Source organism: Equus przewalskii, chromosome 1 (assembly GCF_037783145.1).
Source record: "Equus przewalskii isolate Varuska chromosome 1, EquPr2, whole genome shotgun sequence".
NCBI classification, from domain to species: Eukaryota; Metazoa; Chordata; class Mammalia; order Perissodactyla; family Equidae; genus Equus; species Equus przewalskii.
Window position 1 is genome coordinate 39,821,229 of NC_091831.1, and position 62,391 is coordinate 39,883,619.

Sequence of the window (62,391 nt, forward strand, 5' to 3'; positions counted from 1 at the left end):
CAATGAGATAGACAAATACAGATGATGATAATAATATGTGAAAAGTGCAATGTTAGAACTGTTCACAGAACATTAAACTGGAAGTTCTAACAAAGGAACCTAACCCAGCTAGGGGAAGTCAAAGAAAGCTTGCTCTCAAACATAATAACTGAGCTGAGTCCTGGAGGATCAGGAAGAATTAGCCAGAGTGTGTGTTACAGAGGGGAGAATGGGAGGCAATTAGAGGTTCATTTCCTCAACAGATAAAAGTCACTTTTTTCTAGTACCATTAACATTTTTCTTATTGTACAAAAATTGTGAAGTACAAAAAAAAAATAAAATTAAGCAAGACAACACATAACTTAACCACTTAAATTAACATCATGCTGAATTTCCTTAGACTATAATTTTATCAATAGCTTTTTGAGATATAGCTGGCATACAATTAACTGCACATTTTTAAAGTGTACCATTTGATAAATTTTGTCAACTGAGAAACCACCATTACAATAGGATAAAATTTTCAAAAATATTCAACTCAATCAAGCAAATGTATTCAATTATAGTCATATGGAAGCCTGTTTCTCTTTTCATGATTTTCTTAGAACAACGATGAATTTCAAAGCTTTTAAGGAATTTTCTTCTTTAGGCCAGACCTGTTGTGTTTTTTTTTGTTTGTTTGTTTGTTTTTTGTTTTTTTTGGAGGAAGATTAGCCCTGAGCTAACTACTGCCAGTCCTCCTCTTTTTGCTGAGGAAGCCTGGCTCTGAGCTAACATCCGCGCCCATCTTCCTCTAGTTTATGCGTGGGACGCCTACCACAGCATGGCTGCCGAGCAGCGCCATGTCCGCACCCGGGATCCGAACCAGTGAACTCCGGGCCGCCGAGAAGCGGAACGTGCGAAATTAACCGCTGCGCCACCGGGCCGGCCCCCTGGACCTGTTGTGTTTTTGCAACATGCTTTTCTCACAGTGGCCACAAACTGGATTTCCAACCCTCCCAATAACAGCCTGGACTTCCTTCTGGCAGATGCTTGTTACGACGTGTGGCTGGGGAACAGCAGAGGAAATATTTGGGCCAGGAGAAATATGTACTATTCACCAGATTCAATTGAATTCTGGGCTTTCAGGTAAAGGAAAGGGAAAATTAAAAAGCACAGGTATTCATACATGGGTATTCCAATCCGGTCCCTTTTTAACATATTACACTCCAAGAAGGAAGAGAAGGAAGTCATTTTTATTCTAATTCCTTCTTGGGTTCTTCCACACACCTCATTCCAAAGGTAGCTTTTCCTCAAAAAAAATTATTTTTTTATGATCTCCGTACCCATTAATAGAACATTCCCTGAATATACTTTTCCAAATAGAATGAGAAAAAAAGGTTAAAGCAAGGAAATTCACTGCTCCTAGCAAATTCTGGAAGCCACATCTATATGGATTCAAGAGGATTTTAAACCCAATTGGTGGCTCAAGAACAACAATTTGAGTCATCATCAATAGCAAGGTGGGGATGAGACAGGATGAAATATGGGCACCATGGAGAAATTATCAAAGGTTTTCTGTCCCTGACTCTCTGATGCCTTATTCATGGAAATTACTAATGAAAGTGAAGAACAGAAGAAAATTTGGCTGATGATGCTGAGGCATAAAAGTGCTACAAGAGTTCTAGGAACTGAAAGGAAGCCCATGTCAACCAATGTGATACACCACATTAACAAAATGAAGAATAAAAATCACATGATCATTTCATTAGATGCAGAGAAAGCATTACACAATATCTAATATCCATTCACAATAAAAACTCTCAATGCAATGGGTATAGAATGAAAGCAGCTCAAAATATAAAGGCCATAAATGACAAACCCCCAGCCAACATCATACTCAACAGTGAGAAACTGAAAGCTCTTCCTCTGAGAAGAGAGACAAGACAAGGATGCCCACTTTCACCACTCTTACTCAATATAGTACTAGAACTCCTAGCCAGAGCAATGAGGCAAGTATAATAAATAAAAGAATCTAAGTTGGAAAGGAAGAAGTAAAACAGTCACTATTGGCAGATTACATGATTCTATGTGTAGAAAACCCTAAAGAATGCACCAGAAAACTATTAGAAATAATCAACAATGTTGCAAGATAGAAAATCAACAGGGAAAAGTTAGTTGTATTTCTATACACTGAAAGAAATTGAAGAAGATATTAAGAATCAAAAATATTCTATACACATAGATTGGTAGAAAAAAACATAGCTAAATTGTCCATATTACCCAAAGCAATCTAAAGATTCAGTGCAATCCCAATCTGACCCAATAACAGTTTCTATGTAAATAGAACAAAGAATCAGAAAGTTTACATGGAATAACAAAAGACCCCAAAAGCCAAAGCAATCCTGAGAAAAAAGAACAAAGTTGGAGGTATCACACTTCCCGATTTCAAAATATACTGCAAACCTATGGTAATACAAATAGAATGGTACTGACAGAAAAACGGGCACACAGATCAATGGAGCAGAATTGAGAGCCCAGAAATAAAACCACACATCTATGGACAGCTAATCTTCAACAAAAGAGCCAAGAACAAACAACGGAGATGGGAAAGTTTTTTCAATAAATAGTGTAGGAAAACTGGACAGTCACGTGTAAAAGAATTAAAGTAGGCCATTATCTCTACCATACACAAAAATTGACTCAAAGTGGATTGAAGACTTGAATGTAATACCTGAAACCATAAAACTCCTAGAAGGAAATATGAGGACTACACTCTGACATTGCTCTTAGCAGCATCTTTTTGAATACCATGCCTATGCAGGCAAGGGAAACAAAAGAAAGAATAAACAAATGGGAGTAGATTAGGCTAAAAATTTCTGCAAGGCAAAGGAAACAATCAACAAAGTGAAAAGACAGCTCACCAACTAGGAAGAATTATTTGCAAATCGTATATCCAACAAGAGGTTAATTTCAGAATATATAAAGAACACATACAACTCAATAACAAAAAAATGAACAACTTGATAAAAAAAAATGGACAGAAGATATGAACAGACATTTTCCCAAAGAAGATATACAGATGGCCAACAGGCTCATGAAAAGATGTTCAACTTCATTAATTATTAGGGAAATTCAAATCAAAACTATGAATGAGATATTACTTTGCATCCATCAGAAAGAAAATAATTAACAGATGAGAAATAACAAGTTTTGGGGAGGATGTGGAGAAAAAGGAACCCTCATCCACTGCTGTTGGAAATGCAACTGGTGCAGCCACTATGGAAAACAGTATGGAGATTTCTCAAAAAATTAAGAATAGGAATAACATATGACCCAGCTATTCCATTACTGGGTATTTATCCAAAGGACGTGAAATCAGTAATTCAAAAAGATACATGCATCCCTGTGTTTATCACAACGTTGTTCACAATAGCCAAGACATGGAAGCAATTAAGAAATCATTCTCCTATATGTATAGAGTTGAGGAGCACTGGTGAGTGGTAGGTATTTGGTGGGAGGGGAACAGTGGTGTGCTGGAAAATGTTTAACTGTTTCTCCAGGGGAAGAGATGACCAGGTTTGTAGGGTTTGCCAATTTTTGTGGTGTCAGTATTCATAGTAGGACTGATTTCAAGCCACCATCAAGGACTCACTGAATGCAGAATTGGAAAGAGGTGCGCACAATCTGTTCTCAAGAGCCAGTACAAACTGGTTCCAGCACACCACTGGCTGGGAACACATAGAGGCTGGAAGCAAAGGTAGGATCATGGACTGTCCTTTCTGCTAAGACTTTATCCTATAAACAATAAAGAGGCAAAAATGAGTTTTAGAACGTATGGATTGGGTGAAATATTACAATTTAGGAATTTGACTTTTCTATCAAGATGAAGGAAAAGTTGTATCTGAGACCAGCCTGAGGAAATACGTGCCAGTAATGATGCAACAATTCAGACAAGAAACAGCAAAAGGTCTGGAGTAAAGTAGAAAGAGCACAGAGAGGAAGTGCAAATAAAAAATGATAATCCTTTAATAGCTGTACCAGTTGAAAAGGCTGTGGCCTATGTGGTGAGCATGAAGTGACCCAATAAGAACTCTGATTAATTAATTCCAATCTCTGATTAATTAATTCATCCAACAATTATTTATTGAGAACTTACTACGTGCTGGGTGCTTTGCTAGTCTCAGGGATAGAGCATTAAGAAAACAAAGTCTGTTCGAAGGGACGTTATATTCTAGTCAGTTGAGGCACACAATAAATAAAAGAAATGAGGAAATTCTATAGGCAATTTGAAAGTGATGTGCTATGAAGAAAAATATAGTGAGGACAGATGGCATAGGACTTGTGTTATAACTTTTAATAGGATGTTCAGGTTAAAGTTTCATTGAGATGGTGGCATTGGATTGAAGACTTGAAGGCAGCGTCTGAATCATGCACTTTTACCTTAAGGGTAAATTAAATCTGTTAGCAGAGAACACATTGAGCATTCAGAATGATTAAATGCATGAACTCAGTTCACATTCTCACCTACTAGATAGGGGCCTACAGCTGATAAGGGAAGACAAAAAGGACATTTACTTGGGTGTGGAAGGAAAAGGGAGATGGTATTTACCTTGCCTGAGACTTGGCAAAACGCTATGGTGAAGGGCAGGACAAGTGAGGGTCAGCATGGGTACCCCGAGATAAGGGGCTTATCGGGGTGAGAAGGACGCATGGAGAAATCTGAAGGACAAGTATTACCTTTTAAACTCTTTGGCTAAGATTGTAACTGTGAGAGAGGTTTTCAGGAAATAGTCATTTGGAGCTAAACTCTAGAATCATGCATGGCCAGTTAACAGATTTGTCATGAGCCTTTTATAGCTCTCCTCTCTCTGTCAATGGTCATTTACCCGTTTTTTGTGCAAAGGAAAAGGAAAATGTCAAGTTATGGAGACTAATTATAGTTTGTGCTCCTCTCTACTGGTATTTAGGGATTCTTGGATAAGACAATTCAGATCTTTACAGGCTTCGTAACTTAAGATCAGAGGATCCTGCTTCCCTCTCTCCATTGTCCATTGTCTCAGAAATATCAGTTCTCTCCTCCACAGTGGTTTTTCCCCTTAAAATGGGTGAGTATAGAGGATTTCTTATCCATTGAAGAGTGACATCTCAACACAGTTATAAGGGACTTCTCTGGACATTTAATATAGCTTTTATATAAATAATGTTCTTTTTCAAAAACATCAAAAAAGTGAAATAGTTAAATTATTTAAAATTTTATGCTACAAGTTACTGGCTGTGCTCTTTATCATTGTGATTTAGGGCTAAAAAAAATTCTAAAACTCTTGTAGGTTTTGTGTGTGAGTGAAATCAATACATAAGCAGAAAACGAAGAATGTATAATTTTCAAGCAATCTAAAGTCAGGCAGAAAGAGACAGCTGAACAGACAGTAAAAGGAGCAATGGCCCTTTACTGAGTCAGGAAAACTGTTTTTCACCCTTGACAAGTAATAGGTCTTTTTCTGTTCTGTGATGACTTACCTTTCGTCAGGTCTGTAGAAACTATGACCTTAATTTATTTCTATATTTTGTTATCCAAGTTCTATGTTATTCTTTGTTATTCTAATGAGAGACTAGAATATATGCCAAAGCAAATGTTTCATGAGTCACTTTAGATTTAGATAGGGGCTCACAGATATATTCATTGAAGTAGTGCTATTGAACCTGAAATGAGTTCACTCACCCGTTGCACAGCAAGCCAATCTCTGACACTGGGGGTAGTCGAAGAAAGTAGAAATTTTATTATTGCTGCACTGAGCAAGGAGAAAGGACAGCTAATGCTGAAATCCCAAACTCCCTGAAAAGCTGAAAGGAAGGGCTTCTATTTGGGGTTTTAGGTAGAGGAATGGGAGCATATGGCCTTGCTGGTTCGAGCTTTCCCACCAGCCTGTCTTTGGCCTTGAGACTACTTGCAGAGACGAGGGAGTCCATGACCTTGCTGGACAGCAAATTTCCCACCAGCCTGTATCTCCTTGTGGGGAGGAGAAAGCAAATCCAGGTGCTTGTCCTTGGCTGTGTCTGTCTCCATGGAGGATAGCAGATTCTGGAGCCAGGAAGCCAGCGAGTAAGCATGGAATGAGTGTTTTGTTTTTAACTCCACATTTGCTGGGTATAATGTGGGGGAACCGATATCAGGGTCAGTACCAATTCTCCCCCCCCATCTTATGTCCATCCCTCAATCTTGAGGGACTTGGGGTAGTGACTGATACAGCTACTCCCTGCTGAAACAGGGCATAGGTTGTTCCATCTCACTGAACCAGTCTTTTAATAAGGTGGTGATGCAGGTAGGCTCCCAAAGTTAGGCATGTATCATGTAAGTAATCAGGTATTTAATAGGAAGTTTTTCTAGAGAAACAAAAAGAGAAAAACAAGGTTAATGGTTGGAGCAAATTGTAAACTAGTTCTTGAGCCCAGAGGGTAGCCAATCAAGATTCTTAGAAGTTAGGGTTGAAGCATCTTTTGAAGTTTGAAATACCTCTGATGGTGTCATCGGGCACTCAGGTAACTTTTTGAGTTGCTTACACAGCGGTAGACATGAATCTCTCTTAAGTTTATATTAAGTCCTCCAATTTCAGTTTGCATGGCGACAGGAAAAAAGGCAGATTTAGTTTTCAATGACACTAAATGAAAAGGATGGGAAAAACCCCTGAAAATATTAGTTTGGAGGTTTTTAGCCAGATATTTCAGGAGACTAAAAGAATTCAGGATCCAGTCCAGTTAAGAGATGCAATAAAAATCTTAAAGACTATTGACAAAACCAAATCCAACATCTAAAAATGTATATTATAGTTTCTGTTGAAACATAATCTTTCTCTCTAAAACCACCCTGAGTTTTATAGAGATAGCCAAATAGGACTAACTGGCTTTCAAAATAAGTCTAGTTTTAATAAATTTGGCATAATTATTTACATAAGTACAGAAAGAACAGCAATTGCTTATTGGTCCTTTAAATCTGCTTTGCTTGAACCTTATAAGGAATCTCAGGTTGAACTTTAAAGGCCTCTTGAGGCCAGGAAAGCCAAGTAAAGGATCTGTCATCAGATTCCACCTGCAGTACCTACAGATTTGGGTGAATCTCTCTCTTTGTGAGGTTCCCCAAAATATTGAGGTTCTTTGTGCTTACCAGAGGGAGCAACATTCTTTGCTCAACCTTACCAGGTCACTGGAAATCCATTAGATCAGTACCCAGCCAATATTTCCAAGTGGCTTTATTCCAGAATGTCAACCTTTATTCTTCAAAAGCTGTCTTGTCATATCTAAGTCTGTGTGTTTTTCTCAAATATGACATTCCAGTCAAAGCCTTGGTATTATAACAAGTGTTTCTAATTGTGTCCTGTTATAAAAAGAACAGATTCTTATTGGACTTATGTAAACAACCATATTGCCATGAAAATAGGAATACTTACTTACCAAGAATTTCAAAATTTCTGGAGGGATCAGGTAAGGAGAGAAAGATAAATGCTTCAATTTTGTTTAAAAATTGCTATAAATCATAGTTCCTTAAGAGGATAGAGAAAAAAGTTTTCTTAAATCTGAAAAAACAAAACATCAAAAATCAGCAATATCTTACGTAAAAAGCCATGAAAATTATAATCATCCTTATCAGGTGATTCTCCTGTGAAACTGGTCCTTAATCTTAATCTTCTGTCAGCAGTTTGTGCAGTCATCAGTTTCTCTGTTAGAGTTCTGTAATTTCCTTCCTAGTTTAGTTTTATAATAATCAAAGTTTGTCAGAAACCTGTATTCTAGAGTGTTAGAGTCTTTTCCATGAATTTCTCTGAAGATGAAACACATTTGCAAAAACATCAAAGTAAAACAACTGTCTGTAGATAACAGCATATTTAAAAATAGTGATTGACAAAGACACTTGACCATTCTCGTGACATATACTTTGAGATAATAACCAGAATTACGGCTGACAATTAGAACAGATCAGAATTTTAGGTAGTTTTAAAAATACTTATCTCAATAATACTCATTCACACAATACCATTTAAGAAAGTTTAATATTACTTATTTGAGAATGCTTCCCATGTAGTCTAATATGCCACACAAGCCTAATTAGTTTATCGTTTTTTCCTAGAGGAAGAGAGCAATTTCCTCCAAGAAGTCTCAGGGGCCCTCCGCAAGTCCCCAGAGAAAATTACCCTCCCTCTCTAGGTCAAAAGAAAGCTTTTATTCAGGACTTGAATATTTTTGTGTGTGTGGTGGAAGCTTGTCAAAAATATTAAAAGCTTTAAAACATTTGTTCATATAGGAAACAAAGTTCACTGTGAAACCATGTTCAGGTACCCATTCAAAGTGACAACAGAAACAGTCAAGGGGAAACAGAGTTAAAATCGTCAAAAAACCTTTTTACAAGCTTTTTATCTAGAACAGATTAAAAGTTTAGTAAAATTATCCTTTTAAGAAAGAGGGAACCAAGTTTTAATTTTGTACCAGTTTACTTTTGACATATAAGTTTATTTACTTAATTGGATTTTTTTAGTCTTAGCCAACTTGACCATGCACAAAATTTCACAGGGTTTTACTTTCACAAACATTTCATTGCTTTTTTTACATTCAGAATTTGTCCCAGTACTTTAGGACACATTTATCTTTCTTAACTCAAGAAACAAAAATGTTTCCATTCTTTATACCTTTTTACTGAAAACATACATTTTACTTTATTTGTATACAAACCTTTTAGAAATATACATTTTCTCATAGAAAATGCCTCAGCATACATAAAACATACTTATCAATAAACCTAAGCACTTTTCATTTTCTTTGATATAAGAAAGCAAAGGCAGAGGAATATATGCTTAGTAGTTAACCTTTAATATTTTATCTTATGTGGAAAGGACCTAAATACCCAATAAAATGTTATTATTTAACTTGGTAAAGCTATAAAGTTTGTTTCCAAAAACATTTTGGAAGTAGTTTTTTAAGTATTCAGACTATAAAACAGAATTATTGTACTTAAAAACTCTTACTCAGTTTTAATAGTTATGTTTAGATTACTCTTAAAATCCTCACGTGGCAGTAAAGCAGTTAACAACCATTTAAGGTGTTTTAAGTACATACACCATAATACATAGAATTATTGTTTAAAAGTTTTTCCAAAAACTTTTATCCTTTTACATTTATTTAGTTTACCTGTCTTTAGCAATTATATTTAGATCATCTACAAAAACCTCATGAGACATTAAACAAAATTAGCTATTACACTTGCTTATTACTCTTGCTGACAAATTTTTTAACAGAGAGAATATGAGCTCATTTGAGCAGTTAACACAGGCTGTTTGCCTGCATCATATCCAATATGGATAAATCTGGAACATGTCTATTTTAAATAAAACCAGCAAACTTAAACAGGCTTTCATTCATCAAAGATCATTTTATATCACGTTAAATAACTGTCTTTTAGAAGTTTTGACATATTAATCAAAGACAACATTTCATTATGAGAGATTTTGAATTCTGTTTTTTCTGAAAGAGAGGTTTTCCAAAATGGCCATTACAATTCCAAATTATCTCAAAAGTTTGCTTATTTTTACTTGTTCAATTTTAGATCTGGAATTTCAGGGGAGTTGAAGCGAAGAAGCTCATCTTACTAGGAAGCTCAGCAAGAGAACAGACAAAAGCAGCAGATTTGGCTTTGGTTGCTGGTATGTTTAATTGTTTATTTTCTCTTAAAGAGGCAGTAGAATATTTCTGATTCTATTTAGAAGCCTCAAAAGATTAAAACAGGCTTCCTGTTATTGTAGCTGGCTTTTCTAATTGCATACATCAGTTTGAGTAAACTGAAATAGGCCCATTTTGGTCATTTTAAAGTGAGCTCTCCTTTAACAAGTCTAATTAACATAGCCCAAAAGGTAGATTCCTCTGCTTTTGCAATATCAGGCAGGGGAAATGTTCTCCAGTGAGACACAATGTTTATCCCCATGATGTAATTTATAATACAATCAGACAAAAGAGATGTAATCATTTTACATAAAGCTCATTTAAATATACTAATTTTTACAAACTCTGCCTTAGTTTTACTAACCCTTATACTTTTAACTATAACTTACATTAGAATTCCGTTAACAAGTTTTGGTATTACAATATTGTGTAGGGGAAGCATTCCCAGCTAGACATAACATTTATTCCCAAAGCAAATATCCAGGCAAAGTTGACATTATTTCTTGATATAATATTAGCTTAAACACTTTAATTTTTATAGTCTTATTAACATTAGCCTAACTGTTGCCCCAAACAATTGTTGGTCAGGGTTTCCACTGTGATTTCTGCCTTCTGATCTTTTAAATTTTTTCTAACTAGGGTGAGTCGAACAGGTTTGTCTGATGTCTTTTAATGTTGGGGGGCAAACAGGGGGGTCCCTTTAGCCCATCCAACCTTAGGCAATGTTTTATTAAAACTTTTGTTTTAACTTTATTTATAGCTGTTCCATTTATCCTATTTTTCTTTTAATAACTAGCTAAAGATTTTCATCCTGTTGAGATGAGTCCTATGGCTCTTTCTTTTCTAATTTCTTTTTGCTAACTTAATGTTTTCATTAGCATCTGTAAGACCACAAGAAGAAGTGAGACCCCGAGTTTGATTAAGACTAGTCATTTTCTTTTCCTTTTAATTTGGTCTTTTCATAGGTACAAATAAAACAGCTGTTTATCATGAGAGCTCTCTAAAAACTTTCTTAACTTAAGGATCCATTATTTGGTCTTTTTTTTTTTTTTTTTGTCCTGACTCTAAAGAATATTGTGGCCACATGCTGTTACAAAAGAAAGTCATGCCTATTTAGTCATTGGCTTTTAACTATAGGTTTACCAGTCAGCCAAAGTTTTTCTCAAGGTGCTCTTAGGTGGAATAGATATGGCACATCCTATGTTAACACTTTTAAAAGGGCAAACAGACACACAACAACAAACACCAAATAAGCACACTTTCCCAAAAACCCTCGGGCACAAATGGAGGCCAAAACAAAGACCAAAACCCAAAACCAACATGCTTCCAGTGCCAGCTCAGTCCGTGTCCTACACTCGGGGCCATCCAACAAACGAAGATCTGCTACGAAGGTCTTCCCAAATGAGTCAGGACGAGGGACCTCGTTGTGCACACCCAGGAGATTCACCAAAACCTGGCCGAGGTATCACGACTTCAAAACAAATGGAGCCCAGAGGGCTGCCAGGTCCCCATTATTTCTGGTCGGTCCTATTGGGAAAGTTTAGCACAAGGACAAAAACAAAAACTACCAGCTACTTACAAGAGATGTCTTCCTAAGTCCTGAGCCTAGTTTCTTCCACCAACAAAGTAAAAGCCCCCGTGGGCCAATGATGATTGGCTAGCAACCAGTTGCTTGGGGCTGTCCCTGAGACAAGGGGCTCAGGCAGCTGCAGGACAACTTTTAAGAGAGGCCTTTACCCAGAGGCTGGTGTGCCCCAGGTGAGACGTCCGCTTGGGACATTGTCCCACCTGGGTCAGCAAATTGATATTGAACCTGAAGTGAGTTCACTCACCTGTTGTGCAGCAAGCCAATCTCTGACACCGGGGGTAGTCGAAGAAAGTAGGAATTTTATTATTGCACTGCGCTGAGCAAGGAGAAGGGCAGCTAATGCTAAAATCCCAAACTCCACAAAAAGCTGAAAGGAAGGGTTTTTATTTGGGGTTTTAGGTAGGGGAGGGGGAGCATATGGCCTTGCTGGTCAGTGCTTTCCCACCAGCCTGTCTTTGGCCATGAGACACTTGCAGAGAGGAGGGAGCCCATGACCTTGCTGGTCAGCAGATTTCCCACCAGCCTGTATCTCCTGGTGGGGAAGAGATAGTGAATCCAAGTGCTTGTCCTTGGCAGTGTCTGTCTCCATGGAGGATAGTGGATTCTGGAGCCAGGAAGCCAGTGAGTAAGCAGGGAATGAGTGTTTTGTTTTTAACTCCACATATGCTGGGTATAATGTGGGGAATCAATATCAGGGTTGATATCAGTAGCATTTACTCTATGTATCTTATATGTCTAGAATGATTCTAAATCTTGCAAGAGAGACATGAATTTACTTGAAACACTGACTTTCCTTGAGCAACCCAATATAAGAAAACACAACAAACAAATCATTTGTTTTACACCCGATGGCTTTTCCTTAATCAGAATTATAAAACTTATATGATATAATAAATTATATTTGCTTACTGGGCTGTCTTTTCTAAGACTGTGAACTCCTCAGGATAGTGTCTCATGTAAGATGTTCAGGAATTGTTTGAGGATGGCGGAAATGTATAGAAAGGAATGAAGAAGTCAAGGAGAGACATATGATGTTAATTCTGTTTCTAATGTTTGTTTATCTCTAACACTTTTGTGTCCAGATGCTTCCTTACACCCCCCACTAGATCCCTAGTTGTATTTGTTCCTCTATCTTCTCACCTCCTACAGTGATTGGGACTGTCATTAGTTATTTCTATATCAAAGGCTATGGATGGGGCAAGGGAGCTGCAAACTAGAATGGTGAGATGATATGTCTGGGGAAGATTGGAGTAGGGGACAAAAACGTGTGATTTACAGAGCAGATCTAGTTAAGCATGTCCAGGCCATGGGATGGGTACAAGAGAAGAGCACTCCTAGAGGCTGCAAACAGAAAATGTCTGTTAGGCTTAAAATTTCATTTCTACTCTTGTGAAAAAGCGTATCGGTCATATCTTTTCATCTTTCATTGATGAAATTTGAATTCATTCAAGTCACTTGAAGAATTGTCACTGTTTGGAATTTCTAAATATCGATTTCTTTTCCAATTCTTTCATTTTCTTCTTTTAGCTTCTAGCATACAGATATTCACATTTTTTAAAACATAATAAAGCATTTCTTGTTTCCTAGTGTTATTGTAAATGTGCTTAAAAATATTTTCTTTTGCTTATTGCTGATATATAGAAATGCAATTAATTGATATCTTCATATCCAGTGATCTTATTAAACCCATGTTTAAGTTCTAAAGCTTTTCTGGGTGGATTCTTTGGGATTTTTAATGATGGCAATTATCTGCAAAGAGATGAAATTTTGCATCTTCTTTTTCAATGTATAGCTCCTTTTGTTTTTCTTTTGCTGTCTGTGTTGCATTAGGAAGGGACTTCCAGTATGTTGAATAGTGGTGGTAAAAGTAGGCATCCTTGCTTTGATTCAGATCTCAGTAGGAAGGCACTCAGTTTTTCACAAGTATTCACATCTGTATCTATTAAGTTATTTACACCTATATCTGAAAGGTATACACATTTATAAACAATTTTTTAAACTTTTATCCAAATAAAATAAACCTAGTATTAGCTACTAACCTAAAACCTTTATAGTCATACTATCTTTTTAATTAATTAATTAATTTATTTATTTATTTATTTTCGGATGTACATCATAATATATTTCGAATTCTGTGTAGATTAATCGTGTTCACCACCGGGAAACTAATTATAGTCCATCCCCTCACATGTGAGCCTAATCACCTCTTTTGCCTTCCCCCCTTCCCCTATGGTAACCACCAGTCCAACCTCCAATGCTATGTCTTTGTTTGTCATTGTTTTTATCTTCTACTTATGAGTGAGATCATATGGTATTTGACTTTCTCCCTCCTGACTTATTTCACTCAGCATAATACCCTCAAGGTCTATCTGTGTTGTCACAAATGGCCAGATTTCATCACTTCTTATGGCTGAGTAGTAGTCCATCATGTATAAATACCACATCTTCTTTATCCATTCATCCCTTGATGGGCACCTGGGTTGCTTCCAAGTCTTGGCTATTGTGTATAATGCTACAATGAACATAGGGGTGCAAGTATCTTAACACCTTTGTGTTTTCAAGTTCTTTGGATAAATACCCAGCAGTGGGATAGCTGGATCATATGGTAGATCTACCCTTAATTTTCTGAGGGTACTTCATACTGTTTTCCATAGTCATATGAAGACTATAAATCACATGATCATCTCAATAGATGCAGAGAAATTATTTGACAAGATACAGCATCCATTTATGATAAAAACTCTAAATAAAATGGGTATTGAAGGAAAATACCTCAACCTAATAAATGCCATATATGACAAACCCACAGCAAATATCATTCTCAATGGAGAAAAGCTGAAAGCTACCCCTCTAAATACAGGAACCAGACAAGGATGCCCACTGTCACCACTCTTATTTAACATAGCATTGGAAGTCCTAGCCAGAACAATCAGGCAAGAAAAAGAAATAAAAGGTATCCACATTGGAAAAGAAGTGAAACTGTCACTCTTTGCCAATGACATGATTTTGTATCTAGAAAACCCTAAAGATTCCACTAAAAACTTTTAGAAACAATAAAGGAACACAGTCAAATCGCAGGATACAAGATCAACATGCAAAAATCGGTTGCATTTCTATATACAGTCATACTATCTTTTTTTTAAATATTTTATTTTTTTCCTCTTTCTCCCCAAAGCCCCCAGTACATAGCTGTATATTCTTCGTTGTGGGTCCTTCTAGTTGTGGCATGTGGGACGCTGCCTCAGCGTGGTTTGATGAGCAGTGCCATGTCCGCGCCCAGGATCCAAACCAACGAAACACTGGGGCTCCTGCAGCGGAGCACGTGAACTTAACCACTCGGCCATGGGGCCAGACCCCAGTCATACTATCTTGATAGAGATATCCAGATATTGCTATATCAAGATGCCAAACAAGGTCATTACACAGTGGTAAAATTAGACTAATGGACTACCATATAATTTGATTAAGTAATCAATTTAGCTTTACCTGAATATTCATTTTTTAAAATAATATGTATTTTATACTAATTATATTAATAAAATAAAATATGCTTCATTAAATACATTTTATTAGCTTGATTTTTATTTATTTTCATAGCATCCCAAGCCTATAGCATCATTAATTTTGCAATTGCATTTGATGTGACTGGCCTTCCTTTTTCTTAAGAATATTGGTCTACATGAGAAGCAAATGTGGAGTTTTCTGACGTCCCCAGAGGACACCTAAGTTTTAGTTGAGTGTTACTTTTTTCAGTAAATATAGAAGAGAAAGTTGAGAATCTCTCATTACATTAGGTCATAATAAGAAGCAAGATTATAAGCAGTTTATGGAGATGGGTCTCTCATTTGCTTTGCCTTGGAAAATTTATGAGGAATTATGGCTAGAAAGTGAACTATTTATATCTACTAGGTTTATTATGAAGTTATCCCTAATGCCTAGTTTTCTAAGGTAATCTTGTCAAAAATTTCTTAAGAAAGATGACTTCAGTGGAACAAAGGTCCTTAGTCCCTCTTTCTCAGCTATTTTTGCCCACCGTCAGGAAAACAACTTTAAAAAAAAAGTGTGATTTTGAAATGACTAAATATTGTTCTAAATAAAGCTATAAGATATTCATGTTTGCATTCTGATAATATTCATATCAAAAACAACATTTCAGGTACTAGAAATTTTATTTCAATTATGAAATCTATAATCTATAAATATTAAGAGAATGAAACTATCATTTTTAGATTGATGACTGTTATGGGCAGAATTATGCTCCCCTAATATTCAGATGGTGAAGTCCTAACCCCTAGGACCTCAGAATATGGTTGTATTTGGATATAGAATGTTTAAAGAGGTAATTAAGCTAAATGAGGTCATTAGTGTGGGCCCTCATCCACCAGGACTGGTGTGCTTATAAGAAGAGAAAGTTTAGAAACAGACAAGTATGGAGGGAAGATGATGTGAAGACACAGAGAGAAGACGGCCATGTGCAAGCCAAGGAGAGAGAAGAAACCAACGCTGCTGAAACTTTGTCAAAATTCTAGCCTCCATGACTGTGAGAAAATAAATTTCCATTGTTTAAGCCACTCAGTCTGTGCTACTTTGTAATAGTAGCCCTACCAAATTAATACAGTGACTTTTGATGGGTGCTCCAAGGAACCCCAGGGTAGCCCAGAAGGTGAACTATGTCTATAATCTGAAGCCCTTGTCCTAGCTCCTCCAACTGTGAAACAGAAAATGTGTATTTACTCTGTAAATGGTTTGTAGATTTTTGCCAATAAAATCTGAATAGAAACTAAACACCAGTAGCTATAACAGTTTGTATTTACGTGTAAAAAAGCCTATTACCATTACAATAAAAAATAATTCCCCTTCCACAGGCCTTTGCTTTTTCAAAACCTATATTTCCAGGGAAATGAAGCCACAAGGAAGGTCACAAAAGGAAGCCTCATTAAATTGTTTTTAGACTTATTATCCAAGTTCTAATTAGGATTTTGCACGTTGTAACTATATAAATTTTTTTCAATTATTCTGGTCATAGGAAATTACACCGATGGTGTAAAGATTTACCAACTGTGTTTCCTTAACCAAATGAATCTACCTGAGCTGGCTTTTTCATTTGTAAATTGAAGATGATACGTACTGGCTATCTCATACATTAGCTCTAAAGATTACACATAATAGAGGAGAGTTTGGAAGATGGTAACGTAGAAGGACCCTGAACTCACTTCCTCCCCTGGACACAAGAAATCTACAACTACCTGTGGAAAAAGTTTCTCTGAGACAGATCTGGAAATTGGATAAGAAGAATCCCCACAAAAAGGGACAACACTGACAGGGTGGAAGAGGCAGAAACACACCCCTGCTGAGGGAAAAACAAACACCCCAGCTGCAGCACTTCAGGGCCAAGAGTCATCTCAAAAGTCCATATCTTTACCTGGAGGACTGGGGGAACCAAGTTCCACATAAGGCATCCTAGCCCTTAGATTCAGCATGATCGAGATGAGATCCCATAATACCTGGCTTTGCTGTCTTTGAAAGTGAACACAGAATATGCCCAGGAAAATTATAGAACTTCAGAGAAAGAAAAACCTGCTCTTAAAGGGCTCAAGCACAGATTCACCCAATTTGGAGACCAGCACAAAAAAGAAAGAAAAGTATATAGTCCATTGGTAAAAGAGACTCACTTACTAAGCTTGGAGCACATCTTGGAGAGACAGGAGGCAGCCAAGCCAACCCCTCCAGGGACTGAGACCCTGGCAGCAGCCATTATTATGACCTAATTCTGTCTCACTGGCACAGAAACTAGGCTGCCGTTGCATTCCTTCCTCTAGCCTGTTAGCATAGGAGTTTGCCCCATCCACTAGAGCACCTAAGACAATTGAGTACAGGCAGGGCAGGCAGCCTGTCCCAGGGATGGGCACTGCCCACCAGCAAGCCTGCAGCAAAATTGGGGATTAATGAGGGCAGGGCATGTGGGATCTCTGTCATGGGGCGAGTATGCCCGAGACTGTGGGGTGTGTGTCATCCCATGGGCAGTGGGGTTGTGTGAGCCTGCAGCAGGCTTGTGTCACTGACCATCACGAACAGCCATATGAGTCATCTGTCCCATGTTCCAAAACCTGAAAGGATAGAGTGGGCTGCCATGCTTGGTGTGGCTCCACCCATCAGTGCTTCTGAGGCAGCTGTGTGCTGCAAGGCAGCATAGCCAGATCTGGCAAGAGGGCTGCCCTGTGCTAAAGAGACCTGGCAACAGCCACACACCACAGGGAGCTGCATCAGAGACCTGCAGCAATTGTGAGCTCCTGAGCGTAGCAACCAGTCACAGTGGGGGCTTGACTGGCTTAATAGCAAAATAGTAGTAGTTTTGTGCTATTATACCTCACAGCCAACAGAGCCAGGGCTTGCCTCACCCTATAAAGTGACCATAGAAGCTGCATATGGCTGAACCTTATAACCAACCAGCCTAGAGTACAGCCTACCCTACCTGTGTGCCCACAGCAATAGCAACCCCATCACAACAGAAAGGTACATGCAGTACACACAGAGGATATTCCTAGAGCATTTTGCATGGATGATGGTAGGGGCCCTATAAGTCATCTCCTATGTAAGACTGCATTTCCAATAATGATAGATGTTGCTGATCCACCAAAAAGATAGATATAAGCACAGAGAAGTAGTCAAAATGAGGAGACAATGAAATATGTTCCAAATAGGGGAAGTGGACAAATCCTCAGAAAAAGAACTAAATGAAACAGAGGTAAATAATCTATCTGATAATGAGAACAAACTAATAATCATAAGGGTGCTCACTGATCTTGGGAGAAGAATAGAATAACATAGTGAAAAATTCAACAAAGAATTGGAAAAAATAAAATAGAACCCATAAGAACTGAAGAATACAATAATGGAAATGAAAAATTCACTAAAGTATATCAGCAACAGAGTAGATGACAAGAAGACTGGATCAGCAAGAGTGGAGGAAACCACCCAAGCTGAACAGAAAAAGCAAAAAGAATTTAAAAGAATGAGGACAGTCTAAGGGATCTCTGGGACAACATCAAGTGTACTAACATCCACACTATAGGTATTCCAGAAAAAGAAGAGAGAGACAGAGGACCAGAGAACTTATTTGAAGAAATAATAACAGAAAACTTCCCTAACCAGGGGAAGGAATCAGATATCCAGATACAGAAAGCACAAAGAGTACCAAACAAGACAAAACCAAAGAGGCCTGCACCAAGACACATTATAATTAAAATGTCAAGGATTAAAAATAAAGAGAGAATCCTAAAAGGTGCAAGAGAAAAGCAATAAATTACATACAAAGGAAACCCCATAAGTCTGTCAGATGATTCCCCAGCAGAAAACTTGCAAGCTAGAAAGGAGTGGTATGATATATTCAAGGTGTTTGAAGGAAAAAACCTACAGCCAAGAATACTCTACTCAGCAAGATTATCATTCAGTATGGAAAGAGAGAGAGTTTCCCAGACAAGCAAACACTAAAGGAGTTGATCGCCACTAAACTGGCCTTAAAAGAAATATTAAAGGGACTTATTTAAGTTGAAAAGAGAAGACCACAAATAGAAATAGGACAATTATCAAAGAAAAAATATACAGTAAAGGCAAATATACAGTAAAGTTAGTGGATCAACCACCTATAAAGCTAGTATGAAGGCTAAAAGACAAGAGTACTAAAATTTTCTATTTCCATGATAAGAAGTTAAGGGATACACAAAAGTAAAATAGGTAAAATATGATGTCAAAAACATTAAATATTGGGGAAGGGGAAAGTTTAGAGCTTTTAGTAAGTGGCCAAGCAGAAGAAACTATCACCAAATACAGATTGCTATTTACATAGGTTATTATATATGAATCTCACAGTAATCACAAACCAAAAGCCTATAATAAATATACAAAAAATTAAGAGCAAGGAATCCAAACATAACACTAAAAAAAGTCATCAAATCACAAGGAAAGAGAGCAAGAGAAGAAGAAAAGAAATAAGAATTACAAAAATATCCAGAAAAAAAGTAACAACATTGCAATAAGTATATATTTATCAATAGTTACTTTACATGTGAATGGACTAAATGCTCCAAACAAAGGACATAGGTGACTGAATAGATAAAAAAACAAGACCCATATATATCCACCATACAGGAGACACACTTTAGACCTAAAGACACTTACAAACTGGAAGTGAAGGGATGGAAAAAGATACTCCAAGAGAATGCAAACAAAAAGAAACCTGAGGCAGTAACACGTATATCAGACAAAATAGACTTCAAAACAAAAGCTTTAATAGGAGACAAAGAAGGCATTATACAATGATAAAGGGAGTAATCTGACAAGAGGACATAAAACTGGTAAATATCTATGTGCCCAAAATAACAGCATGTAAATACATAAAGCAATTATTAACAGACGTAAAAGGAGAAATTGACAGTAACACAATAATAGGAGGGGAATTTAACACTCCACTTACATCAATGGATAAATCATCCAAAAAGAAGATCAGTAAGGGAACTTTGGCCTTAAGTGACACATTAGGATAGAACATTTCATCCAAAAACTACAGAAAACACATTCTTCTCAAAAGCACATGGATCATTCTCCAAGACAGATCACATATTATGTCACAAAACAAGTCTCAACAAATTTAAGAAGACTGAAATAACAGAAAGCACCTTTTCTGACCACAATGGAATGAAACTAAAAATCAATACTAGAAGAAAACAGGAAAAGCCACGAGTAAGTGGAAATTAAACAAAATGCGATTGAATAACTATTGGGTCAATGAAAGAATTAAAGGAGAAATCAAAAATACCTGAAGACAAATGAAAAGGAAAACACAATATATCAAAACTTATAGGATACAGCAAAAGTGGCACTAAGAGTGAAGTTTATAGCAATACAGACCTTCTTCAAGAAACAAGAAAAAAATCTCAACTAAACAGTTTAACAATACACCTAAATATACCAGAAAAAGAAGAACAAATAAAGGGCACAAGGAAAGGAAATAAGAAGGAAATAATAAAATCAGAGGAGAAATGAAATAGATACCAAAAAACAAAACAAATAAATCAATGAAACTAAGAGGTCGTTCTTTGAAAAAATAAACAAAATGACAAATTTTTAGTTAGCCTCACCAAGAAAAAAGAGAGAAGGCTCAAATAAATAAAATCATAAAAAAGAGGAGACAACATGGATAGAACTTGAGGGTATTATGCTAAGCAAAATAAGTCAGATGGAGAAAACCAAATGCCATATGATTTCACTCATATGTAGAAGATAAAAATGACAACAACAATAAACAAACATGTAGATATAAAGATTATATCAGTGGTTGCCAGAGGGGATGGGTTGAAGGGTGAGGGAAAAAAAGAGTAAATGAGCACATGCATATGGTGATGGATGGTAATTGGTCATTGTGTAGTGAACATGATCTAGTCTACGCAGAAATAGAAATGTAATGATGTACATCTGAAATTTATATAATGTAATAAACCAATGTTTTTGTGATTAAAAAATAAACAAAAAAGACGTAAAAAGATTACACATAATAGTGCAAATGAAAGCATACGTAACATACAGATTAGTGTGTAAAGCTAATGGAATCTTAATATTTTTTAATCTGTTTGACTGATGCTGGGCATCACATGACAAAGCCAAAGACAACTTTGTTCTCATGCTTCTGCCATATACTATTGAGTGAGGCATAACTTCTGCCTTTAAACTCTCAGTCAGAACATCCAGAGAATTCTCTCTCCAAAATAGTTTTCCCTAATTCTATCCCAATCTCTCTGTCTCTTGGACAAAGCCTCCTTGATTTCCATCCTCAACTCTCTACTTGCCTCCATTTTGTTAAGGACTCTTCTAAACTGGTTTTACCCAAGTAGGGGTGGCAGGAGAGGAGGACAAGGGACAGACCTCAGCAGGATTAGGGCTGGAACTTGTTGACTCTAAGAATGAGATCAACACCCTTATCTCTAGACCTAAGGGTTCAATGCAAGACCAATTGGCCAGATTAGGAGAATAGTCAGCATCCCAGACTGGTCTATGTCTAGAAATTCTGAAACACACCTATCTTTGTTTCTTCAAAACAGTCAACAAAGAAAATCTGGTTTGCTTTTCAATAATCTATTTTGCTAATGCCTTAAAGATTAGGAATACAAATATTGTCTCTCCTCTAATCTCAGTCTGTGTGTAGAAGGGCACCAAAGCTTGCCAGGTATACTCTGGGATCTGGTATACTCTGGTATGTGGTCTTTTTTCTAGAAGCTGTACATTTTAAAGCCAACTCACTTTCACTAATAATAATAATATAAATAATATACACATTGTCTTCTAGTAAATCATGGTTTTACATTGACCTAATGTTGCTTGTAAGTGTGATTATTTGTTGAAAACTCTTTTCTTTCCTTGTATTCACTTAGCCTACTCATCCACAGTACCATGTGACTAACAAGAAAATCTCGCTTGCACTGTGGATGAGAAAAGCTCTTACCGTTTGACTGTAAGGATACCAGCAATTTACTCTATCAAATCCACAACCTATTTCACCTTCTGTCTTTGCCTCCTACAATCAATTGGATTTGATCTGGGGGCATGGAGCACTTTAGTACACTTACTATGAAATGATTGACACAATAAAGAAATCTTTCCTAGATGAAAGCTCTGGGTTTTATTGACAATGGAACTGTTCTTTCTTAATGCTACTATTCATTTTTCATATTCTTCCACAATATTCCTTAAGAGTTACTGTAATATTTTAGTTCTATGAAATAGAGTTACAGAAATATTCATTACTAAGTTATTACCTATATCATTATTTTTCAGTGCTGACATTGAATTTATAATGCATGTAAAATAACCTTTTGGATCACAATTTTTACTATTGGGAATTCTTCTCTCATTGTGAATATTTTTCCTTCTTCTATTCACTACCATTCAGTCTCATTTGACATGCATTTATTGAGAACTTTGTAATTGTTATATGAAGGATTGTTAGACACGATCTGCTCTTAATGATTTTTAACATTTTTATGGGTTAAGGATAAATTTGGGAATCTAATGGAAGCCATGGAGTTACTCGCCTTAGAAATGCACAGACATACAACAGCAAACACATAGATACAGAGATTAGATTGGTGGTAACCAAGGGGGAATGAGGGAGGAGGGAGGACAAAAGGAGTAAAAGGGCACGTGGGTACAGTGATGGATGGCAATTAGTCTTTGGGCGGTGAACATGACGTAGTCTACACAGAAATACAATGATGTATACCTGAAATCTATATAATGTTCTAGACCAATGTTATCTCATAACAAATACATAAATAACATAGAAAGAAATGCACATATGTAAATACATACACGTTTATATAAGCCCCAAGTTATGAACATCTGTCCCTTATAATGTCAGTGTCAACTATTCAGAGCGATGAGCTCACTCTGGGTTTCTAGGAGCAGTTGTAATGACAATATAATCACTCTCAAGTGATAAAGAAATTTTGGAATGTCATGAAGACAATCAAATAAACTCATTTACTAAACACAGAGTCATCTCATGTATTTGAGAAATGATGCTAGAAACAAGCTAATTCATTTAACATTTGAAATACTAAGCACTTGCTGAGTAAAAAGCTCCACACCATGGCCTATAGTGATATAAGCACTTGCTGAGTAAAAAGCTCTACACCATGGCCTATAGTGATATAAATGTGTTCTAATGAAGTTCATCTTCTTGAACTAATAGGGAAGCTCTGAAGTCATTAAGAAGCAATACACACAGGTCAAAATGAGATTTATTGTCATCAAGGTACAATAGGAGGTCATAAGCAAAGGGACATCAATTGTGGCTGGGAATTTTAGGAACACTCCATTTCCTGGAACCAAGAAGATTCTCTAAAAAATCCCTATTCGTTGAATGAAATACATTCTTTTCTATTTGAAGTCTATTCTTGGGACAGCAGGAATCAATGTAAGTTTCCAAGGCAAGAGGTGATATGATTGGCCTTGCACTTTAGGATTCAAATTGGGTAGCACTTTGGTGATGCATTGAATAATAGATTAGAGTCCAGAATACAAGTTAAGAGTGACAGCAAAAATCCTAAGTGAGATGTAATAAAAGCCTAGAATAGCATGATGAAATGAGGAATGGAAATCAATGAACAATAAAAAGGAGATGTCTCAAAGACAGAAATACTAGGACTTGGGGACTGATTGAATTTCAAGAGTAGATAAGTTTATCAAAAATAATTTTAGTATTTTGAACTTGCACGACTGTGAAAACATTCCTTCTCACTGTCAAATAAGAAAAGTCAGAAAGGGGAACATAACAAATTACATTATAAATAGTTTGACTCCTAAGACATGGTGATTCAGCTGGAACAGATATTCTTCATGTGTGGACCTCAGGGAGTCTGCACAAGCCCTCAAAAATTTAGGTAACGTTTTGTGTATATGCATATGTAATACGTTGTTGGGGAGAGGGGCCACAGCTTTCTTTAGCTTCAAGTGTGCTTGCCACTCAAAGAGATTATGAAGCAGAAGACGACTGTGCAGTGTACATAAGCTTGGCCTAGCTTTACAAGGAAGGGCCGCTCCCACTGGTTCTTGCTCAATTCTTTTCATATGCGTTGACTGTTTCAAAGCAGACAGGTGGCCTTAGACTTACTGCCTGATTCAAAACTAAGCTACGATGTGTATGCTGAATCTTCAGTTACTAAGTTAAATGCTATTTTGAACTGGAAAGATCTGAATTATAAATTGTGAATGTTGACAACAAATGTGGCAGGAGTAAGAATTATACTACGTTCATTGTGAGACTTTGAAATATTTATGAGAGGACAGGTGTTTAGAGAGCAGAATCTTTCTCATACTGTTGCATTCCATTTAAATGTCAAAGTAGAGTGGAAGAACTTACACTTTTTGATCCAACAAATAATTCATGAAAGTGTTAAGCAATCATGAACCACATACTTCCCTCACCCCTCCCATCACGTCACACATAAAAGAAAAATATCTCAAAATATGAGGAAAGATTATGGCCACTTTTTAGAATATGGGCAATCAATGGAATAGAATAGAGTCCAAAACCAGGCCCACATCTGACTAATGATAAAGGTGACACTGCAATTCAGTGGGGGGAAGTTTGCTGCAGCAAGTAATCTGTGTAGAGAAAATTAACCTTGACCCTTCCTCTCCCCAAACACAAAAATAAAATTGATACAGATTAGAAACCTAAAGATGAACTGTAGAACAACAAATTTTCTAGAGGAAAACATAAGTTCATGACCTACATGAAGGCAGATTTTTTACTTTTGAAACAAAAAGCACCATAAAAGGATTGAGAAATTAGATTTCATTAAAATTAATGTACTTTTCATCAAGAGATTCCATTAAGGGATTGTAAAAGCAAGCTACTGAGAAACAAGGAGAAAATATTCACAACACATGCATCTAACAAATGGCTGATATCCAAAATACAGAGAGGATTCCTGCAAATCAATAATAAAAGGAGAGAATTCAATGAAATTGACCAAAAGATTTGAACAGGAGCTTCACAAAGAGGATATATCAATGTCCAATAAGTTTATGAAAATGTCTTTCATTATTTGTCAAGGAAGGCCAAATTAAACCTGCAATGAAATATCACTTCACACCTACCAGAATGCTTAAAAATAAAAAGAATGACAGTACTAGGTCTTAGTGAATATATAGAAAAACTGGAATTCTCATTTATTGCCGGAGGAGGTGTAAACTGGTGCAACTCTGGAAAAGTGTGTGGAGGGATCTAATAAAGTTAAATGCATATGTATCCTAATGACACAGCAATTCCATCCATAGGAATCTACCCATTGGAATTGAAAACTGGAATTTTGATATGTCCATCAAAAGACATGTATATAGCAGCCTTATTCACAAGTGCCAATAAACTGGAAACAACCCATAAATCTAAAAACAGGAGACTGGAGGAATTGTAGTAAATTCATACAATTGAAAACCATTGAGCTAAAAAAAGTACAAGCTATTGTTAGATGAAATAACATGGATGAAGCTCACGTAAATAAAGTTCTGCAAAAGAAGCAAGACACGAAGAATACGTACTGTAGAGTTCCATTCAAAAAATGTTTAAAACTGGGCAAAACGAACCCATAGCTGTATAAGTCAGAAAATCAGTCATCTCCTGGGGGTGAGGGAGATATGAACTGGGAAGGAGCACCTTATGGGATGTTGGAAACATTCCATATCTTGACATGTATGGCAGTTACTCCAGTGTGTACAGGTACACAAAGTAATCAAAATGTGTACTTAAGATGTGCACATTTTACTGCTTTAATAGAAAATAAATTTTAAAACTCTACATCTGTCCTCATCATACTTGACCTCTTAGTAGCACTGAAACCAGTTAGCCACACTTTTTCGAAACACTCTCCTCTCTTGAGGGGACCACGTTTGTCTGCTTTCAGGCTACCTGGCTCCTTCTTGTCAGTTCCCTTTGCTAGAAATCTTAGGTCTCTAAGTATTGTACTGCCTCAGAGCTCAGTCTGGGACCGTTTTCTCTTCTCCATCTACAATCTTTCCCTTGGTCACAGGTTTTCACTTCTCATGAATGCATCAGAATTCACATGAAGGTTTTGCTTTCTCTTAATACTGACGTCCGGTTATCACCCTAGGGCTTCTGATTCAATTGATTGGTGCTGGAGAATTGCCACCTGTATTTAAACGTTTCCCAGGTGCTTCAAATGTAGGCAAAATTGAGAGCTATTTCTCTAGATGATCTCATCCTATCCCAAGGTTTACATACCATCTGTACACTAATCATGCCCACATTTGTATCTCCAATATAGGTGATTTTCTTGAACTCCAGACTCATATGAAAACCTACCTACCTTTAATTTTCCTCTGGTGTCAAATATATCAAAAATGGATTTCTTGACTTCCTACCTTCAAACTCAATGCATTTTTCCTTAGACTTCTCTATGTAATTGGTATCACCATCCACCCCCCTGGTTAATGCAAAAATCTGTGAGTCCTTCCTGTTTCCTGTTTTACCTTCACCCTGACCCCTGCTGAATCAAATGTGTTGGCAAATTTTCCCAGACTAACATCTGGGATGTATCTTGAATCAATTCTTTTTTTTTTTTTTTTTTTTTTTAAAGATTTTATTTTTTCCTTTTTCTCCCCAAAGCCCCCTGGTACATAGTTGTGTATTCTTCGTTGTGGGTTCCTCTAGTTGTGGCATGTGGGACGCTGCCTCAGCGTGGTCTGACGAGCAGTGCCATGTCCGCGCCCAGGATTCGAACTGACGAAACACTGGGTCACCTGCAGCGGAGCGCGCGAACTTAACCACTCGGCCACGGGGCCAGCCCCTTGAATCAATTCTTTTTATCTTCTCTACTACCATTCTGATCAAAGACTTCAACACCTTTCAAGTGGAGTATTGCAAAAGCTCCTAACTGGTGGTCCTGTTCTCATTTTTGTCTCCATTTTTCAATATTTTTATATATACAGTCATTTCTTGACCCTGAAGTTAAGTCACTCCCCTGCTTAAACCCTTCAACTCTTAAAATGAAATCACAGTTCCTTGTAATGGACTGACTGAGGCAAATGCTCTGGTCCTGTCTGCTTTCCCAGCATCAGCTTGTACCACTCTCATGCTTACTCATCGTGCTCCAGTCACATTGTCCTCTTTTCTGCTCCTTGAACATGACAAGTCCTTTTCCACTTCGTGGTGTTTGCATTTGCTCTTACCTCTACCTGGAATGCTTTTTCATTGGCTCTTCATACACTGGTTCCTTCTACTCATTCAGGTCTCAGCTTCCTCCTCAGAGAAACCTTCCCTATCTGCCTCATCCTAAGTAGTATGGTTACTCTCTTTCACATAGTCTCTGTTTCTTCACAGAGCTGTTCATAATCTATGTAGACTTTTATCTATTTATTTGCTGTCTCTCTCTGTGCCTAAAATATATGCTCCTAGAGGGTAGGAACCTGGTTGCCTTTTTTTTCCTGGTGACGAAGGTTAGCCCTGAGCTAAAATCTGTGTCAATCTTCCTCCGCTTTATATGTGAGTCACTGCCAAGCATGGTTGATGAGTGGTGTAGGTCCATGCCTGGGATCCAAACCCACAAACCAGGGCCGCCAATGCGAAGAGTGCTGAACTTAACCACTATATCACAGGGCTGGCCCCCTGGTTGCCTTTTTTAAGACTGTATTTCCAGCTTCTGAGACAGTTTCAAGCATATAACAGACACAACACATAGTTGATCAATAGATGAATGAGTCCTTAAGCAACTAGTCAAATTATTCATTATGTACATAAAAAGTACCATTTATTTAGTAACTATGCCATATCTCATGCTAAGTAAATTGTATAAATTATCTTATTTAATTTTTATAAAAACAACTGAGAGGTAGGCACTATTGTCTTGATTTTACAAATGAGGGAGGTGAGAGGCTAAAGCTAATATCAGTTCATGCAGGCAATAGATGACGATGCAAGAACTTGAACTTAGTCTGTTTGACCCTAAAGCCCATGCATTTAGATTATGGTATTCTACCCTCTGTCCAAAAACAAAAATGAAGAAATTTCCACGCTATGTATGGGATAGCATCTTCTTGTAAGTAGGCTAGCATAACCTTGTGGATCTTGTTATGTTTCTTTAGTAAGACCAACACAAAACACTATTGAAAACACTATCTTATATTTACTTCTCTATTTCTTTAAATCTTCCAATCTGTATTCATGTGCTCATTCATGTGTCTGTCCATTATTTAATTCATCTTAAAGGTCCTACGTTTCTGTTTTCTAAATAGGAACACAGCTTATATTTAAATATGGAAAGCGCTAGCACAGCGGTACAGATAAAGATCTAGGACAACTAGGGAAAGAGCCTATTAACTCTGCAGAGTCAGAGAATTCCTTACCCTGGAGGTGACATTTGAAGTGAATCTTGAATCTTGAGGAAAAGATGCCAAGCAACAAAAGGAAATGAGGATACTTGTATGATAAACCTACCGGGTAAGTTGGGCAGATATTGTTATTATTATACAATTTATTACATAAACTAAGTAATGGGCTTAAACTAAATAATGGACATAAACTAAATAAACTGGGCCATAAACTAAGGCCCAGTGAGTGAGTAATTTGCCTAGAATCATACAACGTATGGTTCTATAGTTACAACCATTCCTCTTGTCCTTGACCTCTTGTCTCAACATTGTGGCCTGATTCAAAGATGGTTTCCACAGCAGATTCATGTTTTCATTTGTCCGAATTAAAGTCTCAAGCATTAATTGCACCAATGATGTTTGTTAATGTCTATCCCAAAGATCATGGGGTCAAGGTGGTTTTCATGGAACAATTTGTACAACTCTTAAATTACCTCTTTTCTTTCAGTAGTTTATAAGTTGCTTTCTATTTTTGTTATCAAAATTTCTTATCATCAGCATATGAAACAAGAGATAGTAATTTTCTAATACATATATTGTTTTCTCATGTATATTTAAATATTCTCCTCTGTGTTATAATTTCATTAAATTAATTTCATAATTATTTTATCTCCATCAGGTAGTTTACTGTAGCAAAGTGTATATGTGGTATGCCCATGCATGTGTGCATAGGTGATTTTGCAATTATTTTTCTTTAATCATTTTTCATCAAATATGTATTGATAATGTATTTTGTTCCAAGCAAGTGGCAGGCACTGAGCATAGGATAGTGGTTGAACAAATTGGAGTCCCCGCATTTAAGGAATTTACTTAAGGAGTGTGTGTGTGTGTCTGTGTGTGTTGTGTCCAGTGAAGTGACCTAACAAAAAGCCTATCAATCAACAAGTCCTATAACTATAGGGTTCCATGATAATGCATACAAAAAGTCTCTGCCCCAATATGGAGAGATGAAGAACAGTGTCAGGGTGGTGTTCCTCAGGGAAGTAATGGCTAAGCTGAGACCTAAAGATGAAGGAGAGTTAACAAGGGGAAAGGACAGAAGAAGAGTTAGGAAAGTTAAGGAGACTGCTATGAGTAGAGAAAGCGTCACATTTCTTCATGGACCTTACTATATGTTGGCCACTGGAAACCGTCCTCTTTATTAATTTATGTGACTACCAAAATTACCCCTAGCTAATCAGAATTTAAGGTACTTATAAGGTAACAAAAGCGTGTTTGGCTCTTTGGCTGCATTATCATAGTAAGAATCATAGACCTCTATCAAAGACTACTAGGATTTATATATGTCCAGACTCTGACTCCAAATCCTCTTCCATCACAGTAAAAGGCCAAAGGGACACTCTTCCATTCTCCTGTTTAAACACATACAAACGATGACATGAAGAAACATGGTTAATCTGCTTCCTATCTGCTGGTGAAGTAAATTCAAATTGTATTAGAATAGCTAGTAAAACCCTCTCCTTCCATATTGATCCTTACAAGAATGTGTTACCGTCTTTCCCTTTCAAAAATTCTGCTGTCAATAAAAATCAACTAGAGTTGAGCGAAGGTGAGATATCAGTAACACAAAAATGTGTAAATACACGTGCTATTTGATATATCCTGAATTTTGTCCTACTTTATTCAAACAGTGCAAGTTCACTTAGTTGTGTTGTGATGTTTGGTGGACAGTTGTTGATTTATAGCTTGCCATTTTGTTCTTTTCAACAATTACTTCTTCACCATTTCTATTAGTTATTTAGGTACTAATAAAAAAATTATTGCAAAAAATAAGTTACCAACTATTTTAACAAGTCACAGCATGGCTGTCTTTTTCCTTTCCCATGAGATACAGATGCTTACAGTGGTTGTAAAAGATCATAGAAAACCCAGCCCTGCCCTTTAAAAGTGCATAAATAAAATAAATAATAAAATGCATAATAAAATAAAATATAACTTTTAGTTGCACAACTCATGTGTATATAAAGAAATGGCGCTACCTATGTGTTTTTAAAGGGCAGGGCTGGGTTTTCTATATTAGCTAGAACATTATCTACGGGCTTAGAGACCCTGGTCAAAGACTAAATGCTAATCCTTGCTGATTACATTCATTTTCAGGAGGTTATCTAACCATCCAGTCAGAATAGTTTATGCACTGTATTTTCAAAAATCAAGAAGAGGCCTTTTGTCATCTTAAGCCTCTTTATCTGAGCCATACTACATAATCATTTGCATTATGCTTTTGGTTCAACAGTTTTTATATCTTTAAGCTATCAAGAATCATTTTTTTAATGTTTTCTAAATCATCTTTAATCATCAAAACTCCTTTGGCCAATATTTGTAGCTGTTAAAAGTTTAAGGTGTGAATTCAATAACGTGATATTATTGAATGCAGTATTTGATTTTTAGGTTTGTCCTTTTACAATTAGATGCTGTCCAGATATAAAGACTTTACGGCAATTTAATCAGTGGATGACTAATTCTGGCCATTGTTGAAGGTTTTGTATATAAGAAGCAAATGTGCCAGTAACCACAATACTAAACACCTAGAGAAACATAATCCTTACTGTTTCTGAGGAGACTGTGAGTATAACTTCTACTGAGTGAATGTAATATTCGAGTTATTAGATTCATTTTTTCTCTGTTACATTTTTTAAAGGTCTAAATATTCATTCTGTATTCATCTATATAAATGGGACTATTTGAATTAGGGCTTATTCTTCTAGGATTTGATTTATTTGTCTTTTATTTTTTACCTATACATGAAATTCTTAATTATTGGATGACAAATTTCTTTATTAATTTAGCATTTTGTAATGAGTGTCTAAAGTGAAAATCTAATCTCTCTTATTCTCCCTTTTGAGACGCACGAGCCCAGTCCTCTAACATCATATGACCTGTCTGTATTGATATCCTATATTGAATAATTTTGCTTCATCCAAACCGACTGCTGTTAAATTAACTGTTATTAATACTGTTGTTGAACTTCACAGGCTGCCAATGTACTTCTTCAAATTATAAATCCCTCAAGACAAGTTTGGACCAAATTATGTAAATCTCTCTGGGGATGTGCCAAGTAGTTCATTATAGATGCTGGCCTAGGGTCATCCTAAAGAAGAATTACAGTGGCGAAGAACATAATCTTTGGAGACAGGCTACCTACTCTTGAATATGGGCTTAGCTGCTTTCTACATACTTGTTGGGAAAGTCCTCTTTTAGCCTTGGCTTTCTCATCTGTAAAATGGAGAATATGTGCTACCTACTTTGCAGGGTTATCATGAGAATTAAATGAGATGACAGTAATAGTAAACGTAGTTATCCAGCATTTACTAGATGCCTAGCATGTTAAGAACTTTGCTTTCACTATCTGAATGGATTCTCATAATAACTTCGGGACAAGCTCTATTACTGACCCTGTTTTATAGAAAGGAGACCATCTTAGGGAAGGTAACTTCTTGCACACGTGGCGTATGGAATGCAGTGCCCAGCACACAGCAAGCCCTCTGTAAGTGTTAGCTACTACTTTCTCCTACAACTTGCCGTCAGGCATTTTGAGGACACTTATTCTGCCTCTGAACATCTTTGAGCTGATGTGTATGACTGGGTTGTTTAGATGTCCTATAACCCAAACCCTAGGTTAAGCGTCCTCACTTTGCAATGGTAAGTTACTTTATGGAGGCAATGGATGGTATAAAATGATGGATTCCTGAAATATTTGATCAAAGCCTTCTGGTTTGAATGTTAGAACAGTGCTTATTGGTCTTTATGTATTAGTGTGTTCGTTCCTAAAATAGCATTGTAAAGACAGATTTTAGTTAAAAATTCATTTTTAAGGTAAATGGATTTTATCTTATAAAAATATTAAGATAAATCTAATACAATTTATGTCTGTTGCCCAACTATTAGACCAGTTGCTTTGCAACCATAAAAAGCTTAACACTTTCGGTGTTTTATTTTACACTTAAATGATACATTTTTATTTTCATAAATGGTGCTATATATACTATACTGTAGATACTGAAGGCACTGTATTCTGTGCCTTGCTTTTACAATCCATCTGAGATAACTTTTCATGTAAGCACATACAGATCTACCTCAGTTTTTTCTTGAAAGCAATTTGCATGGCATTCTGCTGTATGGTTGCACAATAAGTTATAAAATTATGTTCTCTGCTGATGGGCATTTAGGTCATTCCCAATCTTTCCTGTTATAAACAATGCTGTAATCAAAATCTTTGTACATTCCTTTTTCAACACATTTGTGATTATATTTGAGGTTAAATTTCTAAACATAGAATGGAAGGGATATGTATTTGAAATTTTCATGTATATTGCCATGTTCTTCTTGAAAGACCTCACAAAAATTCACGTTCCTACAAACAGCATTTATGTGTCTGTTTCACTCAACTTTGCCATCACTATAAAATGTCAATCTTTATTTGATAGGTGGAATCTGTTAGAACATTATAGTTTTAATTTACATTTCATCAATTATAAATGTAATTGAGAATATTTGCAAATGTTTTTGTCTAAAGGTTTTAAACTACATCTCTTTCTATGAAAAGCTTTTGCATGTACTATACCAATTTATATGGATTTGTTGGTCTTTTTCTTACTGAATTATAAAAGCTAATTAGATACTAAGAAAATTAGTCTTTTGTCATAATAGGTGCAGATACTTTATGGTTAACATTTTTTCAGCTTTTTAAAAATAGATTAAAAAGCTTAAGAATTTTGATAGAGCAATTATAATTCAGTCTTCTTGAAATTATCTTTAAGTTATCTAAGAAGTAGGTTGTTATTTCTTACCTGTAAAATATTAGTGGGTTGAATTAAAAAATCACTAGAATCTTTTTCAAATCATGATATTAATTTTCCTTTTTTTGTTAAATATTTGTAAAAAAGGTAGTGTACCACCCAATACATTCTCAATTTCTATTTACTGAGACTTACCTAAGCAATTTCAATTAGGTAGCATCTCAGCAAAAAATTTAAAAAGCAATGATTTTCCTGAAATTACATTCACACAATACTCTAGTTATGGTAGCATTTTGAGAAGATGGTGGAAGCTCTTTCTTTTTTTTGTGTGAGGAAGATTAGCCCTGAGCTACCATCTGTGCCTGTCTTCCCTAATTTATATGTGGGATGCCTGCTACACCATGGCTGGATCAGTCGTACATAGGTATGCACATGGGATTCGGCCCCCAGAAGTGGAGCACGTGAACCTAACCGCTATGCCACTGGGCAGTCCCTAAGACGGTGGTAGCTTTTACATCCACATGATTACCTCAAATCAATAAACATTTATGAAGTAGCTATTAGAAACAATAGTAAAGACATAATGATAGATTTAAATGCACATTATATTGAGATTGAATCTAGAAAAATTCAAATGATCACAAAGTACCACGCACCCCCCACATTAGACTCTCAAAGACAGTTGGCAAAAGCCTTAAACATAGGGGATAATAAGAATGTGATGTTATGCTAGACAATTAGAAGGGATTTTTTTCAGTTAAGCTCCATTCAATATGACTTGAAAACCAAATGGAAATGTTGTTAAACAAAAGGAATCAATAGACCAAAAACATGTTACACCTTAAGATGACTGTGCTCACATTCACTTGCCCCAGTTTATTGCCTAACAAAATATAATCAAACCTCAGATTTCTCTACTTTGCATGAAGGTAAAATAAGCACAAAATAAGAGTATTATAAAAGTGTGATAGGTTAACCACGACATGGGTTATTCTTCTGTTTCAGGCAGGACCAAAATGTGGTTGTTATTAACAACAGCAAGTTTGATCTCTGCACTTGGAACTACACATGGTTTCTTCGGAAAATTAAATCCGGAAAGCCCTGAAGTAGCTATGAATATTGTAAGTTGCCAGAGGGAAAAATCCATAAAACTAAGAAATACTACCATGATTTAGAATCACAGAGAATTTAAGCTTTTACATGACCAATTAAAAATCATTAACAATATCTGCTTACTAGATGCATTTTAAAAGTCAACTAAAACTTAAAGATTTGTTTTTTTCTGAATCATCAGAGTCAGATGATTTCCTATTGGGGATACCCAAGTGAAGAATATATAGTTGTGACTGAAGATGGTTATATCCTTGAGATCAACAGAATTCCTTACGGGAAGAAAAATTCAGAGAATAGAGGTATAACCTTCAACCTTTCCTTCGTTTTTCTCTCTTTCTCTTTTCCTCTTTCCCTTTTCCTCTTTTTCCCTCCCTCTTTCTCTCTCTTTTCCTCCCTTCTTCTCTTCCTTGTTTTTTTCCTCCCCCTGCCCCTCCTTCCATTTCTTCCTAAGGACTTAATGAGTCTTGCTTATTCTGGGAATGCAACAATAACAAATCTGTATCTCCAGTATTCGAGGAGATCAGCATCAAGTCAATGAGAGAGATAAATAAACAGATGATTCTAATAATATGTGATAAGTGCAATGTTAGAACTGTGCACAGAATATCAAACTGGAAGTGCTGATAAATGTATATAGCCCACTTAGGGGAAGTCAAGGAAAGCTTGCTCTCTGAAATAATAACTCAACTGAGTTCTAGAGGACCAGGAGGAATTAGCCAGGATTGCATTACTGTTACAAAGGGCAGAATGGGGAGGCAATTAGAAGCTTGTTTCCTCAACAGATAAAGGTCATTTTTTTAGTAATGTTTTTAGTAATATTAGCAATTTTCTTTTTCTCATTGTACAAAAATTGTGAAGTAGAAAAAGAATAAAATTAAACAAGACCACCCATAACTTAACCACTTAAATTAACATCATGCTGAATACCCTTAGCCATAATTTTGTCAATAGCGTTTTGAGATATCATTGGAATACAATAAACTGCACATATTTAAATTGTACCATTGCATAAATTTTGTCATCTGAAAAATTATCACCACAATAAGATAACATATTCAAAATATTCAACTCAATCAAGCAAATGTATTTAATACTAGGTATATGAAAATCTGTTTCTATCTTCATGCTTTTCTTAGAACAAGGAATGAATTTATAAAGCTTTTAAACAATTTTCTTCTTTAGGCCAGAGACCTGTTGTGTTTTTGCAGCATGGTTTGCTAGCATCGGCCTCGAACTGGATTTCCAACTTGCCCAACAATAGCCTGGGCTTCCTTCTGGCAGATGCTGGTTATGATGTGTGGCTGGGGAACAGCAGAGGAAATACCTGGGCCAGGAGAAATATATACTATTCACCAGATTCAGTTGAATTCTGGGCTTTCAGGTAAAGAAAAGGGGCAATGAAAAATGGGCAATTAACAATAAACATTGAGTTTAAAAAGCACAGGTATTCATGCATGGGTAGTCCAATCCAGTCCCTTTTTAACATATCACACTCCAAGTAGGAAGAGAAGGAGGGCATTTTTATCCTAATCCCTTCTTGAATTCTTCCATACCCCTCATTCCAAGGGGAACGTTTCCTCCAAAGTTTCTATGATCTCAGTACCCATTAATTAGAGATTCCAGGAATATGCTTTTCCAAACAGAATGAGCAAAATGCCTGAAGCAAAGAAATTCACTGCCCTTAGAAGATTCTGAAAGGCATATGGATACGGATTCAAGAGGATGTTAAACCCAGTTAGGGGTTTAAGGACAGGAACTTGAGTCATCAATAACAGCAAAGTGGGGGAGGGGGAGGAATAATTTGCACACCACAGAAACATTACCAAAGGTTTTCTATCACCGGCTCCCTTGTGCCTTATTTCTGGAAATTACTAATGGACGTGGAGAATGGGAGAGAATTTGGGTGATGATTCCAAGGTGCAAAAGTGCTCTGAGAGTTCAGAACTGAGAAGAAGCCTGTGGGTCCCCGGTGCAGGGAGGAAGAGGGAGAGTGACATGAAAGGAGACTAGAGAGGCTGACAAAGCCCAGATAATGAAGCCCTTGGAGCTCATTCTAAATGTAAGGAGAAACCACTGAGAAGGTTTAGACAGGGGAGTGGCATAATCCTGTGTTCATTTTCAAAAAAACGTTCTGGCTGATTTGTGAAGAATAAAATGGAGAAGGATATGGCTCCTATTAAATGGCAGTAGAACACTGCATACAAATGATTATTAAATCTGAACTTCAGTTTCAGGGATAGAAAGTCTCCAGCTACGGATACTATCTTGTTTGGCTTAAATTTCCACTGTAATGCTGTGCTTCAGAAATGATGTCAGTTATTTATAAGAAGCCATCCCAAAGAGCACCTGACACTCACTAATGGTCTTTATGCAACAAAGCTTAGAGAATCTAGTTTTTTATTTCTCAAAGGGAGCCTTAGCTATAAATATGTTTGACTTTTAGAAATTATAGCAAGGAAAGGTATTCAGTTATTTTTTTTCTTGTAGCTTTGATGAAATGGCTAAATATGACCTCCCATCTACAATCGACTTCATTTTAAAGAAAACTGGACAAGAGATGCTACACTATGTTGGCCATTCCCAGGGTACCACCATTGGTAGGTAAAAGGAGTCAAGGCAAGTAGCTCAGTTTGTATAAATCCCTTTCCAGTTGTTATGCAGGCATGCTGGTCATCATGATAATTGCTTTCCATTCATTACATACTGTAATGCATACTGCAACCCAACAATATAGGAAGAATTGTTATTTCTGTTGTATATGTGGGGAAACAAAACGGGGTAAATAATTTGTGTGAGGTAACATAATTATGACAAATAGTGTGGCTCAGATACCAGCTCAGGCATTCTAATCCCCAAGCCCATGTTCTGAAACATATACCAAATGGACTCTGGACAATTCATTCCACTCATTCAACCACATTGATGGGGCACCTACAATATGTCGTAAGAATACAGCAATAAATAAAATAGATCAAAATCTCTGTCTTCCAACTTCTTATACTCTATTTGGAGGAGGCAGAGAAAATAACAAAGATTAAAAAATAAAATGCAGAGTATGTAAAGACATGAAGGAGATCTCAGCCAACTCTGTATGAGGTGGCTCTTCAGAGTCTTCTCAAGTGGGACTACATGGCTGAGCCTATTTACGCACTTGTCGATTAGTCTTTAAATGCAGGCTGCCTCCAGGAAGTGGGCATAAGCTTGGGTTCTCTTGAGCAAAAGCACACACACATACACACACACCCCTTCTTCACTGGTTCCTTGTTGTTCTGTTTCAGGTTTTATTGCTTTTTCTACCATTCCCAAGCTGGCTAAAAGAATTAAAGCCTTTTATGCATTAGCTCCAGTTGCCACTGTGAAGTATACGAAAAGCCTGATAAACAAACTTACACTTATTCCTCCATTCCTCTTCAAGGTATGTGGTTCTCTTTCACTGAATCTAAGATATCAAATTCTCCATGAGTTTCAAAGTGATGGAAAGATAACAAAAACACCTGGTGGGCAATCATGTTTATATCCAAAAATGGAAACGCACAGATGTATATTATTTCTTGAATAGTACTGACCATGTTTGAATACCCATTACAGCCTGTACATCCCCAACTTAATTTTTTGTTCTTGATTACTTCCTGTGGGTTAGTAATGCCTGGGAGTGTTTTTGCTCCTGTGTAGATGTTTTACTTACCAAGCACTTCACACAGCTATGTCAAGGCTGTGATTCCATCCCTGGAGCAAGGAAGGGGAAATAAAAACCCCAAAAAATAGTCAAATATGAAGCCTGAACTACCTGGGCCAAGAAAACTGGGAATAGGAAGGACAGGAAAGTAAGGAAAGTGAAGGGAAAAGGAGAATGAGAAAAGCAATGGTTGAGTGAACAAGGACTTTGAGATGACTCATCAAAAACTTTTAGTGTTCCAAGCCTTTTCCTAAGAGCTCCATCTTTTTTAAATTGAATATGGCCGTAGCATAGATTTCAACAAACCATAAATATTAAGTGCCTTGAACAGTAGGCATCCATTGTAGGGAATTAATAATCTTTACTTTTTCTAACACTTAATCACTGACCACTCCCATCTACCAAAACCAACACATACACCTGCATACAGTTTCCTTTAGGACACAGTTTAACCTCAGGCTATAAAATGTAGTGATGCCATTTCCTTCTGTGGTTTTGTATTATTAATTTCTTTTCACTCTAAATTAACATGTGTCTAAAATCTAAGAGACATTATCTGTAGTCAAACTACATTTGGAAAATTTTTATTCAAAATGTGAAATTTTGTGATGACCCTGAGTATATTTACTCTCTACAGTGATTCAGAACCTGTTTATTTCCTTCTTGTACTCAGATTTCCTGATACACAATGCAGAGAATGATTAAAAAAAAGAAAAAAAAGCATTAGACCTCAAGCCATGGGCTTGGATCAGGCTTCTAGCTACAATCCATTTCTAGTTAGCTTAAGACCCTGACTATTTATTAGCCTTATGTTTTCTCATGTATAAAATGGGGATAACAAAATGTCTACTTTCCTCAAGAAGAGTTGGGGCAAATCCTTTCAATTATTAAACTATATAGCTCCATTGTCTTTCTAAAAGCTTTGCTAAACATATGGCTCGGAGTGACCATTTCCCCTTCTGATCCTTTTACAATTTATTGCTGAAATCACATATCTTGGCACTTAATTATGTTATTCTTCCATGTTGCTTTATAATTTTATTCCATAACTCTTATTATCCCAACTAGACTATAACTTCTTAGCAGCCAGTGCAGTTCTTGATGCAACAACAAATACCCAATATTGACATCTGCCCTGTCCATTCCACAACTTCATTTTGGGAATTAAATGAGAGAACATATTTAAAATTCCTAAAACAATATATAGAAATATGAAAATCTCATCAGCCTAATCAAAACTGTACAAGCAGGTTAGACAAATTGATGAGTCTTTTCTGCAACTTGACTTTCATAAACCTCTTTTTATAAAACTTGCTTTTATTTTTCAGATTATATTTGGTAACAAAATATTCTACCCACACAACTTTTTTGATGAATTTCTTGCTACTAAAGTGTGCTCCCGTGAGACGTTGAACCTCATCTGCAGCAATGCCTTATTTATCATTTGTGGATTTGACAATAAGAACTTGAACACGGTTTGTATGCATTGAAATTTCTATTCAGGGTACTTTGAGCAAAATTTTTGATTACCTGCCCTATCATAACTTAGAAATGGTACTTTATAAGAACTAGGAGTAGCTTCAGAATTATGTCCATGATACACAGATAAGCCCCAAAGAAATCACAAATCATTGCTCCCAGTTGTGTCCCCTCCAGTTCCCTTCCATTACCCCAATTGCCCCCTAAAGTAAACAATATGTACAAAAAAATAACAACTCACTATTGACTTCTGACCACCTAAGTAATTGGAGTGACATTTAAATTCTGTGAGGTGAGGTATTGAACCGTATATTTTGGCAGGCTCCTCTGTAGGAAAAAAACAGGTAAGCACTGAATAAATGTTCTGATAAATATTTTTAATGCAGATAGTCATTCCCATAAATTTTATAAAACTTATTTCAGAGCGACTTTTTATGTAAGATCTTGTCAAGACCCTTTTCTGCTATTTCACTTAGCTTGCACTGAGTTGGAGTTTTAAAACATATATGACAAAATGTGACATCATAAAATATTTAAGAGTATGGATTCAGATTAAGAACCTAAATTCAAATCCTATCCTTGGAACTGACTTAAATCCTTCTGTGCTGGTGTCCTTATCTACAAAATGGGTTATTGTGAAGATTAAATGAGCCAATATATGTAAAGCATATAGAGCATACTACAAAACATATGGCTCACAGTTTATCATATATTTTGCTACTAATACTGTTATACATTGACAACTACCCTAGCTCAAAATTGTCAGTTTAGTCATATACCCTTGAACTCCTAAGAAAATCAGGGCCACTGATAACATGGTATAATTCTACCTACAGTTTACTCACTAAAGAATACTTGTAGAGTCACTACTAAGTGTTGTAGTCACTGAGAACATAGTGGTGAAAAAGACAGATACGGCTCCCGACCTCATGAAAATCAAGGACAGTCAGTTCTCTTTCTCAATGCTAGTGATCATCTCTGTGGATATTGAAATATATGTGAGCAAAGGAAACTTTCCTTAGTCTCTATTTTGAGTGGTAAATAAGAGCCTCCTTTTTCTCTCTTGCAAGGGAGTTAATATCCATGGTTCTGGGAATGTTTGTCATTCCGTATGTGGAGTATGACAGAGCAGTCGATCCTTCTTGCACCAAGAAAAGGCAGCGTAGATTACTGCATTGCAACAATAAGATCCTTATAAGAAAAAGAAAAATAAAAGACAAACATAAGGAAATTAGATATTTCATGTTCTGCATGACAATTATGTGGAGAGACACTTCGGGCCCCTATGAAGATGTTCAATTTGTATCACTCTATCCAAGACCCTCTCTATACAGTGGCATTAAGATCCATTATGAATATGTCTACACAGTGTGAGAAGGGAGTTTCAGTTTTTTGTCTGGGCTCTGATCAAGGTGGGTTAGGGCCCTGATGGCAGGATAGCAAAACAGTTGGTGAAGATATTACATACAACATTTCATCCACTGCCCTCTGGCACTGGGTAGAGAAGAGTAAAAAGCTGAGAATTTAGGCTCAGAGACCTAGGTTAAAGTCTCTGGTTCCACCTTGTTACTATCTCTGTAACACTGGACATTTCTCTAAACTTATTTTAGCCCCAGTTCCCATTTTGATAAAATGGCAATGGTCACCTCTCCTCCTTAAGTGGCTACAAATGAGAGAAAATAGCCCATGCAATTGCTCTCTGCAAGCTCTGAAGTGACATACAACTGTGTTGCTTGTATCCTTCCAGTAAATGTTTCCCTTAAACATGTGACCTAGATCAGAAAACTTAAATCTTAGCTGTTGTTGCAAACTGAATATATGTCTAAGTGTGCGTGTCTGCATGCATGTTTACTTTCTAGAGTCGCTTGGATGTGTATCTGTCACACAACCCAGCGGGAACTTCAGTTCAAAACATGCTCCACTGGACCCAGGTATAGTTTCTCAAAATGCTGTTAAAATTTATTTCGTGGGCCTTAACCCCTAGCACTTTACCTAATGCTCATTCTTAAACTACTCTGTCCAATGGTCCCAGCAGAGAATTTTTTCTGGCATGTGGCTACCACCTGAAAATAAATGTCAATCCATGCGAATGAAAATCTTATGAAAACAGACACTTTGGGTAGCAAAGAAATGAATTATTTTTAGGACTTGGCATGCATGAAAAGTTATTTCAAGTAAAGCTGCATTTAAACTTGCATAAGTACCTTGTCTTGGATGATAAATCTTTTTTTGGAATGAGCAAAATGTTTTTTAATCACTGTTTAAATTGAAAAGAATCTACATGAAAATGTTTGAATTTTATTTTTATACAGCAAGAAGAGTTTTTATTTGCTTGTGTTCTTAATTTCTCTAGGCTATTAAGTCCGGAAAATTTCAAGCTTTTGACTGGGGAAGCCCAGTTCAGAACATGGCGCACTATGATCAGGTAAGCTTCTTAAAGTTGAAATTATTCACATTTCGAAAAGCAAAGATATAAAAGGTTGAAGATGAAATTATGATAACTGTGCATATATTTTCCAAAGGAATTTTGGCGCCTAGACACAGCTTAAGGAAATTATAAAATAGACAAGTATTTCCTCGGAATCCCTTCATCATGTCAGACATCACCCCAGTCCCCCATTCTCCCACTGTGCACTCATGCTGCAGCGTCTGTGCTCATTCAAGCTGCCCTCAAGTGTGCTCCAAAGTACCACACCACTACTACACCACTAGAGAAGCTTTCTAGACTTTATCACCCCTCACCACATTGGACAGACCTGCCCTGGATCCCAGACTCCAAGCATACTGTTCTCTCCTTTCTGAGGTGCAATTAAGTTATATGATAAACCAACAATTCTAACAGTTCATGAGATAGAGCTGGAATTTCTCATCTTCTTAAACAACAGCCTTTCCTTTGTTGACAACCAGAGAAGTGATTCTACCACATTTCCCGATATAAGAGAAGGATGGTGTACTTGCAGCTCAAAGTTGAAAATATGTTTCATCAGACAGGGGCCTTGTAGCCTAGACAGACATATTGAGCACTCCTCCTTCTTGTTGTCGCACAAAGAGCCCAGGCTTTGGAGTCCTTCCTATCTAGGGTCAATATGAGTGCAGACAATAATTTTTTCCTCTTTCCACTCAGACTCTGGGAGTTATTGACAATATTTAATGGGATAATGTCTATAGGGCCTTAGCTGAAGGTAAACCCACAGATTATCACCGGCTAAATTTGAACAAGGGAAGTATCTTGCATTATTTTTGTAGACCTTTCCCACCCCACCTTACCCCTCCCCCAATTTTTCCACTAAAATAGTAGCTGAACAGCCCTACTTATTTGCATCTACTTCCATGATTCAGTATTTAGAAGTGGTTTATATCTCTTCACCACAATATCCTATCTGTAGAGAAGACATCCCCCCTTTTTTACATCTTTGATGTCTTTAAAGAGGTTTTCAGAACACCATCAGATTAAACATTTGTTGAAAACACTATTATTCCCAACCAACACCTCCTCAAAGCCCAAAATACAGACTCTCTTTGAATCTACCTTTCTACTGGGCTCTAATATCAGTAATCAGAGGACTCCATCTTGGAGGCCCTGCAATGCCAAATCCCAAGTCCACCCTCCCTCCAACGAAGCCAATAACAGCTCACAATGGCCGTCTACTAACTGAGGCAGTGACACTAACTTAAGATCCAGAAGCTAGCATCTAAGAATCTCTCTGAACATGGAATATAAGTACAGGAGAGTAAGTTTACTATTATGGATATTCTCCACACTTTTCCCTTTCCTCCAGTATATAAGGGACTATAACAAAGCAGTAAAATACTATGGAAAATTGCATACGATATAATATTTTGCTATGGCAAGTTGGCTATTACGTAAGGTGAGAATACAGAAAATTTTAGCATATTGGACTAGTATTCTTGAGAATATGATCTAAAAAGCTAACAAAATTCTCTGTGAATAGTGGGAAAATTAGCAATGATTCTCTTATTCCCTTGTCTTGCTTTATAAGCCTGTTTAAAATCTGTGTGTGAATGGTAATTTTCTAGAAATATGAAATGAGAGTGATGATAGCTTTTTTCAGAATTTGAACCAATATTTAGCAAAATGAGGTAAGTTCAATAAATACAGCTCCTAAAGTGAACTGACTGACCTATTGATCAACCATGCTGGGAAGTCAATACAAAGCCAGAATAAAAGACTCAAGAAATTTAGAGGAGATCATACTTTAGAGTACTTGGGTAGAAAAAAATCTATTAAACTTAGAATCCAATCAAATCCACTTCCTTCAATTTGTGTTAATATCTAAGTTTCTGATTTGTCAGAATTGTTATCTAAGCATGGTCAAGGACCAGCAGCATCAGTATCACCTGGGAAAGCAGAATCTAGGCTAATCCCGCAAATGTACTACATCAGAATCGTTGTCTTAACAAGATCTCCAGGTGATTCACAGGCCCTTTAGAGTCTGAGAAACACTGATCTAAAACATATTGCATCCACTTTGCTCTGTGGATAAAGGTGACCTTCTCTGAACAATCATTGTTTAGGATTTACTTATGAAACGAGGTCATGCCATTTGTGACAACATGGATGGTCCTTGACGGCATTATTCTAAGTGAAATAAGTCAGATGGAGAAAGACAAATACCGTATGATCTCACTTATATGTGGAATCTAAAAATAAAAAAACCAAAGAACCAAGGTCATTGATACAGAGAACATATTGGTGGTTGCCAGAGGCAGGGGGTGGAGTGTGGCAAAATGGGTGAAGATGATCAAAAGGTACAAACTTCCAGTTACAAAGTAAATAAGTCCTGGGGATGTAATGTACAACATGGTTACTATAGTTAATGGTACTGTATTATATATTTGAAAGTTACCAAGAGAGTAAATCTTAAAAGTTCTCATCACAAGAAAAGAAATTTGTAACTGTGTATGGTGATGGATGCTAACTAGGCTTATTGTGGTGATCATTTTTCAATATAAATGTATATCAAATCATTATGTTGTATACCTGACACTAACATAATGTTATATGTCAACTATATCTCAATAAAATAATCTGGGTCAGTTAAGGTAAAATAGTCTACCCAAGGGATAAGTATTGAGGCTTAAAGCACAGTTACCTATGAAAACTGAGGTTCTCTCTCTCCTGTGTTTTAGCCTTCACCTCCCAACTATAATTTGACAGACATGAGAGTGCCAATTGCAGTGTGGAGCGGTGGCAATGACTGGTTGGCTGACCCTCAAGACGTTGACCTCTTGCTTCCAAAACTCTCTAATCTCACCTACCACAAGAAGATTCCTCCTTACAATCACTTGGACTTTATCTGGGCAATGAATGCCCCTCAAGAAGTTTACAATGAAATTATTTCTATGATGAAAGAAGATAAAAAATAATTCTGGATTTAAAGAATTATCCATTTATTTTTCCAAAATACTTTCTTTTCTGACACGTAGTTTCCTATAATGTTTGAGATGGAGTGCTTCTTTCTGTAATTTTGACTTTACAAATATATTAGCATCAACAAACTTCTCATTTGTCGCTTTGAATTTAAACGAATTTTTAACATTTGATATTCACTTAAAAATGTATCTAGAAACACTTGAAAGAACACAGTCCTGGAGGGGTGAAAATTCTCTTCCGATCCTCCCATAGTTTATCTTCTAAACTCAGCAAAGATTATGAGCCATGAATCATGAGTTTTGCCAAAAGACAGTCCAGATATTGAATATTGACACCTCTTATGCATGCTTGGGATTGAGAAAATTGCTTTCTATTGTCTATTCATGCTGAAGCTCAGTCTCTCCACCTGTCCATTGGGGATATCACTTGCTGTTTTGCATGTTTAACTCCATGATATGGAAAATTAGGCTATCAACTGATTTGAAGACAACACACTTTGACTTCCTAGGGAGAAGACAGCAAGGGTATGTTAGGAAGCAACAGGCAACCCTGGTTCAGGAAGTTGGGAGGTAAAGGGTGTGCTTTCCATCCCTACTGCTATCCCCCTGCTTTACCCTTGGACTTTGACCACAAAACATGCACTGACTAACCAAAATATTTTTTAAAACACTACCACTGCCCTGACAAGCACAGGATTCAGAAACATTCCCACTGATATTTAAGACAGAATATACAACTGCCACCAGTTTGTGCCAACCTCCAATAAATGACTCCTCCAAACTTCCAAAATTTCCATAGTAAAGCCTCACCTGAGAATTTCTATTAACCTTGTAATATTGTGACCTTATATTCTATGCAATTAAGCTTTTTGTATCTCACTTATTATGCTATGGTAGGGTTTCATATATGAAATATAAATAACGTAAAGGAGTATCATGTACCCATGTGGTATATAGAACATAGTGAGTATTCACAAAAAAAAACCCCAGTAAATAATTTTTGTTGTATTCCAATTTTCTTCAACCTTTGCTAGAAAGCCTGAAGTTTCCAGTTTACTTTTACCCGCTCCCCTTTATTTTTAAATTTGAAACAAGAAATTGCTGGAAAAAAAAGTCATTTAGGAGCCTTTATTTCAATACTTCAGTGAACTTTGTGGGCAGCCTTTAGTAAACTGACATGAGCATCTCAGTGACTAGTGACAAATATTCATGGTGATGAAGCCAGCTAAGGACAGCTAACTCTGCCTTCTCAAGAAAAGAACAATCAGTATATTCTTAGTCTCCTGTGCTTTTGTAGCTAACTGCCTTTCTTTTGTAGATTACATCATGTTCACCGCCAAAAAATTAATTACAGTCCATCACCTCACATGTGAGCCTGATCACCTCTTTTCCCTCCCCCTCACCCCTTCCCCTATGGTAACCACCAATCCAGTCTCCAATGCTATGTGTTTGTTTGCTGTTGTTTTTATCGTCTCTCCCTCTGACTTATTTCACTTCGAATAATACCCTCAAGGTCCATCCATGTTGTCACAAATGGCCGGATCTCATCATTTTTTATGGCTGAGTAGTATTCCATTGTGTATATATACCACATCTTCTTTATCCATTCATCCCTTGTTGGGCACGTAGGTTGCTTCCAAGTCTTGGCTATTGTGAATAATGCTGCAAATGAACATAGGGGTGCATGTATCTTTATGCATTTGTGTTTTCAAGTTCTTTGGATAAATACCCAGCAATGGGATAGCTGGATCACATGGTAGGTCTATTCTTAATTTCTGAGGATACTCCAGACTGCTTTCCATAGTGACTGCACCTGTTTGCACTCCCACCAGCCATGTACGAGGGTTCCCTTCTCTCCACATCCACTCCAATACTTGTTGTCTCCTGTCTTGTTAATTATTGCCATTCTGACTGGAGTGAGGTGATACCTCATTGTAGTGTTGCTTTGCATTTCCCTGGTAGCTAATGATGTTGAGCATCTTTTCATATGCCTGTTGGCCATCCATATATCTTCTTTGGAGAAATCTCTGTTCAGATCTTTTGCCAATTTTTTAATTGGTTGCTGGTTTTTTTGTTGTTGAAATGTATGAGTTCTTTATATATTTTGGATATTAACCCTTACCTGATATATGGTTTGCAAATATCTTGCCCCAATTGTTAGGTTGTCTTTTCATTTTGTTGATGGTTTCCTTTGCTGTGCAGAAGCTTTTTAGTTTGACGTAGTCCCATTTGTTCATTTTTTTCTTTTGTTTCCCTTGCCCAGTCAGACATGGCACTCGAAAATATGCTGTTCAGACGGATGTCAGAGCGTACTACCTATGTTTTCTTCTAGAAGTTTCATGGTTTCAGGTCTTACATTCAAGTCTTTAATCCATTTTGAGTTGATTTTTGTGCATGGTGCAAGGTAATGGTCTACTTTTGTTCTTTTGCATGTGGCTGTCCAGTTTTCTCAACACCATTTATTGAAGAGTCTTTCCTTTCTCCATCGTATGCTCTTGGCTCTCTTGCCGAATATTAGCTGTCCATAAATGTGTGGGTTTATTTCTGGGCTCTCAATTCTCTTCCATTGATGTGTGTGTCTGATTTTGTACCAGTACCATGCTGTTTTGGTTACTATGGCTTTGTAGTATATTTTGAAATCAGGGAGTGTGATACCTCCAGCTTTGTTCTATTTTTTCAGGAATCCTCTGGTTCTTCAGGGTCTTTTGTTGTTCTATATAAATTTTAGGATTCTTTGGTCTATTTCTGTGAAAAACATTGTTGGAACTTTGATAGGGATTGCATTGAATCTATAGATTGCTTTAGGAAGTATGGACATTTTAACAGTGTTAATTCTTCCAATCCAAGAGCACGGAATATCTTTCCATTTCTTTGTGTCTTCTCATTTTCTTTCAACAATGTTTTATAGTTTTTGGTGTACAGATATTTCACCTCGTTGGTTAAGTTTATTCCTAGGTATTTTATTCTTTTTGTTGCAATTGTAAGTGGGATTGTATTCTTAATTTCTCTTTCTGCTACTTTTTTGTTAGTGTATAGAAACACAACCGATTTTTGTATGTTGATTTTGTATCCTGCGACTTGATTGTATTCATTTATTGTTTCTACAAGTGTTTTAGTGGATTCTTTAGGGTTTTCTATATATAAAATCATGTCATCTACAAAGAGTGACAGTTTCACTTCTTCTTTTCCAATATGGATCCCTTTTATTTCTTTTTCTTGCCTGATTGCTCTGGGTAGGACTTCCAATACTATGTTAAGTAAGAATGGTGACAGTGGGCATCCTTCTCTGGTTCCTGGTCTTAGAGGGATATCTTTCAGTTTTTCTCCATTGAGAATGATATTTCCTGTGGGTTTGTCATATATGGCCTTTATTATGTTGAGATATTTTCCTTCAATACCCATTTTACTTAGAGTTTTTATCATAAATGGATGCCGTATGTTGTCAAATGCTTTCTCTGCATCTATTGAGATGATCATGTGATTTTTATTCTTCATTTTGTTAATGTGGTGTATCATGTTGATAGACTTGCGGATGTTGAACCATCCCTGCATCCTTGGAATGAAACCCACTTGATCATGATGTATGATGTTTTTAATGTATTATTGTATTCGGTTTTCTAGTATTTTGTTGAGGATTTTTGCATCAATATTCATCAATGCTATTGGCCTGTAATTTTCTTTTTTTGTGTTGCCCTTGTCTGGTTTTGGTATCAGGATAATGTTGGCTTCATACAACAAGTTAGGAAGCCTCCCCTCCTCTTCAATTTTTTGGAAGAGTTTGGGAAGGATAGGTATTCAGTCTTCTGGTCCTGGACTTTTATTTTTTGGGAGGTTTTTCTTGCTGTTTCTATCTCCATACTGGTGATTGGTCTATTTGAATTCTCTACTTCTCCTTGGTCTAGTTTTGGAAGGTTGTATGTTTCTAAGAATTTATCCATTTCTTCTATATTATCCAATTTGTTGGCATACAGCTTTTTATTTTTTTAAAGATTTATTTTTTTCCTTTTTCTCCCCAAAGCCCACCGGTACATAGTTGTATATTCTTAGCTGTGGGTCCTTCTAGTTGTGGCATGTGGGATGCCGCCTCAACGTGGCTCAACGAGTGGTGCCATGTCTGCGCCCAGGATTCGAACTGACGAAACACTGGTCCGCCTGCAGCGGAGCGCACAAACTTAACCACTCGGCCCCCGGGCCGGCCCCAGCATATAGCTTTTCATAGTATTCTCTTCTTATCTTTTGTATTTCTGAGGTGTTCATTGTAATTTCCCCTCTTTCATTTCTGATTTTATTTATTTGAGCCTTCTCTCTTTTTTTCTTGATGAGTCTAGCTAAGGGTTTGTCAATTTTATCTTTTCAAAGAACCAGCTCTTGGTTTCATTAATTTTTTCTATTGTTCTTTTAGTCTCTATTTCATTTATTTCTGCTCTGATTTTTATTATTTCCTTCTTTCTGCTGATTTTGGGATTTGTTTGTTCATCTTTTCCCAGTACCTTTAGATGCACTGTTAGATTGCTTATTTGGGATTTTTCTTCCTTGTTGCGGTAGGCCTGAATTTCTATAAACTTTTCTCTTAGAACCGCTTTTGCTGTGTCCCACAGATTTCGGTATGTTGTATTTTCATTTTCACTTGTATCCAGAAACTTTTTGATTTCTCCTTTGATTTCTTCATTGACCCAATCGTTGGTCAGTAGCATTTTGTTTAATCTCCACATTTTTGTAACTTTTCCGGTTTTCTTCCTGTAGTTGATTTCTAGTTTCATACCTTTACATAACTTTGTGGTCAGAAAAGAGGCATGGTATTATTTCGATCTTCTTAAATTTATTGAGACTTGTTTTGTGGCCTAATATGTGATCAGTCCTGGAGAATGTCCCATGAGCATTTGAAAAGAAAGTATATTCTGTGGTTTTTGGATGGAATATTCTATATATATCCACTAAGTCCATCTGGTTAAATGTGTCCTTTAAGGCCAGTGTTTCCTTACTGATCTTCCGTTTGGATGATCTATCCATTGGTGTAAGTGGAGTGTTATTAAAGTCCCCTACTATTATCGTGTTACCGTCTATTTCTCCTTTTATGTCTGTTAATAATTGCTTTATATATTTAGGTGTTCCTATGTTGGGTGCATAGATATTTACACGCGTTATATCTTCTTGTTGGATTGTTCCCTTTATCATTATAAGTGCCCTTCTTTGTCTCTTGCTACAGTTTTTGTTTTAAAGTCTATTTTGTCTGATATAAGTATTGCTGCCCCCGCTTTCTTTTCTTTGCCATTTGCATGGAATATCTTTTTCCATCCTTTCACTTTCAGTCTGTGAGTGCCTTTAGGTCTGAAGTCTGTCTCTTGGATGCAGCGTATATATAGGTCTTGCTTTTTATCCAATTGGCCACCCTATGCCTTTTGATTAGAGCATTTAGTCCATTGACATTTGAAGTAGATATTGATAAATATGTATTTATTGCCATTTTGTTACCTTTTTTTCTGGGTGTTTTAGTAGTTCTTTTCTGTTCCTTTCTTTTTCTCTTGCTCTCTTCCCTTGTGGTTTGATGACTTTCTTTAGTAATATGTTTGATTTATTTTGTCTTACTTATTTGCTTACTTATTATAGGTTTCTGATTTGTGGGTACCATGATGAGGATTTTATGAAGCGTTACTCAGCGTAATGCTGAGTGAGTTCCTGGGCTTTACACAGATGTCTGGCAAAAGAAAAATGCAAGTTGAGTATGAGCTGCAAGCATGAGAGCAAAGAAAAGAGAAGTAGCTGGATAGACATTAGAATGAGAAGGAAGGAACAGAGCCAAGAAAAAAGTAAAAAAGATATTTGAAGGTACAGGAAGGGATTTGAGTTTCCAGATGCAAACCTCATCTGTGTTGCCACGTCTCAGTTGGTCTTTGTCCTAGCCCTACTCAAAGAGATCAGATTGTAAAGGCCATATATAATTGAAGTCAAACAGGGAAAAGCATTTAAGTCACACAAGTAAGATGCCATTCTAGAATTTTCTTTTGAAAGTAACACTCAGGAAAACAAGTAAAAATACAAATGACATGAACTTTCTGCTTAAGTATCTCACCCTAATAAGTGGTTTTAAAATGGGTTCCTTATAATAGCAGTGAGTCCAAAACCTTATCAAGGATATTAAATTATAGCTAAAATGAACTGTAAAACAATTCAAGGCATCATATTGTAACAAGGTGATGTTATAGTAAGGGCTACAGTAAGTATGGATATACGCGAACCTAAAACTAAGTGCATTCTTGTCAACTTGAAAGTAGAGAAGAATATATATGTTTTCAAGAAAGCAATATAACAAAATTGTTATAAACATGAAGTAGGAAGTCAGAGTGCCCTGGATTCAAGTTCTAGTTCAATGATTTATCATATGGAGAAAGTTGTTTTCTCCCTGAGCCTCAGTTTACTACAATGGAAATAATGAGAGTATCTATCTTATAGAGTTGCTGTGAGGATCTCCACATTCATTTATTGAACAAATATCTATTGAATGTCTTCTCTATGCCAGACATTCTATTATTATTAGTGCATGAACCATGGCAGCACTCAATCAATATCACCTATTATTATTTTTATAGCTCCAAGGCACTGTCTATTAAGATCATTATTCTTTGCTCTTATATACTAGACAGTCTTCTTATCATAACTTAGCTTCAAGGTAGGCTAACCTACTCAGTGGGAAGTTCGTAGAGTAGCCAATGTTGGGTCTGATCTACCAAGTAGCAGTTGATTTCTCTGTACACATAAAGCATTGATATTCAGGCTTATCAGGTCTTTCTTGTAGTTTTGGTTAGTAGAAACCAATTCCTCAAAGCCTGATTACCTTTAAGTATACCAATAAAGTTGTATTCCCCAAAAGTGGAAAGCCAAAGTTTACTCACAATTATGGAGTCAACTTAGACTCAATCTGAGGAACCAACTGGGCTCCATCTAGTTATTTCATTTTAATATTACACATTTTGGCACTAAATGAATTATATTTCTCTGAATTTTAACCCCATCTTGTGTAATTATTTCAAGATTATTTCCAAGACTGAAAAGGATCTGAAAATTTCTCTCTTCTTCCTGTATTCATTTGGTTTGCCTGCTCATTCTTCTCCGGTTCTCTTCTCATCTATCATAACATCCTATTGGCTCTCCAAACCAGGGCTTCGTGACTTGCCCTATCTGTGAGCTCAACTGTAAATAGAAACATTTATGCTTTTTTAGAGTTCCTCAGCTCAGGGTCTTAGAAGTCTTAACAATCTACTGTTCTTTATTGAAGTTAACACAAATATATAAAGGACTCATAAAACCCAACAACAAGATAAAAAACTATCCAATTAAAAAGTGGGCAGAGGATCTGAAGAGACACTTTTCTAAAGAAGACATGCAGATGGCCAACAGGTACGTGAAAAGATGCTTTACATTGTTAATCATCAGGGAAATGCGAATCAAAACACAATGAGATATCATCTCACACCTGTTAGGATGACTATTATCAAAAAGGCTAGAAATAACAAGTGTTGGTGAGGATGTGGAGAAAAGGGAAACCTTGTGCATTTTTCATGGGAGTGTAAATTGGCGCAACCACTATGGAAAACAGTATGGATATTCCTCCAAAAATTAAAAATAGAATGAACATATGATCCAATAATTCCTCTTCTGTGTATTTGTAGAAGAAAACAAAGCACTAATTCAAGAACATGCATGCACCTCCATGTTCAATGCAGCATTATTTACAATAGCCAAGATCTGGAAACAGCTTGTGTCCATCAATGAATGAATGGATAAAGAAATTGTGGTATATTTACACAATGGGATATTATTCAGCCATAAGATAAAATGAAATCTTTCCATTTACAACATGGATGGACCTCAAAGACATTATGCTAAGTGAAATAAGTCAGACAGACAAAGACAAATACCCTATGATCTCTCTTATATGTCGAATCTATAAAACAATTAAAAATAACATAAAACAAAACTAAGCTCATAGATACAGAAAGCAAGTTGGTGGTTGCCAGAGGTGGGCGTTGGGGGATGGGGAAAATGAGTGAACAGTTTTGTCTTTTTTTAATTTAAACAAATTGAATAAATAAATAAATAGAAAGTGTCTGGTAATGGTAACTGAGTAATTCAGATCTGGAAAAAATGCAAAAGGATCTATTTGAAGGCAGTGGAGAGCCGAAAATGAAGTGAAGAATTACGGGTCTAAAGAAAGAAAGCAAGAGATGTGAGCCTGGCATTTTAGATGTTTATATCTTAGCAACATCTGTTTATTCCAGAAGTAAAAGAAAAAATTAGAATTTAGTATACAAATGAGAAGTTTCTCTGATAAACTTTGCTCCTTAGGCTTTGGATTGGAACCCCAAAGTACTCTACCTTAGGAATAAGATAGGACTGAAAGTTGATTACTCTTTTAGGAACTATAGCCCAGCCCAGCCCCTAATGTACTAAAATAATCTGGGATACTAACGTCCTACCAATGTCAGAAGCAAAAGTAAATTCTCTCTGTAGGAAGATCAATTCATCCGAGATGCTAGAAATAATGTTAAAACTCTGCAATTTTACAGAATAGGTCAATATACAAAAATAAATTGTATAGTTATGTAGTAGCTTTAAATAATCAAGAAACAAAATTTAAATTATTATACCATTTACAAAATTGTGGATAGTTGTAACACTTGGGAATACAGATAACAAATATGTTCATGTTGAAAGACTCAATGTTGTTATACCTTACACTCTTCCCAAGTATAACTATATATTCAAAGAAATTCCTATCAAAACCCCAGTGAGCTTTTTTCCTAGAAATTGGTACATTCATTCTAAAATGCGTATAGAATTACTATTAATCTAGAATCACCAAAACAGTTTTTTAAAACGTTAGAGGACTCGCAGTACCTAATTGCAAGACTTAAACCACAAATCTTCATTAATTAAAAGGTAATAGTCTAAAAACATATCTAGATCCATGGAACAATACAGAGTCCAGAAACAGGTTAATCATATAGAGTCAATTGATCTTCATGGGGTTATGGATTGTGGTTTCAAAATTGTACTTCGTTACAGGAAAAAGAAGAACTTTTATCTCTACATTACATCATACAAAAAGTTTAATTTGAAATAGAATCATAGACCTAAATCTACAACCCAGAGCTCTAAAACTTCTAGAAGAAAGCAGAGGGGAAATTCTTTGCAACTTTGGATAGGCAAAGGTATCTTAGATGAACCACAAAAACAAGAATGACTGTAAACAAAATGGTGATGGATTGAATGCCAAGAAAAATAAAACTTTCTACCCATGAAACGATACTTAAGAGAATGACAGACGAGCTATCAACTGGGGAAAAAATATTTACAACAAATATACCGTCAAAAATTATTTATCTAGAATTTATATATGTAACTCTTACAAGTCAGTAAAAAGAAGACAAATAATCCAAGAAAAACTGAGCAAAAGGCTTAACATGTTCTTCACAAAAGAAGATATCAGAATGGCCAATGAAACAGGTATATGAAAAAGTGCTCAACATCACTAATCATCAGAGAAATACAAATCAAAACCACAATGAGATAGCACATCCTACCTGTTAGAATGACTATTATCAAAAACTCAAAAGTATTGACAAATATGGAGAGAAAAGGAAAATTTTATACACTGTTGGTGGGAATGTAAAGCGGTACAGCCACTATAGAAAACAGTATGAAGGTTCTCAAAAAATTAGAAATAAAACTATGATATGATCCAGCATTCTCATGTTTGGGTGTATATCCAGAGGAAATAAAATCACTATCCTGAATAGATATCTACACCCCCATGTTCATTGCAGCATTCTTCACAGTAGCCAAGATATGGAAACAACCTAAGTATCCATCCCTCAATGGATAAATGGAGAAAGAAGATGTGATTGTGATATATATAAAAATATATATATATCATATGTACACACATGCAAACACAACACACTGGAATATTTTTCAGCCTTAAAAGAGAAGGAAATCCTGCCGATTTCAACAAATGGAAGAACCTGGAGGACTTTTTGCTAAATGAAATAAGCCATACAGAGAAAGACAAATACTGAATGATCTCATTTATACGCGAAAAAGTCAAACTCGTAGTAACAGAGAGTAAAATGGTGATTAGTGGGGTAGGAGTGGGGAAAATGGGGAGATGTTGGTTAAAGGGTACAAACTATATCAGGTATGAAAAATGAATAATAAAGAGGAATAAATTCTAGAGACAATGTAAAGCATGGTGAATATAGTTAATAATAATGTATACTTGAAATTTCCTAAGAAATTAGACATTAAATGTTCTTCCACATATACAAAAAAGTAACTATTTGAGGTGATGGTCATGTTAATGAGCTTGATTGGGGTAATCACATCACAAAGTATACATGTATCAAAACATCACATTGTCCACCTTAAGCATATGCAATTTTTGTCACTCATATCTCAGTAAAGCTGGGGGAAAATAAGGAACGGTCAATGAACCTATGAAAAGATGTTCAGCATCACCAGCCATCAGAGAAACATAAATTAAAAGAGTATGAGATATCATCTCACATTCACTAGAATAACAAATTAAAAGAGAGGCATTACTAAGTATTGGCAAGATTGTGGAATAACTAGAACTCTTATACATTGCTGGAGGGAATGAAAGCCCTGTGACTACTCTGAAAAAACAGACCGACAATTTCTTATAAAGTTAAAAATGTATTTTTAACCCCAAGTTTAGGAAACCCCTAATCTGGTAAAAGGGACTGCTAGCAAACCCGCCTGGTCTCTACCACAGAGAGAGACATTTTTTCTTTCTTTCTTTCTTTCTTTCTTTCTTTCTTTCTTTCTTTCTTTCTTTCTTTCTTCCTTTCTTCCTTTCTTCCTTTCTTCCTTTCTTCCTTCCTTTTTTCCTTCCTTCCTTCCTTCCTTCTTTCCTTCTTTCTTTCTTTCTTTCTTTTTTTGAGGAAGATTAGCCCTGAGCTAACATCTCTGCCAATCCTCCTCTTTTTTGCTGAAGAAGACTGGCCCTGAGCTAACATCTGTGCCCATCTTCCTCTATTTTATATGTGGGATGCCTGCCACAGCATGGTTTGATGAGCGGTGTGTAGGTCCACACCTGGGATCTGAACCAGTTAAACCCAGGCTGCTGAAGCACAACATGTGAACTTAACCACTGCGCCACCAGGCCAGCCCAACATTTTCTTTATTTTACTGGTCAGGAATAAACCTGCCCTCTGTCTTGGAAAGAGACACTATCTCTGTCTTCCAAGGCTGTTTGCTATGCAAAAATCCTTGAAAAGATAGTCTGGAACAAAAACTGATCAGAGAAGTGGAGAAATATCCTGGAGAGTAGTCTCCCAACATCAACCTATGGTGTGCATCAGAATCACTTGACTGGCTTGTTTAAATACAAATTGCCAGGGCTAACCTCCAGTGTTCCTGATTTGGTAGGTCTGAATCTAGGAATGTGCATTTCAAATAAGTTCCCAGATGTACTGATACTGCTGGTCAAGAATCCGTCCTTTGAAAATCACTGTTTTAAGTCTGCTAAATGATCACACTTTGTTGTGCTGTTGTTCATTTGCTTTTATTGGGCTCTGCTTTATAATCAGAAACTCACAATTCTAAATTACTTATACCTATTATGATCGTTTATTTCATTAAATTTAATAACTGACATATCTCTTTTAGAGACAATTCTCATATCTTATAATGTGATTCAGCTTAACGATTTTTATACTTTCATTCCAGACAAACCTCAGCTATTATCAACTTCAGTTTACCCAGATATGAAACAAAGGAGACAGCTGAAATAAAAAAGAAAAAAAATCCTACTTATGGTCTTATCTTGATAACGTTAACAATAACCTTGCGCCTAATGTTGGCACTAGTGATATTCCAGTCTATAGCTGCAAAATACAGTGATTAAAGCATAGATGTTGACATCATTTAAAGAGCGTTGATAATTTTCCACTTATTGTAATATACTCTTGGTTACTTCAGCTGTAAAAATATTTTGAGTCAAAATTGAGTTTTAAATGATCTAACAATAATAGATATTTTAGATTACACACAGGTTCAGAAATCTATGTAATTAATACAGAAATATGCTTTCTGGCTATATAAGAATTGCTGCAAATCTAGCAGTGTTTTTGTTTTTATGGACTTAAAATTTAGCTGTTCTATAAAATTAATTCCATAAGTGGTCAAACAGGGATATGCAGCTTATTCTTATGAGAAAATCATTTGCTGTTATTCAGAATCATATTTTCATACACACAATCTATTTCAACAGACATTTTATAGGAACTATGCAGTAACCCAAATTTGCCACCAGAGGGTAGATTGGGAGATTTGTTTGTGTTTTTCCTCTTAATCCAGGGCATTTACTCTATCTAATCAACAGATGGTGCTTGTGCTCATTTTACTTAGAATGTTAAGCTCTTGTGTTAAAAATCGTGGAAAATGTATCTAAAAAAAGGAATTAAATCTTAGAGAAGTTCACAAATGGAAGATAGGAAAAACTAGCACTCTGGTAAGTACTTTATAGATGTCTTCATAATTCCCACAAAAATACTACAAAATTGGCAATACCATATCAATTTTACAAAGTAAGGGTACTGAGGATAAACAATGTGTGCAAAATCTCATGGCAAATAGTGGAACCAGGATTTGAACACAGGTCTTCCTAGCTCCAAAACCTAAGTTTTCCCAATATTCCATACCAACAAATCAAGTCCTAATAGAAATAAATTGTTCGCATGATAACGTGCTACTTAACACATTTTTACCTTTGTTACCGCTCTTACCTCCTTGTTTTCTATGGTAGTTATGTGTGATGTGTCTTTATCACTGCTTCTAGATTTGTAAACTCTGTAAATTCGGGGAATCCATGTTGCTTCTCATTATATCTACTGTATGGCACAGGCAGACACATAGGAGTTCTTGTTCAATTACAGTTGTGTGTCGCTTAATGATGGGGATACATTCTGAGAAATGCATCGTTAGGTGATTTCATCATTGTTCAAACATTATAGAGTGCACTTACACAAACATAGTTGGTATAGCCTGCTACACACCTAGGCTATATGATACTAATCTTATGGGAATACACTGGTCTCTATGGTCCGTCATCAACAAAAATGTCGTTATGCAGCACATAATGATATTGAAGCTTATTATTATGTGCTTCTATAATTAATGGCTTTGCTAATTTTTTATTAAGAAATCATTTCACAATTAATTATTTTTCTCCTTGCGACTAATCTGTCCATTTCTTTAATGTGCGAGATTCTCTTAAAATCACATATAAATAGCAAACACACTTGAGATTGACTTAATCATCACAAAACATATTCATAAACTCAATATAAAACTTATAAATCTCTGAGTTTCATTTACTTCATCATCTTATGGGTTATTTCCAAGACTTTTATTTTTGAAGTTTTTAAACACAAAAAGTGAGAAAATAGTATAGCCTCAAAATATCTATCTTCCAGCCTAAATAATTATTAGCATATAGCTAATTTTATTTCATCTATACCCCACCACAACCAGGAACAGATTGTTTTAAAGAAAATTTCAAACATCATATCATTTCATCTAGAAATATTTTATTATATAGCTTTAAAATATAAGAAAATTTAAGACACAACCACAATATAGATATCCACACCTAAAAGACAAGAAAATCAAAAATTCCTTAATATTATCAAATACCTGGGCAATGTTCGCATTTCCATGATTGTTTCATAAATGTGTTTTTTACTATTAATTTCTTCCAAATCAGGACATCAACACTCCCATACGTTGTTTGGTTTATAGGCATCTTAAGACTCTGCCTATACCAGTTCTTCCTTCCTGCTTTCTTAATTCTTTTTTGCCATATATTTATAGGTAATGTAGGGGAGAAAAAATTTTTCCTCTACCCTTCTAGGTTCTTTTGGATGGTCCAATTATCAAACTGACCTGAGGCAGATTAACAGGAGAAAATCTAATTCAGAATTCAAATCTAGGTATTTTTCCAAACCTTATCGCCTCCACCCTAGCCTTGCTAGTCAAAGTCTGTTCCAAGTTCTAATACTATTTTGGTATCACTCAGGAGCTTGTTAGAAACAGAGACTCTCAGACTCCATCCACTCTAAGTGAATCAGAATCTGCATTTTATGAAATCTCCAGTGATTTGTATGCACATTGAAGTTTGAGAAGCACAGCTCTACAGTACTTGTGCTTTTATTTACTTGTCTGGTAAAGCCTTTTGCTGAGTTAAATTGATGTTGAAAATTAGCCATCTGCCCACTGTCTATGTCTAGAATGTAAGTTCAACAAGAGTAAGGATTTTTATCTGTTCATGGCTGGATCTTCAATGCCTGGAAAAATACCTAGTACATGGTATAAGCTCAGTAAATATCTATGGAGCAAATAAATCTAACACAAAATTTGGGAGGGGGAATGTATCTCTCAGAAATGTTTTAAATACTGAAGCAGAAAGAAATATATCCATAGGCATAATTCATTGCCAATCAAGGTCCAGATAAGATCGTGCTCTCCATTCGATTTGCCACAAATGCTGCAGGAGAGAAGGAAAGAACTGTTATTCTTGCTGCCCTTGCATGTCACCTTTGTGCAGACTAATCTGCACATAACCTCAGAAGCCCAGAGCTATGAGCACACTGCTGTGTTCAGAACACTCTTTTCAGAGCACTTGATTTCCATGATTGACATCCAGCATGTCTATTGAGAGAGAAGTTCTTAAAGCTTGGACTCCATAATCACCTTTCAAATGAGAACCTTAGTCATGAAGATGCCCAAGTTTAATAACACAATTAATATATCTCCAACATTCACTAGATGAATCTCTGCCTCAAGGGGTGATTTTTCATTATCAAATGGACCTAGTGTTTTTAGTGGATTCCTTTTCATTAAATCATAGTACTTATCTGAACCAAAAAAAAGTGACTTTCCACATTTTGTTATACTTATTTGTGTGCATTTCAAACTTCTACCATTAAACTATGTTTCTAAATGAGTAAATCTCTTTTAAAAATATTGTTGCCATGTAATATTTGATATATTTAAAATACATGCAACATATGTGAGTTATAAAACATAACAAATCTTGACATTGTAAATCCAGACCCAAGATGGGAAGAAAAGATTATCAGTTCTATTCTACCCACCTGTGCTTGCAGTTAGCTGGAAAAAGAACAGTCCCTCAAAGGTACAGTCACTTCATAACCTTCAGAACCTGTGAATATTCTGTGAATAATCTGTGTGTGTGTGTGCACACACAGTTATACGTACATATACATATATACATGTAATGTTCCTTGTTACTTTCGGTTAAAGAAGACAATAATTTGGTAAAATTAATACTGGACAGGATATCAGTTCTAGCCGTAGCTCTGCCACAAACATTCAGTCAATCCTACCTTCTTAAAAGTGGAAATTTCCTTTAAATGAAGAAATACAAATACATAATCTCTAAGAATTCCATGAGCTCTAAAATTTTATGATTCTATGAAGAAGTTTTGTGAGCTACCTGAAGAGAGATAGACAGAGAGGAGAATAAGTGAAAGTTTAATATAACTATCAGCTGAACTTCAAAGCAACCCTCTTTTCTCTTTTGAAGTAAGATTTACATGCAAATAATTCATGAAAGAAAAGTGATAAACACAATTGTATCGTTGGTACTTCAAAAAACTGAAGTGATCGTTAATGCATCAGATACATATTTAACATCTTTCTTTAATAAAATCAAATTGGGCAAACTTTATTTAATATCTTATACATTCTTGCTTATACTTCATTACACTTGAATTAAAAAATATCCCACCTTTAAGGAGTTCAGAACCTAGTGGGAGAAACATACGAGTAAATGGATAATGTGTTAGTTTCCTATTGCTGGATACCACAAACCTAGTGACTTAACACAACACAAATTTCTTATCTTACCGTTCTGGAAGTCAGAAGTCCAAAATGGGTTTCAGTGAGCTAAAATTAACTAACAATTCTTAGATTTGTAATAGTTCTTGAGGGTGTTAAAACAGGAATTTCCATTGAGACCCAATGCAACAGAATCAATATTCCAAGTAAAGGGATAGACTCTCATGAAACACTTACAATAAAGGTAAGAGGAAACATTTGACCTCCTAGATTCCCATACATTCTTGGTTCATAAACTAGCTCCCTTTCACGGAGGGCAGGGAGAGACTGAAGAAAGAGGCAGGCCACTCCAGGTTGGTAAGTGGCAGGTTTAATAAGTAAGGGAACTTACTTGTCTTGGGCAGCCACAAGAAGAGTACATCTCTGCACCCACTTGCCAGAATCTTAAGTTTATAGAGAGGCCTTAACTGAGTTCAGTCATGTATACCCATCCAGATGGTTTCAACACTTTACTCTCCCAAAGCTATGTCCTTGGGGCAGTTTCTAGTGCAGGGAAGGCAAGCAGAACACACATTCTGGGGACAGGGTAAGAAGTGAGGGGCCTCCTATTTCCTGGGTCCAGCTCTCCAGTCAACTCATGGTCACATCTTCTTGCTGACCCCCTCCGATATACATATGAAGGATCTAAAAACATCAGAAATTATGAAATTCAGGGGAGGGTTTTTGGAGAAGCCTATTGCTGTTCTGTGATTCTCACTCTTTCTCTGCCTACATGTTCTCTCTGTTTCAAAGAGCAGAGATGTAACTACCTGACCCTCAACTTCTGACTTTCTTTCTTTTTTTTTTTTTGAGGAAGATTAGCCCTGAGCTAACTGCTACCAATCCTCCTCTTTTTGCTGAGGAAGACTGGCCCTGAGCTAACATCCATGCCCACCCTCCTCTACTTTATATGTGGGACGCCCACCACAACATGGCTTGCCAAGCGGTGCCATGTCCACACCTGGGATCCGAACCGGCGAACCCTGGGCTCCAAAGCAGAACGTGCACACTTAACTGCTGCGCCACTGGGCCTGCCCCTTGACCCTCAACTTCAACAGGGGGAACTTGGAGAGGGTAATGAACATACCCTGCACTTTGGGAAATAGCAGCCTGGTGTCTTACTCCACCCGGGAAGCTAAAGATCTAGAGATACCCTGACTGGCTGCTGTTTAAGCAAGGAATGAAGAGGTGGGTCAGATGTGGGCCAGGGAGAGATCGTCACCATGTGCTTCTCTTTACCTTGTCCAGGAAGACCGCCTGAAAGACCACACGAACGTGGGCAGAAAGAACCTGGAGGTATCACCAGATAACTTGGAGCTGCAAAAGTAAGTGAGCCTCTGGAATAGAAGCATGTGCCTTGTCTGTGGAGCTCCAGATGAGATTCTCCAAAGAAACCCATAAGAGAGTCAGATTGAAATACAGTCAAGTCTATAAAGCACTGATAATGCGGCTGCACAATTAGTAATAACTTGGTCCCCTTTTTCCTTCTGTGTCTCAATTTGGGTGGGATTAGAAACCACAGTTAGAAAACTGGAAGAAGAAGGACAGAAGCACTAGATGGAGAGAGCATGAGCCAACATACTCCTTTTTCTAATGCAGGCTTCTGATCTGAGGCTGGTTTGACACAGGCCCAAGTGTGGAAGGTGGAGAAATTTTAATGTTAAATCAAGATTGAAATGTGATTACTGCTTGCAGAAGTCATGAGGTTTTTCTGAGTTTTCATGCAGACAGAAGAATAATTAGTTCCCCATGGCAGATTTATAAAAGCAGTAAGAAACATAAATGAGGCTGCTCTAGCTGCGCCTTGCTTGTTCACCGTAATAGTTTCAAATGGCTTTAGGAGTCAGGGCTGGAAGGCGCTATGATGAGTGATCATCCAG

General features: G+C 36.5%; 1 protein-coding gene and 1 long non-coding RNA gene across 2 annotated transcripts; one reads left to right on the forward strand and one right to left on the reverse strand.

Moving 5' to 3' along the window:
* Positions 1-5,715: 5,715 nt before the first annotated feature.
* On the reverse strand, positions 5,716-11,610 carry LOC139081991 (uncharacterized). The gene is made up of 2 exons (XR_011537583.1): positions 11,496-11,610; positions 5,716-6,342 (listed from the first exon to the last, which is right to left on the reverse strand). It is a non-coding gene; the product is annotated as an uncharacterized lncRNA (long non-coding RNA).
* A 21,193-nt stretch (positions 11,611-32,803) lies between these two features.
* Positions 32,804-44,716, forward strand: LOC103542596 (gastric triacylglycerol lipase). Its single transcript, XM_070610837.1, has 9 exons — positions 32,804-34,049; positions 34,223-34,340; positions 35,224-35,422; positions 36,529-36,638; positions 37,320-37,456; positions 39,046-39,192; positions 41,056-41,127; positions 41,550-41,621; positions 44,348-44,716. The coding sequence occupies exons 1-9, from the start codon at positions 33,912-33,914 to the stop codon at positions 44,582-44,584; spliced, it is 1,230 nt and encodes a 409-aa protein (XP_070466938.1). The 5' UTR covers positions 32,804-33,911; the 3' UTR covers positions 44,585-44,716.
* Positions 44,717-62,391: the final 17,675 nt, after the last annotated feature.

Coding starts and splice junctions, on each gene's coding strand:
- LOC103542596 (XM_070610837.1), top strand. CDS start 33,912: ATGGGTTATTCTTCTGTTTCAGGCAGGACCAAAATGTGGTTGTTATTA. Junction 34,341..35,223: donor GAAAAATTCAGAGAATAGAG/GTATAACCTTCA, acceptor TTTCTTCTTTAG/GCCAGAGACCTGTTGTGTTT. Junction 36,639..37,319: donor TTCCCAGGGTACCACCATTG/GTAGGTAAAAGG, acceptor GTTCTGTTTCAG/GTTTTATTGCTTTTTCTACC.